At 34.5% G+C, this 69,996-nt stretch overlaps 2 protein-coding genes across 2 annotated transcripts; one reads left to right on the top strand and one right to left on the bottom strand.

Annotated features, from left to right (window-relative positions):
• Positions 1-14,495: 14,495 nt before the first annotated feature.
• On the top strand, positions 14,496-30,325 carry LOC128986050 (tryptophan 2,3-dioxygenase). The gene is made up of 9 exons (XM_054406144.1): positions 14,496-14,601; positions 20,292-20,434; positions 21,463-21,533; positions 22,009-22,074; positions 22,621-22,758; positions 24,523-24,744; positions 25,763-26,012; positions 26,432-26,525; positions 27,752-30,325. Exons 1-9 carry the CDS (start codon positions 14,567-14,569, stop codon positions 27,909-27,911), a joined length of 1,179 nt encoding a protein of 392 aa, XP_054262119.1. The 5' UTR covers positions 14,496-14,566; the 3' UTR covers positions 27,912-30,325.
• Positions 30,326-30,638: 313 nt separating this feature from the next.
• LOC128986052 (peptidyl-prolyl cis-trans isomerase D) lies at positions 30,639-45,796 on the bottom strand. Its single transcript, XM_054406145.1, has 8 exons — positions 45,375-45,796; positions 40,752-40,889; positions 39,747-39,853; positions 39,121-39,315; positions 38,222-38,347; positions 37,919-38,037; positions 36,233-36,377; positions 30,639-34,396 (listed from the first exon to the last, which is right to left on the bottom strand). The coding sequence occupies exons 1-8, from the start codon at positions 45,448-45,450 to the stop codon at positions 34,178-34,180; spliced, it is 1,125 nt and encodes a 374-aa protein (XP_054262120.1). The 5' UTR covers positions 45,451-45,796; the 3' UTR covers positions 30,639-34,177.
• Between the last annotated feature and the right edge of the window lie 24,200 nt (positions 45,797-69,996).

Genomic DNA, 69,996 nt, shown 5'->3' with positions numbered 1-69,996 from the left:
GAGTGAAATTATACATATTTTGAGCATTTAGCATTGTTTAAAGAGTAATAATTGTAAAAACAATATATTAATTGCGTTAGTTACCAAAAAGGGTTGATCATTCAACGAATATAATATTTCCCATACCGTACGTCATCGGAGTTGTTAGTATGCTATCTGGTATCTCTTCCTTTGGAAGAACCTTTAAATAGTATTAAAATCGTATTGTTGGATCTTTTGTAGCTAAACACTTCCGTGATTTTATCAGTGTAATGCAGATTAACCTATGATTTTATTTGAACAAAATCTGTTTGTTGGAAAGCCACGTTCTAACTTCAAGGGGAGGTATATCCATTACAGTGTAAGTTTGATTTTTCCTTCGTCACGTCACGTCAGTTCATATCGTACTTATGTGCCAATGAATAACCCTCTAGCACAGTTTTGATAAATTGGTTGTGGGGTTACTGTTAAGGCTGGAATTCATTGACATGGGGGATGTTAGTTAGTTGTTTCATCCTTATCAGTTGCATAAAGTTGGCAATATAATCTCTCTACGGAATGTTAGGTGTAGTGGAATATACTTGAAGTGAAGTTGGCTTTTATTCTTGAACTGTTAGGGGCCTCCTCATATATATGGTCGTGCAGCTTCATTGGCAACAAATAATGCGAATGACATAGTACTGTAATGTGGCATTTCCAAAAAGCAAAAAAATAATGTAAATTGGTTGTTACGTAAGTATTGAAGTTTACATGCATTGTTAATCAACGTATCTTATAAAGGATGATGTGATCTAGTTTAAAAGGAATATGACCTTTCTGTCATGACAGTAGCTGCTTAAATAGTATTTACTCATTGGGCCATTTTTACAGCCAAAATATTGTGTTATTTTCAATAATGTTACCAACCCAGTGGGCCACGGTCGGTAATATAGGCCACTGCAAATAATTTGTCAATATAGGTATTATTTTAGGCAAGGTTTCTGTGTTTGGATGTTATTATAAACGGTAAGAGTACAATCAAATTCTGCAGATGAACTTTCTGTTGGAGAAATATAAGCCGAATTATTATAAATGTCACAATGCGAGTTTGAGCATTTTGTAACTATATTATATGGGTAAGTTACATAGATTTTTTAGACTGCTGCTCAGTGCACTTTAAGAATATATATTTTAGAGATAAATTAAATGGTTTTTGTTGAATAGTAACGCTAGTAAACATGCACAATCATTTTCGTTAGTCTAATGACATTCAAAGGCTCTCTAAGAGTTTAGGTTCTTATTTGTTTACATATCTATATTATGTTATCACTAAGCTGAATGAATACATGGAAGTAACCTCTCTTAAAAGTCTGCAGTATATTGCAGTTTTCCAGCTTAATAAATTTCTAAATCATGCACATATTTTTACATAAATATTGTAAAACGTTTTGTCCAGTTGCTGTAAACCACTATTAATTTAACAAAATATGGACACGGCTCAAATGGGCACCGTGCCCTTCTGCACTTGTATTATTTTGTATTGTATTACACAATCGAAGATTTTTCCAATGATTGAAAGCATGTATGACAATAATCTCACGAACCTATGATCATCTGCCTTGAATGATATAGGCAAAAGTGGTAAAAAATGCAGACACAACCCGTTCAATAGAATACGATAATTCAATAAGAAATAATAACAAAAGTTACTGTTATAATAAGATTTTCCACCGATTTCGTAATGGTATTGTCATATTGCAAAACATGACATGATACAGAAGAAAATCAATTTTAAAATCAGAAAATAACATTGCAAATACTTCTTTTGGACTATTTAGTACTTTTTAGTAAATAGTACTACTATTTAGTAACTCCCAATAGATGTGTGTTGTTTAAAATACAACTTTAAAATTAACAGCTGTTTCATTAAAAAGTATTATCCACATGGCCAAAATGTAAACAAATCTGTGGAGGGCTCTTTAAAGGCTTCTGGGGCAGAGCCCTAAGGGAATTTACTTCGTTTTTCTTTTGATAACTCATCTACAGAACAAAACCTTTCTTTGGACACCTCTACCAAGTTTCTACGCCCAGCCGTTCTCTCAAATTAGTGGAGACAAAGTTTCCAATTAAATATTTAGATTCCCCCATGTTAATCTTATGGGAGAAAATCCAACTTTGATGGAAGATCCTGCCCAAACTAATAAAGATATCAAAAAACTAAAAACACTTTGCAAAACTACAGATCAGGGCAATTTTATTGACACTTGAATCATCAAACTCGGTCCAAAAATGAGGGAGGAGTTCTGTTCACAAAAATCGGCTTAGCGTATTATATATATAGATAGATTTAAAAGGAATATGACCTTTCTGTCATGACAGTAGCTACTTAAATAGTATTTACTCTTACAGCCAAAATATCGTGTTACTTTCAATAATGTTACCAACCCAGTGAGCCACGGTCCGTAATATAGACCAAACTGCAAATAATTTGTCAAAATAGGTACCATTTTAGGCAAGGTTTGTGTGTTTGGATGTTATTAGACACGTTAAGAGAACACTGAACTTCTTCTGCAGATGAATAACTGTTGGAGAAATATAAGCCGAATCATAAATGTCACAATGTGAGTTTGAGTTTTAGGCTGCTGCTCAGTGCACTTTAAGAATATATTTTTTAGAGATAAATTCAATTGTTTTTGTTGCTGAGTAGCGCCAGTAAACATGCACAACACTTTTTTCGTTAAGCTAGTAACATTCAAAGGACCTCGAAGAGTTCAAGAAAATAACATTGCAAAAAATACTTCCTTTGGACAATTCAGTAACTCTCAATAAGTGTTTGTTGTTTAAAATACAATTTAAAAATTAACAGTTGTTTCATAAAAAACAAAAATTATTATCCACATGGCCAAAATGTAAACAAATCTGTGGAGGGATCTTTAAAGGCTTCTGGGGCAGAGCCCTAAGGGAATTTACTTCGTTTTTCTTTTGATAACTCATCTACAGACCAAGACCGTTCTTTGGACACCTCTACCAAGTTTCTACGCCCAGTCGTTCTCTTAAATTAGCGGAGGAAAAGTTTCTAATTAAATATTTAGATTCCCCCATGTTAATATTATGGGAGAAAACCCAACTTTGATGGAAAATCCAGTCCAAACTAATAAAGATTTCAAACAAATAAAACCACTTTGCAAAACTACAGATCAGGGCCATTCTTTTGACACTTGAATCATCAAACTCGGTCCAAAAATGAGGGAGGAGTTCTGTTTACAAAAATCGGCTTAGCGTATTATATATATGGATGGATGGATTGTGTTGACCTGGTCCATCGAGCTTTATAATTATTCAACCTACCATTTTAAGTAAAGACTTAATTTTCGTAGAGATAAATATGTAGAGGCAGTTGTATGTAATAAGTGGGATTAAAAAGGTGTTGTAAATTAAGAAATATATTCAGGTAGACTTGGTCAGACTTAACCCGCTGTTGTCAAAACATAGGTATTGTTGTAAGACGAGAGGGACGAGAGGGTGCGCTACCCTTTCCCGGCGGTCATTGCCACTGTTTCTGAGAATTAAAGGGAGGCAGTAGCAATGACCGCTGAGACGCAACCCCTCGGCTTCCCAGAGAAGAACAAGAGCTACTGTATGTTTTGACAACAGCGGATTAGGCCTGTCCGGTATCTGCGCGATGATGGACGCAAACATTGTGTGACGTAGCTAGAATTGGAACACCCTGGAGAAAAAATAAAACATGATACACAATTTTTAAAGATGTTTTGTTAAGCACAAAAAAACTTCTCAAAATTGTTTTCAATTCACAAAACTTAAATGACATACCAGTAAAATCAGTTCAGATTATATTTTGGCACTTTATTTTGTAATTTTTCGATCTCTGAAGATATTGAGGACTTATATACTATTATGAAATTTATAATTTATTACGAAATAAAAGTTTAATTCATTGTTCAGGACTTAAAAGACTCCATTTAAAACAGATGATTTACACAATTGGCAGTACATGTGGGTGATTGCGCCAGTGAATAACCGTGTGTATGATATAAGAAAATCATATCAGGCTTCCGGTCTTCCTATTCTATGACAAACAATTTTAAAAGTAACTTTCGGTCCTTACATGGTATATACTTTGTGGCTGATTAAAATACCCCCTCCGCACATTTATTCCTTGGTTTTTTTTATATTTTTTTGTTAATAGTTTAATATGAATTAAAACCATATTCCAAATATATTATATGTACTTATTTTTTCTCCAACCTTCAATAATTATATAACCCTATGGATATATTTTGGTCTAAGACGAACCTTCAGTGCAATATCGGTTTTCATTTAAGCTATTAGTCATTCCAATCGGACGAGTTTCAAGCAAAGCAACCTACATAAAAATTATTTTCTATAAAGTTTGTCTATGATTTAAAATCAATTGCTCCAGTATTGTTTAGGTTTTTGACTCAAAATAACCGTTGAATTACAGTTTTTAATTTGATTGTTGAACTATTGATTGTTAGAATCAGCTAAGTTCAAAACTCTACTATATCAAGAAACAATATTAATAAATCAAAAATCATAAATATGATCATTTCTAGGATATGATAATTATTTCGACACTGCCGAGCAGAATGGGTCTTTTAGTAAATTCATATTTTATTTCCCGTGCATCGCAGAGAAAATCTACACAAACCTTTTAGAAATATATTTGTACATATATAACCTGTATATGTGCGGAATCCCTATATAAATAAAGCAGGCTCAAAAATAAGTACAAAAATCTGTAAAAAAAATAATACCTCCGCTGCAGCAAGCCTGCAGTCTATTAATAAGCGAATTCCCATTTACTTGAACTGATTTTCAATTAGGCCTAAAAATGCATTTTTTGCATTCAGTTTAGCGAGTAGCCTAACTAAGTTTGCTGCTACAGGGAAACTAATAAAGTGTGTATTTTTAGAAAAATAATAATATCTCAGTATATAATAAATAAATTTGCCAAGTTTGATCAAAATATTTCCATAAACAAGCAATCTACAACATTTTACAATATTCTTCATAAGAATAACATAGGAAATTTCAGATCATATTTTTATAAATTTTCTCTGTACAATAACTAATAATTGTACACAAATACTTAGATATACTGAATTTTTTGTGTTTTAAGCTCTCTAAAGAGGTCTATAGGCAATTTGGAAAATTTTGTGTCTTGAGGGACAAAAATGAGAAAACCCAGATTTTTAGCGGAGCGGAGCTCTTATACGTCGACTCTTATCTCTTATATTAATACGTGAGGGCTGTTTTTTGTGAACAAAACTCCTCAGTTATTTCTGGACCGATTTTAACGTTTGAGGTGTCAAATAATTCGTCTCAATTCGAAGTTTTGCATAAAGGTTTTAGAATTGAAAAACTCTAACCCTTAAGGACTCGAGACACACTCAAATGTCGTATTTTCCCCATAAGAATTACATTGAAAACAAATTTAAAAACAAAAACAGCTGTATATAAAAAGAAACTCACCAGCTTTTTGGGAGTAAATATTGATGTTTGAAATATTTAGGAGGTTATAGACAAATCTAAACAGTCAATCAGTTTTGTTGGAAGAACAGAAAATTTCTTGAGTTTAAGGGAGAAATATTGAAAACAGGAGGAGGAAAAATCTTATACGTATGAGAAGGAAGGGTAGAGGAGAGGCCTGGTCTCACAGTAAGGAATCCAGGTACAGGCTTGGGGAGATGAATCATTTTTGCCAATTATGCTAAGCAACTTATTTTGGAAGTAAAAAAAAAACAATGAAGAATATACACATCATGTTGTCACAGTGGTAAAATAAACCTACCTAACGTCAGATAAAAAAAATACATGCAAGAAATGTTTACTGGTAAAAGCTTTAAGTCGGCAAACATTTGTAGAAAACACTAAAAATTAAGGTCGGGTCCAAAAAATGCTAAAATATTTTTACAAGAAGCGTTTATTATTTCAAAGTGCTATTAAATAGCGTGAGTATTTCAATTAGTTACATAAGCATTTAGTCGGGGGTTTTCAAACTCGAAAAAATCTAAAATTATGCCTGTTATTACTGAAGTTTTAAAATAACTTCTGTATAATATCGGTACTTGACAATTGCTCGATTTCGAGGAACAAGTACACTAGTAACAGTTAATAGTAAACAGTGATTAACAGTTAAATAACAGTCAAACAGTTAACAGTTATATATATTTTTTAAGTAACCCATTTTATTAGCAATATGGATTGGTTTGTTAGTTCGGGGTTTAAAAGAACAGAACGACGTGTTTTATGCGAACAAATTTGAAGTGTTTACATGGTAAGACATACAGCTTTTTAAATAATAGTATCTTAGTAGGTATTGTGTTTTTTATGCGATAGGCTTACTTGAGAAATATTGAATTTATAATATTAGCATTCATAAAATAATTAAGTACTATGTACCTGTTGCTCCAAATCTATCAATTGTCAAGTACCGTTGTTATAAAGGCGTTATTTAAAACTGCAGTAACTACAGTCAAAATTTTCGATTTTGATAAGTTAAAAAAACTCAAAGTTTGTATATTTGTATTAACAAGAATACCTTTTACTTAAGGGGGGAGTCTGCGAAAAAAATTATTTTTTTTATTTATTTGAATATTTTATCCCAACCTTAATAGCATGTTTGGGTATGCTTCAGAATAAAAAATTGAGGTTTGATTTTTTTTTATACCCACCCCCCCCCCCCCTTGGGGGGGGACTATTTGAAAAAATTGCGGTGACTTACAGGAAACGGTCTTGAGCCTACAGTTGTTTCCCTACATTAATAATTTAAATTGTTTTTGTTTCCTAGCAACATTATCTATGACATGGAGTATGGGTTTGTTTGATATCCAGAAAATAGTGTGGTAAAAACATTTTTGAAGTTCTGATTTTAAAAAAACTAAAATTTTGTTGTTTCTTTATTTATTTTTTAATATTTAGTCACAACCAAATCTAAAACCCATACTCCATTTCATAGACAATTTAATGTTGATTAAAACAAAACCAAAATCATGGTGATATCTCTTCAAATACTTGAACTAAAACATTTCTCGTCATAAAATAACACACTTTCGGAAAACGCCAAAAAACTTGACACAAGAAGGTTTAACATAAGATTTATTGCTTGTAACTTACTGTTTTCAGTTAGAAATCCCCAGCTCCATACATTGGACCTTCCTCCTCTATTTTCTTGTCTTCTTCTGCAATATTCTTCATTCTTAAATAGTTTCTTCGCCTCTTCAACCTCTCTGATTTACCTTGATTGATTTTCAGCTTTCTGCGACGATCACGAACTTTTGCTAAAACGACACTTTTCCTCCCTGGAGATAAATTGGATTTCTGAAGGGCATGAATGACAGCAGTGTTTCCAAAGTTATACTCACTCACACCTTCTGCTACTGCTAACTCAACTAGTTTTTTTGAAACGCTCCTGGTTTTTTCACATCTGCGCCAAATGAAACTATGCAAACTTTCATTCGCATTTTGAGTTTGCCCCCTAAGACATCTTTGTAACAGAGAGGTCTCAGTTAGCCTCTTGTAAATTGGTGCTATGTTACTTAGCACTACCTCATTTAGTGGTGTTTTTATATTGTCAACATGACTTCCAGGAACTTCACCATTGGCAATGGCACGATTATAAAAACACCAGGACTGTTCATCCGATGGGCATTTTGTGTGTCTGGGCTTCTCATCTGTTGATGAGCAGTGGTGAAGTGTGGCTAGTATTGAGTTTCTCACTGAAGGTACATCTTTATTTATGTTACTAAAAATGGCATTGTGATAGTATCTGGTCAATTTCTGTATTGTGGTGTTCTTCAAGCTTCCATGAGTTTTTCCACCGAGAGTTATTTTCCGGGCCTTACTTATTTTCAGTTGGTTTCGAAGAGCTGTACCAAGCCTTTTAGACACATGGTTGATGCATTCTTCCTTTTTCAGTTCAAACTCACTGCCATACACATTTAAACTCTGTAAGTGTGAAAAAACTTTTGAGTCGCCATCACTAATTATGGTCGAGTACCTGAATTTGTAGTCCACTGAGCGGTTCCACAAAATTTCCGCAGCAGCAACCTCCATGCCTGGTGATGAACCTTCATAGTTCTTGTCACAATCTAATTTATGACCCTGGAACCACACTTCAAATTCAGCGGAGTCTTCACCTAGGTCATGTTTAGCCATTGCACAGTTGCGACAAAACTTTGACAACACACAGTAGTCGATGACAAGACCTGTGTCAATGTGAATAACTGATCCCACGCCGTAATTTGAGGTAAAGCCTCGCTTATGCCATGACCCATCAAAACTTACAGCTAAATCAAATACACTATCATCCTTCAAGCAACTATTCTCAGCTAGGCAGGCTGTCGGACGCGCGTCCTTGCTACGGACAGACATTCGACTCCCGACATTTTTCCTTTCTTTATAACTTGTTGCGAACATTTATGGTACAGATGCTTGCTCATACAGTCCATGTTCATAATCATTGAAAACTGTTCAAGAGCAGCATGACCTTTACTAATAGAAGTGAAAACTTTCGCAACCCGTATATTAACATCATACCCATCATCGTTGGGAATTTGAGTAGAAGTTGATACTGACACAACGCTATCGGAGCAGTTCTCACAATCTACGATCAGCTGTGAATTGAAACCACATTTCTTTGAGACCACTAGTTTGAGTCCAGATAAATTACAATTAGGACATACAAGTTTTTCAAACAACTGGCTCAAATGTTTTTTGTCTACAAATAAATACTCAGGCGCTGCTTCTAAATTTTCGCCCTCGTTTAGGCCTACCGGTAGTTCAATCTTATTATTCACAAAATCTTGTTTCCTTAGATTTGAATATAAATCACCATCAGTATTTTGATTAGAGATGTTTTGTTCAATCACATTACAATTAGTCTCACTTGTATGTGGCTCGGGTGATGGGCTAGGCCTATCTTCCAATTCAGGTACAGAAATGTTCGGATTGTCAGATTCACTTTCATTTTTTCCCCATCTTTTACTGATAGCTGCTTTTGCCCTAGCTTTTCTAGACTTGGGAGTAGTTTTACTGACCTTACATCTTGTCTTGGTTGGTGCCATTGTATTAGATAACAAAAATAAAACAAAAACCTACAACCAGGTTACCGGTACTGAGTTCAAGGCTATGGCCTAGGTTGGTTCTCACAAAACTTCACTCACAGAAAGTAGGATAAATGCAGCTTTCTATAATACAAAACTAATAAATACTTCTCTATAATATCACATCACTAAACAATAAAAGAACTGAAATAAAATAGAGTTATATTTTCAATACTGTGCAGATAAACAACAGAAGATAAACAACAACAGAAATCAGCTGCTGTATTATAAAAGCAGAAAGCTGATAAACAGAGACAAACAAAACAAAATATCACTGTTATGTAGTGGGCTGGGGGCAAAGGCATTCAAATTAGTTAAAGGTGATTTCTACATTCTGTATATATAATAATGCAGTAATCCTAACTTGAATATAAGAGTGAATGACGAGCAGCAGCGTTCATGCGAAGGTGGGAAGCTAAAATTATTCAGTGTAAGGTTAACTTTAAAAAATATTTACGGGGGTAAATAAAACTTTTTATTGCATGTTTTATATATTTTTTTAATCACAAATGTATACAGAAAAAGAAAAAAATATTTTCAAAAATTGGAAAAAAAATAATTTTTTGTCATTTTAAGTGCAGACTCCCCCCTTAAGTCAGGTAAATGCATCCTTTAACATTTAAAAGTCTATTCTTGAACTTCCCAAGAGTTATGTGTTCAATATGTAAGATACGTTTTTTTCAGTGCTGTTTGAAAGCTTATAGGTATTTTGGAATATCAGGTTTAATTTTTAATTGAATAATAGTTTTAATCTGTTGAATTACATGGATTATAAAAATTAAATATATATTTGAATTTAATGATTGTAGTAAGCTAAAGTAAAGGAACTTAATTTTAATTTAGCATGAAACGTATTTTTTTTCTGACATATCTTGTAGTTTTTTTTTTATATTTAACTAGTTCATTTTTGTGTTTGAATGCAAGAAACAAATTTCTCTCGTGGCCATAGAAGGCCTAGTGGATAATAATTATTAATCTATCCAAATACACTATGAGCTATTTCAATGTATGTTCAATTAATTGGTCAAATGTCTAACGGCGTCTTAAAAATTTAGTCTCAAATGTAACATCTGTTATGATTTGGAACTAAGTTTATATTTGGCACTAACATGAAAAATGTTAATCGCAAAAGGTCGTTTTTATTTCCTCAGGCACAATGACTGACTTCTATTTAAGCTGAGAGCATGCAATGTTGGAGTTAAACTAAAATTTATGTAACAGTGTCACTGAACTTTTTATAAAATCTCCTACATTGGAAAATGTCCTAACTGCATTTAGATTGCAAATATTTTTTTTCTTCTACTTGTTGCAGTATACAGAACCAACCTAATGTCATTTGGTTCTAACTACCTATATTTTAGTATTATTTTATTAATTTGTTAGATTTTTTAGTTTTATTACCCGGGTGGAGCCTGCGTGTATCATCTAGTTAGTGAAGATTAAACATGCATAATTTATAATGTATTTTATTATTTGCTTATTATTTATTGTAACATATACAATTATTTGTTTTCAAGCATGGTAGCGCCGATAAACCAAGTGGAGAAATCCTATTATGCGTTATAAGAAAACGTAAACAGATGGAGCGGGGTGGCAGGTAGTCGGGGTGACACGTTGTCGCGAGTGTACGAGGTGACTGTTTGTCGTAAACGGCAACGACAGATCGTCACCTGGGCCTAGAGTAGGTGACGGGTAGTCGGGGTGACACGTTGACGCAAGCGTGCGAGGTGACAGGCAGTCGTCTCTACACACGACAAACAATCACCTCCAGAGAAGAGGTGACAACTAGACGAGGTGACACCTAGACGGCATCGTTATATTTTTACGAGGTGACACGTTGTCGTCTGTGCCCAAAATACCGAGGTGATGGGTTGTCGGGGTGACACATAGACGGCGACCCCTTTTACTTGTAGACACTCTCCCCAGTTTTTTAATAGGGGGCAAAAAGGCCTTAAGGGAACTACTATTTTAATTACTCACTCCTACCCATTCGGTTATTACATTTACTGGAATACGCTATGACAGAGATAAAACATATGTTTTATCTGTGGTTATGCCCATTATCGAGCTTACTTTTTACGGGAAGCGCTTTCCATTTTTGTTGTTACTTTTTTAGACTACCTCCCCAAGTCCCTATTTTGGTTGTATATTTTATCGGACACCCTCCCTATTGGTCCCTAAGCTATTTTCGCCGTAACTTTTAACAGACAGCTTCAGCTAGCCCTGAGACAGCTTCCCATATGGCTGTTATTTCTACGGGCAACCCTCTCCATTGCTGCTGTTACTTTACCATCACGTTTCATCCTTCACATTTTGCTTTTTCTTTTACCGGACATCCTCCCCATTATGGAAGTAACCTTTTCCGGAAATCCTTCCAGTTTTTACCGTTACTTTTACAAGACACTCTCGCTATTATTGAGGTTGCTTTGAGCGGAAACCGTTCCCATAAACAGCCACTATGGGAACGGTTTCCGGACAAAGTAATTTTTTACACGGTAATCTTTCAATTGCAGAGCCTAATTTTATCGGACACACATCATTGCGGCTGTTACTTTATCGGACACCCCTCTTTTATGGCTGTTGTGTTACTTTTTCCTAACACCCTCCACTTTTCGGTTTGTAACCTTTACTAGATTATAACATTCCCATGTTGTCCGATATTTTCGTATGACGCTCTATAGCTTACCAGAGACCCTCTCAATGGATGTTGCTTTTACTGAAAATAAGCTTTTCGCCGTTTGACCTATTTCTCAAGATATTTCTTATTTTTAAAGACTTTCCCTCTCGATTCGTTAACGAGACGCCCTCTCCTCTTATTATGTAATATTACAATGATATTACTGAAAAGCCCTTACTATTGTTACTGATACTTTTACTAGATATTCTTCTCACCTGGATGTTACTGATTATATATGCTACTGTAAACCCTGCCTATCATGGAACTCTTTTACTGGACAACTTCTTTTCTGCTGATGCCTTAACTTGAAACTCTGCCTATATCGTATTTAATTCACCTACTATGTCTTTTTTCTTACACAGATTATTCTCATTTTGACTGTCACTCGGAATAGACATAATTTTTTGCTGTTTACCCTAGGTACCCATAAAATGTTACTGTTACCGGATATCATACCTTTTTAGCTGTTTCTGAGCATCCCCATGATTTGACTGTGCGTGTTTTTAGTTTTTATGTACTATACACTTTTTTAATATGGTTGTTTCTTCAAATTGACGTTATCTCTATTTTAGACTGTGAAAAATTACTACCGGTAATATGTAATTTTTAGACAAGTTATATAAAAGTATTAAAGGCGTAACGTAGGCCTATCTCTTTTTCGGGCGTCCTTTTATTCCTCCCCGTTTTAAAACTAAGACTTTTAAAATGAGCTCACGCACTACAAGCTGGTTTATGTGAATATATGATGGTTTAAATTAAAAAGCCATTAACCGTTAGCTAACTGTGTCACATTTTCCTGTTAGCCAACTGGATAATGTAACTGTCAATGCGGCAAATTAAATCATCAGAGAGGATCACTTTACTCCTTTACCGCAAAAAACCCAACCTCTTGTAGCGTATCGTCTTACCGGCCAAATGAATGAGGAAACCATCGTAGGCGAGGTCCTAGCCTGCAGAGGGCGATTGTACGGGTAAATGATCAGATTTCACAGATCCTCCACAAGGAAGAGCGTATGCTTGAATTTTAACTTTTACTATGGCTGTATCTAAATTAAGTTTTCTCAATAAATTGTTACACATTCAAATAATAATTGTGATAGATATCCCCTCCGCAGCAAACCTGCAGAATAAGTAAATTTCCATTTGTATGGTTGGCTTTTTACTAATTTTTGCCTAGAAATTGTCAGATTTATTCCCTGTTTCAATAACATTGAGTTTAATGAGCATTAAGGTTTACTACAGGGAAGGCAACAAAGTGTATATTTTTATTGACATTTTAATAGTATCTATAACTTCATAAAGAGACGATGAGATTGATATTGAATATAGAAGTGTCTTTGAAAAAAAGGAGGAGTCGTCCGACATATTTAAGAAGGTCCAGACGTATCAACCTTCTGAAAATTATTCTTCCTAAGATCAATAGGAAAATATATTTATGTTGCTTATTGGAACTGCTAACTTCAACGGACCCTTTAAAGAACATCCAGAATAGCAACGAGTAGGCATTATTGAACTATTTATACAAATTGTACTCAAATGAGTAGTTCCTTCTGGTTCAAACCGAACCGAGTAACTCATGCGGTTATTGTTCCAACACATTTTCAATCAATAATGATCAATTCTTTAATACAGTGACGCACACTTATGGTTGCAAAAATGAGCTGAGAATGAATTAAATGTAAGTAAAATAAATAGAGTAAATTGAACTGTGTGTAGCTTTTGTTATTAACATAAGCTGTTTCAGTTAGCATTATTCATTATAATCCAAACGATCGATGATCACACCTAGAAGGGTGTCGCATAGAAGTCTAATAGGACTTAAGCCCCCCATACACTATCGAACATGCCACCCGACCTGACAACCTGACCTGACGACGGACCCATCATGCAACCTGACTTATGTCGGGTGTTTCCCACACACTGTCGAGCATGTCACCCAACAAGTCAGGTGAAATATTAGTTCTGAGATGGATTTTGAGATGACTGTTAGCTGTTTGAGGGGGATTTTTAGCGATGATTTTAGGGATTTATAGAGCATATTTTTTAACGAACTTTAAATCACACTCTGGATACAGTTCCTTGCACTTTACCATCAGGATATCGTGCCCCTACGCGCATGTTTGTTGCAATAGAGTTTACTTTTGACATCCCACAACGCCTTCTGGTCTCTGTAGAGTTAAATAAATTCTGACCAGACCTGTTTATTATTATTAAATGACATTATGGAAAAATGGGACGGTTATCACGCACAACTCGCTAAATACGGAAACTGTGGCTAGTAGACTACGGTTTCCCACACAGGGTCCACCATGTCAGGCGGACGGCTCGAGTCGGGTCGTGCTATCGGACCGAGCATCCGACCTGACATATCCGTCGAGCATGTCGGGTTGGAACCCATACACTGTCCAATATGTTCGACAAGACGTTGGATCCCGACATGTCCGACCAACATGTTGGATAGTGTATGGGGGGCTTTAGTTATAATCTTAAACGGGATTCTAATTGCGAATTTTAAAGCCTAAACATGATCTAGTGACCATGACAAGTTTTGTTTCTAGGATCGAAGACGATTTTGTTACGTAAACCACGTGTTATTTGCTCAATCGTGTGGTAAAACACGAAATGCTGTGGTCAATCGGGGCAATATGATCCGCCATGTTGGCCGGTAGCGGCTCGCGGCACGTGACAACGCCAGTATTGAGTGTAACCTAACCTGGACGGCGTCGCGGTGTTGCGTAATCGCAGGGAGAACCCATTTGACTCTCGCCCGTTTCAGTGCTTCGTCATGAATCCGCCCTCCGGCTGCCCCGGCAAAACAGGGTACGTTCTGCATGTTGTCACAGTTTTACCCGCCAAAATCGTGTAGCCTAGGGGCGTAAAACGGGGTGTAGTAGCTTTTAAAAATATTTTAGTCGATTTGTGTCTTAGTGGAAATTAGATTTCCGAATTCAACAAACAGGAAATTTATAAATCTAGGGGCACACAACATAAACTAAAGTTTACAAAATTTAATTTTACTGTTTACTGTTTAACTGTTTACTTATGCAGCATTTCGTTTAATTTGCTTTTGCCACATATTCAATTTGTAAGAAATAGATCTCGGTAAAATACTGTACTAAAATGGTTCATTATATTTGCAAAAATCTCCATTTTACGGTTACCGTTCCATATTTTTTATATTTACCTGTTTTCGCCTGTTATGTAAAACTGCATATAGTAAAATTTGTCTTGCAATTTAGAATAGAATTGCAATCTATTCTATATATATAATACGCTAAGCCGATTTTTGTGAACAGAACTCCTCCCTCATTTTTGGACCGATTTTGATGATTAAAATGTCAAAAGAATTGCCCTGATCTGTAGTTTTGCAAAGTGTTTTTCGTTTTTTGATATCTTTATTAGTTTAGGCAGGATCTTCCATCAAAGTTGGATTTTCTCCCATAAGATTAACATGGGGGAATCTAAAAATTGTATTGGAAACTTTGTCTCCACTAATTTGAGAGAACGGCTGGGCGTAGAAACTTGGTAGGGGTGTCAAAAGAAAGGTCTTGGTCTGTAGATGGGTTATCAAAAGAAAAACGAAGTAAATTCCCTTAGGGCTCTGCCCCAGAAGCCTTTAAAGATCCCTCTACAGATTTGTTTACATTTTGGCCATGTGGATAATACTTTTTAATGAAACAGCTGTTAATTTGTAAATTGTATTTTAAACAAGACACGGAAGTTACTGAATTGTCCAAAAGAAGCATTTGCAAAGTTATTTTCTGATTTTAAAATTATTTTTTTCTGTATCATGTTATGTTTTGCAATATATACCATGACGAAATCAGTAGAAAATCCTTTTATCACAGTAACTCTTAAAATTATTTCCTATTGACCTTATATCTATTTTACGGGTTGGTGACTGCCCTTTTCACCATTTTTGTCTTTATTTTTATCATATTGTTCTAGACAGATCATCATAGGTTCATGAGATTATTTTCATACATGTTTTCAATAATTGGAAAAAATATTAAATTGTGTAATACAATACAAAATAATAGCCTACAAGTGCAGAAGGGCACGGTGCCTGTTTGATCCGTGTCCATACTTTGTTAAATAGTAGTTTACAGCAACTGGATAAAACATTTTACAATATTTATGTAGAAATATTTGCATGATAAATAAGGTCATTAAGCTGGCAAACTGCAATATACTGCAGACTTTTCAGAGAGGTTACTTCGATGTATTCATTCAGCTTAGTGAAAACATAATATAGATATGTACCTATACAAATAAGAACTTGAATTCTTAGAGAGCCTTTGAATGTTATTAGACTAACGAAAAGGGTTGTGCATGTTTACTAGCGCTACTCTGCAACAAAAACCATTTAATTTATCTCAAAATATATATTCTTAAAGTGCACTGATCAGCAGCAAAAAAATCTATGTAACTTACCCATATGTTATTGAAAATAACACAGCATTTTGGCTGTAAATATGGCCCAATGAGTAAATAATATTTAAGCAGCTACTGTCATGACAGAAAGGTCATATTCCTTTTAAACTAGATCACATCATCCTTTATAAGATACGTTGATTAACAATGCATGTAAACGTCAATATTTACGTAACAGCAAATTTACAGTATTTTTGCTTTTTGGAAATGTCCCATTGCTATGTCATTTGCATTATTTGTTGTCAATGAAGCCGCATATAAATGAGGAGGCTCCTAACAGTTTAAGAATAAAAGCCAACTTCACTTCAAGTATATTCCACTACACCTCACATTCCGTAGAGAGATTATATTGACAACTTTATGTAATTGATATGGCTGAGACAACTAACTGACATCCCCCATGTCAAGGAATTCCAGCTTTAACAGTAACCCCACAACAAATTTCTCAAAACTGTGATAGATGGTTATTCATTAGCACAGAAGTACGATATGAACTGACGCGACGTGGCGAAGGAAAAATCAAACTTACACTGTAATGGATATCTTCCTTTGAAGTTAGAACGTGTCTTCCCAACAAACAGATATGTTTTTCAAATAAAATCATAGATTAATCTGCATTACACTGATGAAATCACGGAAGTGTTTAACTACAAAAGATCCACCAATACGATTTTAATGCTATTTAAAGTTTAATCCAAACGATGAGATACCAGATAATATACTAATAACTCCGATGACGTACAGTATGGGAGATATTTTATTCATTGAATGATCAACCATATTTGGTAACTATCATTATTGTTTTTACACTTATTAATCTTTAAACAATGCTAAATGCTCAAAATATGTACAATTTCACTCAATTTATCGCAGTTAGATGAATTAGCGTAATCCTTGAAAATAACCGTCGATTTCGACGGGTTTCACCTAGTACTGTATATTGAACTTGTATAACATTTGAACTTTTGCAATAGCTCATTCTAAAAAAATGCACGTTATTGGATATGTCAAGTATTTTAAAATTGCAGTTAACTTTATCAAATAATATTTCCCCAATGGTAAAAAATATAAAAAAACAAATAAAAAATATACCTGTCCTATTAATTCTGTATTTTCTGCCATTTCAAAATCATTCAGTGCCAGTGCTGCGGTTTACTTCAAAAGTGTTTGTTCGTTTACATATTTTCTTCAAGGAGATTGAGATTCTATATTGAGTCAACGAAATTGAACGACAAAATGTATTATTACAAACCAATGATTATATTCGCATTTATGTAAATAGTAATATACAAATAAATATCGAATCTTCACACCATTTTAAATCTAGGATTGCGTTTTTTTTTTTTTTTTTAGCACAGAAGGTAATATTGAGTTTAGGGGTCTCAATCCCGGGATCCTGAATCCCGGATGGTTTTTGATACCTAGAAATCCCGAGGTTGGTGGTTTTTAATTTGGAGACAAACGGGATTAAAAACCTATATTATATTTACCATTCTGTGAATTTGAAGAGTTTTACTTTCGGAAAGTGAATAAAAATACCTCCAATATCACTAGAAATGCTTATACTGTTTACTTATAGGACGATGAATACGATGGTAAAGTATGATATATTTTAATTGAACACTTCACTAATCACTAAACTCAATAAGTGAATGCATGCGTCTCAACTGTGAGACGTATTTTTTTTATTGCTTTCCTTAAATTTAATAAAACGCACTATGCTAATTAAGTAGTAATTTTGAGTTTAAATTTTGGCACGAACATTTTTTTACTTAGAAATACCAGTATTGCGCAGTGTAACACTAGTAAGGCAAGTTTAAAACATTAGAGGAGTCAACAAGAGCACTTCATTTTCATTTAAATGGCTAAAAAGTTGAATCCATAAAATGATATCGGCTTAAACAAACCCCGAAATCCCAGGATTGGATTGAAGCCCCGGTGTTGAGACCCCTAGTACGCAACTATTCTAGCTCAAAGAAGTCTTTACCATCGCCTTTTTGAATAAACTAAATTATTTGAAAAAAAATTGTTTTTTTTTAACTATTACCTACAATAACAAATAAACTTTAAATCTACAAAACTGCTTTAATATACCTTCACTTCAAATAAAACGATATTCATAAAGCAATTTAACTTATAATAGTTTTGTGAAAATTTCATACTCATCATGCTATACTCCTATATTCTATGTTATGTAGGTTATATGAAACATATTATAAGCCTGCCGTTAAAGCTTGTAGTTTTAAGCAGTGCTGTTTCGTGTTTTCTTGTTATCTTGTTGCATTGACTTCCGGGGGTTCCGTATTCCGTCGTCTGTTCTGCTTAAGTTGCTCAAACAATGCAATTTTACTTTCTCAAAGTTAAATAAAATCCAAGTTAGAATAGAAAATGTGCATATATTATTATTTTAAATTAGTTACCGTACCATCAAGATGTAGAAGATTATCTAACGTTTCACATTTTGGTGTGTACTGCGTTAATATTTTTTTAACCTTAAACTATAAACGATATGCAAGATAACCTCTCTTTCGAAATGTCAACCAACAGTGACAGGTGACAGGATCACTTCTTCAAAAACAATTTCCGAGTCCTATTTTTGGACTTTGTGGAGATTTTCTCATCAATCGGGGTACCAAATAACCAACGTAGGTAAATATAAAATCTATAGGTACTTAGGGAAATTTGTCATCAATAAAATAGCTTATGTGATAGATTTTGAATATTTTAAAATAAAGCTAAAAATAATTTTGTTCAACCCCAAAGCCTCTCCCCATCATTGGTAGCAGGTTTGAGCTTAAATCGCTTCGTCAATCAATAGTGAGAGGGAGTAAAGTATGTCAAAGTCTCAAATGTCAGCTCCGACATGAAGCCTTTGAACTATCTGTCTTGGCTATCATTGATTCACTTGGCTAATACTGTTCTTTACACTCAACATTCAACAAAACGTCAACAACTGTAAATAAAAATATCCTCTCATAAGTAAAAACTTATTGTGTCTTCCAAAGGCTGTTTAGTGTTTAGTACTGAGCTAAGGGAGTTTGTCTGGTTTTATGTTGGGCAGTTCTTCAGTTTTAGCAGACAACAAATTTTGAAGAGGAAGAAAATAGTAAAATGAGTTCAATTCTACATACTCAAGAGGGAAATAAAACCATCAACAGACAATTTTTGATTTTTTGGGGATGTTTGGTTTATTCAAGAAAAGGCTCTTAGCCAGAATTTTGAACTATTGTAGCATTGAGGCAATAACAGCTAGCCTACCTAATATGTACATTGGTAGGATAGCACACAGCAGACAAATCAAACTAAGCTAGCTGCTATCCCCTTATTATACGATTCAGAATGGGGACATTCATCTTGACCCTAGAGAGAAGGAAAATTTAAAAAAAATTTGGAATGTTTCAGTCACTGATAGTAGGACATATTTTCCCATCTCAAACCTTCTTATGTAACGCTCTAGGTCAGAGTTTCTCAATGTGTGGTCCACGGACCCCTAGGGGTCTGCAAGTAATTTTTGAGGGTGTGTGTAAAACATTTTAATCAAAGTTATTTTTTAATCACTGACAACAAAAGTGTGAAAATAACAGTTTTGGTTTGTTGGTTTGGTTGTTTGTTTGCTGGTTATTTATTTGTTTAGCCTATTCCTTAGCCTAATATAAATAAGTAATCTTTTGAAATGATCAATTTAAAATAAAAATTAAGGGGTCATTGGGGGGGGGTGGTTAATAGGGGGTGGGGGTAAGTTAATTGTAGGGGGTCCGCATTGCATACGTAATTAACTATGGGGGTCCTTGAGTAGATGAAGTTTGAGAACCCCCGTTCTAGGTTACAGTGACATTATTTTGACTGTTAGCCAATAAAGCTTTTTGAGATTTTTATGTCAGAGCCATTTTCAAATTCAGGAAAATCCTAGAAAAAACCTTTTTCACGGTAGTCTGTATGACGCCTCCTGCCCATCCGTCTACCTGGGGACCGGCCAATGGTTTAAGGCCTGGGCCAGTCCCAGGTAAACTAAGGAACAGGAGACAGGTTCCATCATACAGACTATAAGATATTCTGAAACCTCGGTTGTGTTTCAGTGTTAGAGCACCACTGGGGGAGAACGATGGCATGTTATACGCGGAGTACCTACAGCTGGACAAGATGTTGGGTGCTCAGAGAATGCTCAGCTCGCAACATTCCACCGTTCACGATGAGCATCTTTTTATCATCACACATCAAGGTAGCCTACATCTTTTTCTTCTTTACACTTTTGACATTTTTTTAGAAGATGAAAGAGAGGAGTGTTATCCAAACGCTTTGTGGGCAAAGCTGAGAATCAAACCCCCCTCACCGAGGGGCCAAGAATTATATAACTTTACAGAATCTTCCCACAGCCCTAAGGGACGTTTGTTTTATTTATAGTCAAAAATTGTTCCTCACTTAGACAGTGGAAATTTATGTTTGAAAATTTGTAATATCATACAATAGGTAGAAGTGAAAACTAGAAAATAGAATTAGTATTTCTCGTTTGGTTTTTATTCTATCAGCGACATCATTCAGAAACCTTGAGTTTGGGTTTGAAAGAAGCCGTATGAATGCATCAGACGGACTATTAACAACAATGATTTGTATGTTGTAACGTAACATTGACCAAACAACAAAAATAAATAATATAAAACTGTTAAGGAATTTCCAAAAGATTGTCCTAGCAAAAATGTTACCTATAATAGAAATTTTTTAAGTATCTTTCAGGAACGGTTAATTCTCTTTTTCAAAAGTTATACAGAATAGTAATGTTTAACTTGTATCACATTCCACAAAATTGATAAACCAACAGAACAGTTTGATATATTTCTTTCAAACATTGTATCAAAAACCAGTTACAAAAACTGATTTCTAATAATTATTGGAGGACCAAGACCCTATGATAGACCTTTCCCCTCTAAATAAATCATAAAAAAAATAGAAAAAATAGAAAAATACAAGATAAAATCACAAATTGTACATTAATTATTCATTAGATTAAAAATACTTAAAATACAATACATATCACTTTCGTTACAATTTTGATGAAGTTAAGCTGGGTTTCCTAGGCGTGGAAGCTTTGCGGAGTGCGAGAAGCAATTTCTGCTCGTCCTTAGCGGCGGTCCGATTCGCTTCTAAGAAAAAATTACGATTAAATTACCAAAGAAGAGCAGAGTGGACTCCGCAGACTAGAAAAACCCAGCTTAGAGCAGATATTTACAATAAAACTTTTAATTGTTTCAGCTTACGAGTTGTGGTTTAAACAGATAATATTTGAGTTGGATTCTGTCCGGACGTTGTTCAGTAACAATCAGGTAAATAAAACAATCATTTGCTGAAATTACTTTAATTAATTAAATGTTTGGTTTTATCGTAGTGTTTAATGTGTGTGTAAAAAAAAATTGATTTATGTTAAGTTGTGTATTTTCGTTTCTCCTATTTATTTTATATAACTATTTAAAATACATCAAATTTTGTGTATTATTTTTGATATTAAATTACCAAAAACCCTGAAAGATCCCTGATCCACTTTGGTCGGTGTTGACAAAGGCACAATTTTTACAGACAAAGATTTTACCCAAAGTTAGTTTTATTTCTAATGACATAACTATACAATTTTTGTTGTACTAAGAAATCAGGCATTAAACAATCATATTAACAGCCTGAATTTAAACATTTTAATGCCTATTCTTTCAGACAACATATATGGATTCAGAACAAACTGTTTTTGTAAAATTAAGAGGTGACTATAATAATTTCCTGTTGGAAATAAATGAATAAATTTTTCAGGGACTAGACGAGTCACAAACGGTCGAGATCTTGAGAAGATTGAACAGGATCGTACTTATATTGAAGGTAAGTGAGTGTGAAAAGAGACAGATGAAGATAAGTACATTTGTCGCAAACTCTGACAACGTATGAAAGGCTTCTTTTGTAGTAACCTTATGTGGTACTGCTCTGATATAGCCTATGTTGGTTGATAAAACAACATGTATTATGAATGAGTAAGTAATGTTGGTTTAGAAATTACAAATTATTGTGACATTATTGAAATTGGTAAATCCAATAAAAATTGTACTTGTAGGAAATAAGTAGAAATTATTTGTTGCTTATATAATTGTTTTTTGGACTAAGCAATTGCTCTGTTCACTAGTTTTGTTCAGATCATTAAGTACTGTATCATAGATAAAAAATGTAAAGGAACAATTTTATTAATCTAAACACAAATTACACAGAGAGGTTAAACTAGACAGTTATATGTATCCTTATTTACCAGTCAAATTTTTAGATCTTCGGGAAATATATTTTTCACAACCAGTTTTAATGTGCTTTATTTGGGAGATTCTTTCAAAACGTTTGTTATAAAACTACGATATTGTTAATATTTTTTCCGACTTCCAGCTTCTTGTAGACCAGGTGATGATCTTAGAGACGATGACTCCGTTGGACTTCATGGAGTTCCGGAATTATCTCTCTCCTGCCTCGGGTTTCCAGAGCGTTCAGTTCCGACTCATCGAGAACAAACTGGGAATAAAGCAGGTACACATAGTTTATACTTGGTGGGAATAAAACAGATAAACACACTTTGTAAAAACTGGGAATGAACAGATAGACACATCGTTTATACAAACTGGGAATCAAACAGATTAGTTTATAACAACTGGGAATCAAACAGGTACACATAGTTTATACAAACTGGGAATCAAACAGATACACACATAGTTTATACAAAATGGGAATCAAACAGATACGCACATAGTCTATACAAACTGAGAATGAAACAGATACACACATAGTTTATACAAACTGGGAATCAAACAGATACACACATAGTTTATACAAACTGGGAATGAAACAGATACACACATAGTTTATACAAATTGGGAATGATTAGATACACACATTGTTTATACAAACTGGGAATGAAACAGATACACACATAGTTTATACAAAATTGGAATCAAACAGATACATACACAGTTTGTAAAAACTGGGAATGAACAGATAAACACACAGTGTACATACAAACTAGGAATCAAACCGATACACACATAGTTTTTACAAACTTGGAATAACAATAGGTAAAGCCATGGCTATAAAAAGATTTCACTTACATCACTTGTGTTCTCAGTGTTAGAAAATAGTATTTTTTTTTAAACTAGGTGCACTTTCATTTAGTTTAATTTCCCCTTCAAAGGCTATCTATAAACATCTGATCCTGATGCTTTAAATGGTCTGACACATTTGTTTTCCTGTTTAATTGTATATATCAGCTGATCAGTTGTCAGCTGTTGTTTCAAAGTCAGAGTGAGATGTAGAGGATGGAATCGCTTCCCCTCAAAACGCCTAAATTTTGTGAACGAAATATTGGTAAGGTAAATTAACTATCTTCACATCTGTTTCCACAATATGCTATTTCACATTTCTAGCACAATTATACATATTTTTAAGTGACTTAACTACCACATTTTTAAACAATATATTATTTCAGTGACTTAATTTACCATGGAAAATTTTCAGAAACAAATTAATACAAATTTGACTAACATAGCGTAGGGTTGACTGTACAGAGAGCGGCTAGCGTTCCGTTATGATTATGAAATATGCTAGAACAATGTGGAGGTTAACCACAAAGGTGTCGATTAGCAAGGTTAAGAATCCTTACATCATCGGAGTCACATCTCACATGTCAGATAATTGTAGTGTGGTCTCGGTAAACTTACTCGGTAAAGTGAGGAATTGTAGGATTGAAATCGGAAAAATTATTAGAACAAAAAAAAACCAATAAACTAGATATGATTACATGTATCACAGAAAAATATTTGAAGCATTGGTTTCCCAGTGGTCATTGCTGATTGCCCATGTATAAGTATTAGAGTAAATATATTGTATTAACCTACTATTATTAATATTAATTTTGTTGAATAGTTTGCCCCAAAGAGGGATAGAAATAATGCATCCTAAATGTCGGCCTCTAGTCTTACTTATTGAAATAACTGGAATAATAGGATCTGAATTTTAACAAAACTAATATGTTTTTGGTTTTGTATGAGGTTGAAAGTAGCTTTACAAAGTCATGAAATATACCTAAGCTACTTATAATTTCTAGAAATAATTTAAAAAATTTATTGACACTGAAGGATATACTTTTGTAAATGGCATTTTGTAGATAACATTTTGAAGATTTCGGTTTGAAATAACAACATGGATAATATTAAATATGTACTAAGAAACAGCTAGGTGTGCTTGAATCTGAAACTCCCATAAATACGAGTTTAAATAAAATAAAAATTCTTTCTACAGGAGAACCGTGTGAGATTCAACCAGAACTACGCTAGAGTGTTTGGCCGGGACGCAGAAGCGATGAAGGCAATCGAGCGCTCAGAGAAGGAGCCATCTCTGGAACAGCTGATTCAGATGTGGTTGGAGCGAACACCAGGTCTGGAGGTCAACGGTTTTGACTTCTGGTCCAAGTATAAGCGAGCTGTGGAAGAATGGCTGGAGGGTCAGAAGTTTGCGGCAATGGTTAGTAAACAAACGAGATGAAATGCTTTAGGTAACAGTAGAGCATACAATTTATCTAAATGTAGTGTGTAGCTGCTTCTCAATTTTCATTCAGTCCCTGAAAGGCTTTTGTTACTGTAATGGTCACTCGGTCTCCAGTTAGTACTTCGGCTCATCAACATCCATTCCACCTGACTTCCACCTCATTTTGCCCCAACATCTTCATATCCCTTCGGACCTAGTTCATCACTGTCTCTTTTCTTTGGCCCTACAGCTGGTCAGACCTTACAGCCTTCAGGAACATATTTCTGCCACATGTTTTTACTATTGAGTCATCTTCTTTCTTCTGATAAAAATTGCATTATGTTTTTTACCATAAAACTCTCTTCTTTCGTAAAAACAAGCCCAAACCAATGTGTCCTCCAACTTTTTTCTTCCTCCCACATCTGAATATTTTTAGGTGGCTGATTTTGTAATTCTGTTATATCTTCCAGACTAAATTTGCAAGAATAGCCAAATATATTTCTAAGAACCTAGTTTTAACAAAGTCTTCTACCTTTTTTCTTGTTCATTGCCCAGGTATCTAAACCGTAAACCACAATGATCTAGTAATTCTTCTGTAGAGTCTTATTTCCAAAGAATTTGAGAGGAGTCTTGAGCTAAGTAGCTTATTGCTAGCAAAAATACTTTCATCTTCTGCTCTTTTTCTGTTGGCAACTTTTAGTTCTTTTATTTATCTATTTTATTTTATTTATTTTTTAAGTGTTACCTTTGACTATTGATAGAACACTTAAGACGTTCCATCGCCATGTTAAAGTTGTCGCCAGTATTAAAATCAAAATGGACGTAGTTGAAGTGAACCTTACTAATTGCACTGATTGGTGATTTTAATTAGCGATTTCTTGTGAATATGCAGTATTTTTAACCAAGTAAAACTGATAGTATGAATTATTGTTACTTAAATTTGCTACCAAGTAGCTTCGAAATTCTGAAACTGTACACTTATACAACATAGGTTATAACCGTGTTGTCTTGACAGGAGAGCAAGTGCGAGTCAGAGCAGGTGTTCCTATTGGCCGACATACAGAAGCGAGCGGAGATGTTCCACTCAGTGCTGGATGCGTCGGCGCACGCAGCATTGGTCGCACGAGGAGAGCGTCGGTTCTCACACCGTGCACTGCAAGGCGCGATCATGATTATGTTCTACAGAGAAGAGGCTCGGTTTAGTCAGCCGCATCAATTACTGAGTCTGCTCATGGATATCGACTCACTCATCACTAAGTGGAGATGTAAGCTATGTTCCCCTTCATTAACACGTAAAATAGACCCAAGGGATTAGACGATTTACATGTTCTACTGTTAAAAGTGTATTATTTTGTTCAAGTAAATGTCAGTTTATACCACATTTAAGAGCACAGGCAATTTTTGCGCTAGTTGTCTGGCTTACACAGATATATGAATTAGAAGGTGATAATAATAGCAAACTAGGAACCTAAATATTTAATATTTCTGTACCATTTTACGATTACAACTACTATAGTTTACTTACCTATGGGAAAAAAAAGATTAAAAAAAAAAGATTTTTGGGCTTGAAAAGATTTTATATTTCGCTGCGAATCCAATGAAAACCATTATACCTATATTATCTACATTAGGATATGCTGACTATTGAGAACCACGGACATTCAGAGAATTGTTTAATTTACAGATAACCACGTTCTAATGGTCCAGCGAATGATCGGTTCTCAACATTTAGGCACCGGAGGATCTTCCGGTTATCATTATCTACGATCTACTCTCAGGTAATCAGTAAATATGTAGACAGTAGAGAACCTATGCATCCTAAACCAGCTCTGATTGGAACCTTACTTTCTAAAACTTACTTAACCTTACCTATCACCTTACTTTCTTAAATATTTTCTTAAACGTCAGAATTTTTGACAGATTTAAAAGTACATAGATTCGTGGCTACAGGAAGGAAAAGGTGGTTATTTTTTCATATGGTACTTTAGTATTATCCTGAGGCCACCCTTATACAGCGCGCTGCGGCGGTTATGTTAGGTTGGGTTATCATAAACATGTTTGTAGGACTTTCCTCGTTTTGTTATGAATAAAACGATACCAGATGAGTCAATCTTTCGCACGCCAAATCACCTCCAGGTAGGCTAAGGTAGACCGGAGCCCGCGCATTACCTGTCTCCGCCTGTATCTGGGATATTTGGCGGGCTCATCTGGTATTTTTCGATTCATAAGGAAACGAGCAAAGTCCTACAAACATATTTATGATAATCCAACCTAACATAACCTCTGCAGCGTGCTGTATACCTACTTGGCGGAGTATAGCGGCGGCAATGCATTCAACTCAATCCTTACCAACTTCGCTGCCTTCTGGGAGGCAGAACTCAAAGGCCGCTAATCGTAATCATGTTAAATTTGGACAGTAAGTCAATTAAAGTATGTTCTTTCCAATAATGTAGTTATTTTTGGTCTACGGTAAAAAAATCTCTCTAAAATAAGTGGTCTCTGGATAATACCAAAGTACCTTTAATATTTTTCCCATCCCAGTTTCAAGAACTTGAATATTAGATTTATTGTTGTTGCCTGGGTTCTAGTAGGTAAGATATTTGTGTATGGCAATTCATTATCTCCGCTTTTGTTAAATGGGAAGTGAATGAATACCTATCTTTGTCTAAAACCACAAAGAAGTTAGGTACAGAGGAAACTTGTTTACGGGGCCGACCGTGCACTCTCATCTATGGTATGTTGTGCCGGATAAATACTTGTGATGAGCAAGTAAGAGTCCGAATGGCGAGCACTGTGCGGAAATTTCTATCGCACAGGACACATGGTCTTCCTCCACTGTGAGCGTTGTTCATGAGGGCAAGGGGGCCATGTTGGACTTTGCCCTGGACACCACTTAAGTAAACCATTGCACGTTTCCTATGCCTTACTTCTCCATGGTTATATTTAGAATAACCTAAAAATACACAAAATATTTCTTGAGTAACTTTATCATCCACTTTTTCAGTGACCGCTACAAAGTATTCCTCGATTTATTCAACCTATCGGCATTTCTACTCCCTCGCAGCCACATTCCTCCGTTGAACAGCGTCATCAAATGTCAGCTGTCCGCCAACTGGGGACAGTTGGACTCGGAGAAGCCCGTGGACGACGACGATGACGATTGAACGTCACAACAATCACCCACCTGGTGCTGACCAATGTGTAGTGCAGACGACAAAAACTAACCTAATTGTGTCACAGCAAAACAACCTGTGTCAAGCCAGCAAAATATAACCTAAAAAAAGATGAAAAAAGCTTGTGTTCAAGGTTTGACCCTAAATTAAGGTTTCTAATGAGCTACAGTCGCAAAAAGGTGTTCATTAGTTTTGTTTAAGTGACGACAAAACAACCTGTATGGTTGGGGACCTTAATTTACATACAACCTTTGTATTTAGGCTCAAAAGTCGAGTTGAAAAAATCATACATAGTATCCAGTAAATTATGTGATATTCCCCTGAATTAGTTCCTCCCAATTAGGCTGTAGATTAACAAATAGCTTTAGTTCTTATGTTAGTAGGAAACAATCTGAGTTTTGTTACGTTGAAACAAAAGTAGGTTGATATAATATTTATTTAGAAAGAAAAAGTCAACTCAAAACAAAGGGGCATTGTAAGAGTGTTGTAAACAGCTAGGTATTTGTTTCAAAGCTTCGAAAACTTTCTTTTATCTTGTTACTTACATTCTGTGTTCTAGGTTAAAAGTGTTCACCTATCAATAATCTCTTAAAAGAACTGTAAAAGAGACGGTTGAATATTTAAGTATAAATTTTCATCTTAAGATTAAATTCATAGTTTCTAATCAATGAAAGTTGCTTGGTTTTAAGAGCTAATTTTGTACAGAGTACGGAAAAAAAACAATCTATTTTCTGCAGCCCACTATTCAGCAACAGGTCGTCCGAGGGTGGTGGGGGTAGGCTAGTAGGAAAGCCTACCATTATCTTTAGTTACAGAGTGGTCGTCTGAGCCACCTGCGTTTGTTCTCGAGTTGTTTTTCAAAATAATGATTCAGTCATTGCAGCTCAGCAGCAGATCCATGAATTCTTTCAATTAGATCGACAAAATTAAACAGATTAATTCAAATTCATCTGTAGGGATGAAAATTAAGATTGAACCTCAAAATTTGTGTGATCGAGTGGTCAGACATGTTCAAAGCAGTCGTTGTTTTTAGAGTTTGATTTCTCCTTTAAGGACTGTTTTCCACAGCAGCACACACTCTATCGAGTGTTAGTTGCCTGGCGTTCGATCTGACTTTGGATGGCATGTCAGCTTCATTTTGAATGCAGATGCCATTGTTCTAAAGTTAGTAACCCATGATTGTGCTACACATCGGAACTTCTCCATGTCGCCCTAATTGAAAGAATGCACGGAACTCCCGCTGAGTTCCAATGACTGAATCATTACTTTTTTTAAACGGCTCGATAACAAACACCGCTCAGGCGACCACTGTTCTATGAATACAGATAATGGCAGTGTGTAGGCTTTCCAGCGAGCCTACCCCCACCAATCCAGACAACCTGTCACTGAACAGTGCTTTGCGAAAATAGATCAATTTTCATTATGTAACACACCCTGTATGTAGTATATTCAATAAGAAATATTTTACTTCTAGTCACGTGTATGAAAATTATTTTCTATATATGACCATCATATATATACCAAAAATATACTCACCAACAATATTCAAGATAGTTAGTTAAAGTATTTCTCTAAGAATCAATTTTTCAATAATAAGTTTATAAATTCTTTTTGATTTTTATTAAGTTATGGTATGTGATTACAGTTAGGAGATTGATATTGATCATTTGATATTTCTTGGAAGCTGTTGATTGTAGAAACTTAAACATCCAATTATGAAGATTTTTGAACACTTTCCTAAAGAGCAATAATTTAAGATAATGAATGATGAGTTAGATCTTTATTTCACAGTTAATCAAAATAGTCGCTTTAAATTTACTTCAAATGGAGAAATAATCTATTTATCTTTTTCAAACATATAAGCAATTTTTTAGAATTTAGCTGACCAAAGAGCACTGCCTTATCCATCAGTGATTTATGTACAAATTAACAAAAATGTTAACATTCATTTGGTTTATAAGTGTACAATAAAAACGAGTTTTAGTTTTGAAAAAGTTATTTACAAAAGCATTAACATTAGAATTTTACCAGTTCTTGGATCCTAACCTAACCATGTTTTGTGACGGTTGCATTATCTTGACTGTGATTCAGTTTCATTTTAATCAACTTAAACAATTTTTTTACTCTTCACTATGTACAATGCTTGCTCAACTGATCATTAAAGCACACGTTTTGGTTTTGTATTTAATGTCACAGTGCCGCATATTTCTTTCAATAGGAGTAAAGTTAAGTAAACATATGATAAGATATTTAGGGTGTTTACGTTCTAGCTTGAATATTTTTTGTAACCAAACCCGAGCAATGTACTGCCATAGTTTTTAATACTAATGTGTTCTTAATCATGTGTTTCATTATTGTACCGCTTAAGATTTACTTTTGTTAATAGTGAAATAAATTGTGTAATACTCGAGAATGGTTGTAATTTGCCAAAAAAACACTCCAGGGAAAACGGTAGTGGAAAGTAATTTTCAGTTTTGGTGAAATATAAAAACGGATAGTGTTTTTGGTGTCTGGCGACGTAAAAACGAGAAACTAAATCTGCGCCAGGCCTAGGTCTTACCATGAGACCTAGGGTCATAGCTTATTCCCTATATGGGAAATTCGCTAAAAATACATTTTACAGAGGTCTTATACAAAGTTGATGAGTCAAATAACTAATTCAATACAATTTTTTAGTCTCGTATTTGTCATAAATTTGTTTATAAATCATCGACAAGATTGTAAAAGCGAAACAGATTTATTCAAACCAATTGTCAAATATATACATAACAATCACAAAACATATCTTATACTAAACACTAATACATGAGAGTTACAATGTTTTTTGAGCATCAACACGAACAAACATAAACATAAACTCTACCACCGATAACAGATATATTTCTCATAAATAACAACACCGTCAATTAGTAACATATCGGATACAAATATTACACATTATAGAGCAGTTAGTAACAGTTAAATTACTAAATAAAAACTATACCTATACACTTAGTAAAAAAGATAAATTAATTTGGTTAAATTTTTTAGTTATGAGAAATGAAATTTTTTAAATCTTAAATGGAGTACGTATCTACCTATGGTTTAAGGACATACTAATGTTTTATACAAGGTGTTTTATGTTTAGACATAACGGACCGATTCTTAGGGAAATATGGATAGACCATGCTTTTGTATTTAATTCAACTTAACAAAAACCATGCACTATTATAAAACCTGGACCCATCTACTTGTAACCGAACAATTTGCTAGTTAACAGAACATGGCTCTAATTCATTCAATCTTCTTAATATTTCATATTTCACTAATCACTTATTTTTAAAAGTATATTTTTCCTACATAACTCGATATTAAACTAATTCACAGTCTTTTTTACCTCTATTACAAATTATCTTTGTTGTAAAGATGTTTATATACATTTTTCTTAAAACACGTCTATTTGTATTGTGTTTACAGTAGACTCAAAAAATCCGTACTAATTTGTAATGGTTCACAATAAGCGTTGGTCATTAGAAAACGTCAATGTGCGCAATATGTTCAGGGTTTGAAATGTTCCCTTGAAAAAATGTGAAGTATATAGCTTTCAACAACGTGGCTGTGGCACATGACTGTTTCTGCCGTGCTGTGCCGATCCTAGGACGCTAGTCTCAACAGTTTTCACATTACTTCAGGCTAAATCTAGAGGGTCACAGTATTATAACTTGATTAAATCTATTAGCGATCAAACCCGAAACCTCGGAGACCGAAGTCCTGCACTCTACCACTAAAGCTCACACCCCAACAACATGGGTTAGATCACTAAGAAGTAATGTAATGCAAATTGTACAGTGACAAAACTTCATCATATTCATCCACGCGTAAATTCTCACTGCCTTCGTTTTCCGCCAACCATACTGTATATGATTTTCAATCAAAAAATTGTTTGTGTTCGTGTTTATGTCTTACATGTTTTTAAGACTAATGACATACTCTGAGTGATAAATTTTACGTCCAGCTTAATAATGACGCCTCGGAAGTCGACACCGGTCGCCAGACAGAGAACTTTAGAATTTCTTAGACAGAAAAAAAGGTAACTTAACCTCTTGTACGGTATAATGAGTCTACTGTATTCACAATGTAACAAATTAGCTAGAATAAACTTTAACTAGTTCTAAATTAATTTACTAGTATTATCTCCACCCAATAATCTTATTTCAGTAATTGTTTAGCATATTAAAGTACAAAAATATAATCAAAGCTATTTCTAAATTTTTATCACACAGTGGTCTTACACTTAATTAGCTTTAATTAGCTTACATTAGCCTAATTAGCTTACAAATTAGCTTTAATTCTACACATAATTTGATCAGATCATTGATAAAATAGGTTCTTACAATCGCCTATTCTCTACAGGAAAAAAGGGGTTGAGAATAAAAAATTAAATAAGGGATTTTTTTTTTTGTGGTAGGCCTATACCTAATTCAGTCAATATAAAGTTTATTATATATTTCCCTTATCTGAGAGTGAACAGCTACATATTATATTCCTTCCTGCCTTTCCTAAACAATGATTTAACACCATTCTAAGTTAAGGGAACTTACCATACAAATACTAATTCTCAAGAATTGTAGCATTTGAATATTTTTCTGAAAATAGAGCAGTAATTGATCTACTTATTTTTTATTAAGGTTAAATCATTATAAAATATTAATTGTTTGTTAACTTATACTGTAGAATATATTTTGAATAACATTCAGATATTTTGCTGCAAATCTTTGCTTAAAAAGGTTTAAGTGTTTAGGGGAAATAACTAGTAAAAAATATACAGAATAAATAATAAAAAATTACGAAAACTCCATAAATTATTTGTATATACAAATTCAATACACTGTACATTGTACTTTAAATAGGTAATAAATGTATAGTCAACTGCCTAAACTTTCAATTAAATTATGAAACAAAAAACAAAGTAACAAATTCAATTTGCATGAAGATTAAAATAAATTAATGGAATGTCAAAACAGAATACACATTTAGGCCACAGTTTCAAGTAGTTGAACATTTATTTAAGGGTTATCTAGTATTTCACTTAATCATTATTTTAATCTCAACAATTTTACTCCTTAAGAAAAATGTAATATTATATGAAACAGACTGTTTGAAAAACTTCCTGGCCTTTCTTGCTTAGTCGAAAATGCTGTCAGTGACAGTGAAATATTCTAATGTTTTGTGTAGCCCTATAGTGTAAATTTTTAGGTTTCTTGTGCCAGTTTGGACTCTTTCCAATTCGTTAACCTGCTGTCCCCACTAAACATTTTATCAGAAACAAATTTGTAGCTACTTGTTTACTGTACAGAGTCAATAAAAGCTTTTACATAAATCTATAAAACATACAACACGCATAATACTTACACCTAGCTTATCTTTAGGTGAACATTTTTGTGTTAATAATGCTAATTACGTATAACATTAGTGAGCATTTACATATGGATTGGCCGAGGGCACACGCAGGTTGAAACACGTTATAAAAACCTTGGAATCAAGTCAACAATCTTCACTTCTAAGAATGCTTTCGTCAATTTAAGCTATCTCACAGCAATTTTCATTGTACAATTGGTTAAAACAATTTTAGTGTTGACAATAGTAAGCTTAATAAAAAGCTGCTAGCTTTTTTCATGAGGGCAATATAACTGAAAGTAATTTCTCGCACAGAAATTCACTCAAAGGATAAAATTTCAACTCAGGACTCCAACCAGTGGAAATATCAAAATTTATCTCATGGTACAAATAGTTGTTATATTTTTATGCACATTTGTAGGGTCACCAATAAACGGATTCAATGTCCCTTGTCAAATAATTTGGAAAAAAATATATTGTAATATATTTGAAACAAATTTTCATCTAAAAAAAATTTCACGACAACTGAGCTTTTAAAAATTAAAGTGAAAACATGGAACATTTTCCGTTTATTCAACAATAAGTTTTTTCAGGTTATAATTATGAACAAATCTTGTTTTAAATTATGGTTATTTTAGGTTATGCTAGTGAATTTCAGAATAAAGGGGGATAGCAGCTACCTGAGGTAGCGGTCAGGTTAGGTTGGATGTAGTAGCAGTGAATTAACGGAAAAGGTCCAAAACAAGTGAATCCTGTCTTCATTTCTAATGAAATGGAAAATACCCTCAACAATAAACTCGGCTTTTCCCAAGATACTTAATGTGCTCCAACCTTACATCTACCGTATATCACAGACAGCGCCTCGTGGCAGCGGAAGGCATTCACGTTCTGAACATACGAGCACACCTGAGTCGCTCTGACTGCTCGTAGTCACTGAGGAAGCGTTGTATTCGGCTGATTTCCGCAAGGATCGCTCCGTCATTAGGAGTTAGTCCAAGGGCCATATGAAGGTCTGCTAGTGCGTCCTGATGGTCGTTCAGACCCTCCTTGGCGACGGCGCGGCGAAACAACGCCTTCACGTTAGTCTCAATGTCTGGAATCTAACAAGCAAACGTAAAACACAAGGACAAGGTTGGGTTAATTAAATTAACCTTTGCTGAAGGACTGGTTTTTATTTATTTTTAAAAGACTGTTTTGCCTTGGTATTTAAATATATAGCCATATGTTGAATTGTTTGGAATGTAAATAAAGTTTAGTTTGTTGTTTTGTTTTGCATTGAACACAAGCTCATTTTTCTTCTGTTAAAATTTATCTAGCATTTTGTCATTTCTGAATTTAATTCACCACCGGAATCGTCCGTGATATCACTATTAATCGTGAATCGCGGATCAGTGACGACTATAATCAACAGCTGAAATGGCCACCCAGAGAAAACATACAAAATACTCAGACATTAAGTCAAAAGGATATAAGTTAATCGTCCTGGGTGTGGAAACTGCTGGGCCATGGTGCAAAGAAGGCAAGAACTGGGTAAATGAAATAGGCTGAAAAAGCTCATTGAAAAAACAGGTGACTCTAACTAAAGCGAGGAGCTACCTAGTTCAACGAATTGCCATGGCCATACAAAAAGGAAATGTCGCCAGCATCATTGGATCCTCACCTGCAGACGACGACCTTTTGTCAATATTTTATTTATAAAATTATTGTACAGATTTGTAAACTAGAAGCACGGTATTTGTTTTCAAATATAAATATACATAAATAGGACAAGGTTGGGTTAAAATATTGTTAATGTTGTCTAATACAGCAGAGTCTTACCATAGCAACACAAGTAGACTCCTCATCCCATTGTAAATTTTGAGGCTTGTTTTTCGTGTCTAGTTCATGTATGTCCACACTGATCACTGGGGTGGACGAAATTATGTTTCTATTATTTTAGGGTTATTTTTATGATTTGTGCTTTATTATTTGGCTATATAACTAGGAGAACAGTTTTTGTTTATGATTATATAGTTTTATTTGGTTTAATGAGGTTTTAAATTACTGAAATAAACAGAAACAAATTGTAAACAAAACACAACCTCTACAGTTGGACGCACAGAACTAACAATAAAATTGGCTTCAACTGTTCCATAATGATGACAAATCTACTAAGGGAGTATGTTTTATCTATGGTTTTACCATACGAAACCCCACTATTTTAAAATGCCTTTTTCAAACTTGCGTTAGGAAATTATTACTAGCATTAGTATGAAGCTAATGTCAAGGAAAAAACTTTAAGCTCTTGAGTTAATGAGATTTAGTAATATCTCTAATCATGTTTCCAACAGTCTGAGTTTAATATTTATTATTGTTTATTAACAGATGATTTGTTAGTGTTAAAGTTGAATTTGATTAAACAACATACATTCAGGTTTTTGTTAAAAATAACTTTTTTTTAGTTTTCTGGTTAGTGATTATTTGTAGATTCTCGTAATATTCAACATATAAAAAATAAATTGAAGTTAGTTTCAATACTTTTTACATGTTAGCAATCATTTTTTTTTCTGTTAAGAAGAGAAATTAATATAAGCGAAAGACCTTAACAAGTACAGGTTTTTAAGTACCTCACTAACACTGCTTTCCAAATTAATTGTAAAAACACTACTTGACTAATCGTTCTAAATTCATGGCTTACTCATAGGATTATTTTGAAAGCAATTCTCTAATTTCAAAATTTTATTTGTTATAATTTTTATGCAGTTGTTAATACTAAAATCGTCACTGCTGCAAACTTTGTTTATATCAACGTGTTTGTTGATTGTTGTTGGCGCTGGCTGCCTGGTCTTTAACCGATTTTGTACGATATTTCCCTGCCAGGAGGGAGCGCTAGCGACACTGCCACGTTGCCAACATCTACCTCGCTACCTCTAGCACAGAGTGAGTTGTGAGCCTACCATGTTGCAGTGATAGACAGCTTCCTTGTAGAGAGTGAGCTTATTGCAAGCCAACGCGGCGTTGAGACGACACTGAACCATCGCTTCCCACACGGCCTCCGCCTGGTCCTCTGGCAAGTTCTTGTTGTGGTCCATCGATTCAAACCTAAGGAGGCAGTGGCATTAATTAAAATATTTAACACTGGTAAATCTAGGTATAGACTATTGACAGCACTAGACATCCACATGTTAAATTCGTCACCAGTTTAATCAAAATGGACGTAGTTAATTGAGCTACTGAAGAATTATGCTGAAATCAATGATTGATATCCAACGCCAGCGTTTTAAACAAGTCAAACTGACGACAACTTATTGGAAGCTATAGCACTTTTCATAGTTAAACTATATCGGTAACAAGAACCTAGGCAGAAAATATAATTTAGACTGTAGCACATTCTGTAACTCTTTTTTAGTAAAAAACTGATGACAGCTGGTCGATTTAGATGATCTCCTGAAGTATCCTTAAGTCAATAGTACACACCAGTTTTATCAGCAAATTTAGATTAATAGGCCTTTTGTATTTTCCGTGTTAGTTGAGCAGTCCTTAAAGGTAATAAATATTTGGTATAACTTTCCTAGATTTTTTTAAACAACCTCAAAAGGGCGGCTTTTTAGCGAATTTCCCTATAGGGAAGTAGCTATTACCGTAGGTGGCATGGTAAAACCTAGGCCCGGGACCGATTTACTTTTTCATTTTGATGTCCCCAGAGGCCAAAAACACCATTAGTTCAAATTTTTATATATGTATATATATATAGATTTATATATATATATGTCCGTGAACGCAATAACTTGAGTAATTTTTGTCCGATTTTGATGAAATTTGGTTTAAAGGTATAAGGCGACATAAACTTGAATGAGTTCGCGAATCAGCATGATCGGACCATGGGAACGGGGTTTCCCGGTGGGTTTTATGGGGTAAAAATTGGTTTTTCTCATTTTTGACCCCCAAAACACAAAATTTCCCAATTTATCTCTAGACCATATTAAAGAGCTTAAAAAAACAAATAATTTAGTATATCAAAGTGTTTTTGTATGGTTATTGGTAACGGAGAAAATTCAAAAAATTGTAAATTAAAAATTCCCATGTTATTCTTATGGAGAATATTGAAAATGTTGTAGTTTGTTTGTTTATGGATATATTTTGATAAAACTGGGAAAATTTATTTATTTTATACTAAGCTATTAATATTTTACTAAAACACACTTCATTAGTTTTAGTTTCCTTGTGGCAGCAAACCTAGGTAGCCTACTCGTTAAACCTAAATAGATTCAATTGAAAATCATTCAGAGAAATGGAAATTCGCTTATTCGGCAGGTTTGCTGCGGCGGGGGTATTTAACTTTGCATTTGCTTATGTCTACGTCCACATAGTCCTCGGGCTTGTCCATGGAAAGTATCCGACAAAGCAAGGGGTGAGCAGGTACAGTACAAGGGTGAAGTGTACAAACAAAAAATAGTGGCAGGTGCCAAATCCAAACCCAAAACTTTGCTGCTTTGAAAAAGACCGTGGCACTACCGACCGAGCCATCACTTCACATAATGAAGGCAACGAAATAGAGCCATCCCAGTCATTATGTAACTATTATAAATCAATAAGACTTTACGTTTGTAAAAAATCTCCTGCTTATAAATTAGCTAACTTACCACTGCAGATATTTCAGAGCCTTTTTGTACTTTTGATGAGCGTAAGTGTAGTCTCCAATCTTGAAGAACTGGTTACCCGCGTCTTTAATGTTTTTCATCACTAGCAGTATGTCTTGGACCTATGAAAAAAATGGTAAGATAAAAATACTTGAAAAGACAATAAAAAAAAAAAAACACAGGGTAAGTGGATGTTCTTCGTACATTTAAAAGGGTTTTCAGAACTCATCTAGTATATAACTGTGAGAACAATTTTCACCTGTCAGATATAAATACGCAATCTTAGTTTGACCTGGTGCAACTTACCTGAAGTGCAGAATGGTCAACTTCCCAATCTGACGGGATCGGAGGGTAAACATCTGTAAAGTCACTGGCGCAATAACACCAGTCCTCGCCTGGCGCGAGCTCTCCGCAGTCCCATATCTTGCATGTCTACATAGACAATAAATGTGCTGATATGTAAATTCAGAATTCAAGAATCGATTATTGTATTAAAAGTTGTCAGGAATTGAGAATCAGTTTAGATCATAAAATGTGTTAAAGGTTTAACTGTAAAATTTACAGTTTATTAATGGTTAGGCCTATAAGGTTTTTATAATTGAATGGGTGCCGTGAATAGACTTTTGGAAAGTAAATATCTGTAAAAAACAAAGCAATGAAAATTTTGCTTGTTTGATTGTGAGAAAAGTCAGAAGCGTTTTGATGGTTCCAAACTGTACCAGCTGTTCTTGCAGACTTAGCTGCTTTCTGCTTAGTCAATAAGAAACCTAAACAGATCGTCACACTCCATTCTACACTCACCCTTCATTCATAGCCTATTCAACTTAAAATACAGTAGGCTATGTACCAAAGTATGTGTCACTGGATTGGTGATTAAGGAATAGCTCCTCAATTAATATTAACTTATGATTGCCACAAACAAAGACTTGTGAATATATTTTTTCTTTAAAATAAAACGATAATACAAGGATTGGTTTTACTGAATCTATGTGGTTTTTTTGTAATTTTCCAACTTTGGCTAAGTTTGTCTATAGCCTACTAATCTCCTTCTGTGTTAAGTACGACGGACGACAGAATCAAATTTTAAATCCTGAAACATCATTGAACAATTATTTTCAATTGTGTAGAAAAATATCTGCGATAATCCCTCAAATTGTTAGGCTCTACTTAACACGTACAACGTACAACGGAAGAGTTTCACTCACGGGAACAGGTCTGTCGTCAGCACCGAGTTGTTGGTACGAGATATCATTGATGATGCCGAACCCCTTGACGATTCGGCCGAACACGACGTAGTTACTATCCAGGTACGGCAACTCTCCCAGCGTCACACAAAACTGAGAGTTGTTAGTGTTTGGCATTCCGCAGTTGGCCATACTGAGTAGACCGGCTTCCGAGTGCTGCGAAAACACACAAAAACTGCATTAGAGGAATAAAAATTATCTTACAAGTAAGACCTCTTGTAAAAAATGGAGGGTATTTGGTTGCAATCCGAAACATCCTTATCTCCACAGGACCAATGTCAAACATACAGTTTTTTATCTGATTGTGATTTAATTGTCGCTCAATATGCCAAATGAACTTTGGTGAATAAGGTTGTTCTTGGCCTAAATGAAACATAGCTGTACAATGAACTGAAAGATAAGGAAAATATAACAAAGTAGTATCAGACTGATTAGGAGAATAGACATTTATTTAAGAAAATGGAAGACTACTGTAGACCAGCTTGCTCCCTAATAATAAAATAATAAGGATTATCAGATTAACTGTTATGCCTAAATACTTGTAAGCTGGAGGTTAAAATGTAGAGAAGAAAAAGATGAAAGCTTACCAACAGTTCCAAGCTTTCGTCTTCAAAATATGGACCGTAGATACTCTCGCCTCCGGTTCCATCAAAGTTTGTGATGTCTCCGCCTTGAACGATGCACTCAGGAACAGCTGTTAATGGAAATTGACTTACCAGTTGCTTCTAGTTTTTTTTTTTGTACAGATACAGGTATAATAATATATTTCTACCATCACTACTTTATCCATTTAGGGCCTACACTCACACTAAAATGTTTATAAGAGAGTAGGCCTAAGTATAGAAGAAGTTGGTAAAAATACTCTTCTATTGGGACTGATGATGACTGCTCGAAATCTATATTATTGTAAAATATTGTATAAGTACAGTATAAAATATATTTTGGAAAATACATTAATTCAATGTATTAGGCTTATGTTCGTAATATAGTGCGGATATTATAATATGGTACTTTGGTATTATACAGAGGCCACTTAATTTACAGCGCGCTGCGGCAGTTATGTTAGTTTGGGTTATCAAATATGTTTGTAGGACTTTCCTCGTTTCGTTAAGAATCGAACAATACCATATGAGTCATACTTTCTATTTATGATGACCCAACATAACATAACCACCACAGCGTGCTTTATAACAGTGGCCTCCGTATAATACCAAAGTACCTAAGTATTTTTTTTGTCCTAAGATGTTAGACACGAGCCTGGAATTGTTTTTCACATTACTTCAGGCTAGACCTAGGGGTTGCAGCATTATCACTTAGATATAATCCATTGGTGATTTGGTGGGATTGATTTGAATCTGGAACCTCACACTCTAACCACTAAACCAGCTCGCTACCCCAATACATACATATATATATTAAATACTATAATATTTAAATTTATACAGGTACTCACCAAACGTGCCAATTCAGTCAGGAAGTTTTGGTTGTAGGAAGAGAAAAATACTAATACTAATAAATACTAAAAGTTATGATGAAAACAAAAATTCTACATTGAGGATACAAACTAAGAAGTTTAAAGAAATTTAACTTACCTTTGTGAAATATAGAATTTTTATAATGGAGTGGAAGTTTCAATCCCCCAACGCCTCTCTCTCCGGTGCAAAGAGCTCGGAAATTCTCAGCCGTTTTTGGAACATGGTCTTTAAACAGCTCTATCACAACCCTCCCACCTGCAAAACGTAATGCATGTTTATAAATTTAAGATGTAAACGTACTTTGTTATCAAAGTAGTTAACCATAACCAAAACAGTACAGCTTAAAATTAGGCAACTGTGATATTAACCCACACAGTAGAAACCAATGGTTTTGGCCACCTAGTCAGACCACATTCTTCTTGACGATGGCAATAGCATCTAACGCTTAAGAAGATAAAGTTCTAATCCTTTCATTATTACATTCTTAACAAAACTTTAGAATCAATTGTACATACAATAGTAAGTTAATTAGCCATCCTGTCAGGAAAATACAATTTGCTGCTACCAGTATGTTTAAAAATTGCAATCAACCTGAATGCTGCAAACGTTCTGGCAATACAATGTAGCAATATTAGTTGCATAAAGTTAAATGTAAAAACTAAACGACTTTGAATCTATAGCAGCAAAGCTTTTTTTAAATTTCATGCTGAAGTTTAAGTTATACACAATACTTGATGTAGCTACCTTTTAAACGTTTTGAATATAAACTTTTAACCTTTTATACGTTGAATTAAAACTCCACATCACATGCAAAATATAAATCTACTTTCAGCACAAAACCTACTCCAATTCCTATTACCCACAAAAGAAAACCTTTCACCCGTACCATACATAACAGTCATTTTTTAGGGGAAGCACAGAAGCCAACGGGTGTTCCTTGGAGGCAGTTCCTCAAAGGTATACTGTAGGCCAGGGTGCACCGTCCCTTAAAGCCATTCATCAGAACATAAGGGGTTTGTTATGTAAAAAAGATGAGCTGGAAATATTTCTAAATGAAGAAAACCCTGATGTATTATGTCTAACTGAACACAACTTAAAAACTATGCAAATAGAAAACCTAAAAATTGATGGTTATGAATATAAATCATCTTTCTGTCGTATGCATATGAAGCATGGAGGAGTTGGTATATGGAGCAAAACATTATTGAAGTGCAAACCTCTAGACTGTACGAAATACTGCATAGAGGGAGTTTGTGAGTTAGCAGCCATATCGCTTTCAATCAGCCCTACAGTTAAAAACTTAATAGTAGCAGTCTACCGTCCTCCATGTAACCAAGTTGATATATTTATTGATAAAGTGTCTGAATTATTGGATGATTTAAAAGGAAAGCATTTAAATATTATACTCATGGGGGACTTTAACATTGACTTATCAGACAACACTCTTCAAACAACTAAGTATTTGGCTTTATTATCATCTTATGGCCTCAAAAACATAGTTAAAAATTTTACTAGAGAAGTTTTAGGCTCCAAAACTTTAATAGATCATATAATTACAGATTGTTCATCATTCGAGAGCTCTGTTATTGTTTCGGCTTTGTCTGATCACCACGCTCAGGCTGTTATTATGCCATCACATATCTCATCTGACCGCCCCCCAAAAATAACACGATTCGCCAGAGTATTTAACGACTCTAACAAAGGGGTTTTCAAATGCCTTCTAAGCCGAGAAACTTGGACGGACATGATGGAGACTGATGATGTCGACAAAAAATTTGAAGCGTTCTATGATCAGTTTAAGTATTTGTTTGACATTGCTTTTCCCAAAAAAATCATCCGTGCAAAGCAAAGAAACGTTTTTAAATTCCATGCAAGTAAGGATCTACTTGCAATGAAGGACGAGCTGCTATTCTGGTACAAAGAAACAAAGGACCTTGATTCTTCTCATACTTTGAGACGCCATTTTCTCCATCTTAAATCAAAATATCGCACAATGATAAGAAGCGCCAAATCCATTGTTATATCTAAAAGAATTGACAGTGCAGATAACAGATCAAAGGCGATTTGGAGTTTGATTAATCATAATAAGGCCCCAAAGAATAGAAAGATGGATAAGGTTTGTCTTGAAGTTGAGGGAGGAAAAACTATTTACGACCCTTCCTTAGTATCCGAAGTATTTAATACGTTCTTTTCAGATGTAACAAAACATTACGATTACAGAGCTACATGCAACACCACTTCTAGACAAAACATTAAACATAACTCATTTTTCCTATTCCCAACAATAGAACCAGAAATAAAACAAATAATTAATCAATTAAAGAATAAGATAAGCTCAGGAGCTGATGAAATACCCCCAATGATACTAAGAGAATTTTCAGATTTCATTGTGAGTCCACTAACAAATCTTGTAAATCACTCATTTCTTCATGGACGATTCCCCAACGCGCTAAAACTTGCTGTTATAAGGCCAATCCACAAAAGGGGAGAGCACACGAAATGTGACAATTATAGGCCCATATCTATGCTCTCAAGTTTATCTAAGATATATGAAAAGGCTGTTTTGGAGAGGCTTTGGGCTTTTGCCAAAAAGAACAATATAATTTTTAAAGATCAGCATGGATTTGTCAAAAGTAAAAGTACCACGAGTGCAATATTTTCTTTACTGAACCAAGTAGTGCAGGGCCTAGACACAAAGAAACACGCAATGGGTATTTTCTTCGATTTGAGTAAGGCTTTCGACATGGTCGACCATGACCTCTTACTAGCCAAATTGAATGATATGGGAGTCCGAGGAATTGCTTCTGAGTGGTTTTCGTCATTTTTAAAAGGCAGGAAACAATGTGTTGAAATACAATCCATAGATCACACCGGTTATCAAAGCAGATTTAAGTCTTCAGAAACCCCTGTAACGAGAGGTGTGCCCCAGGGATCCGTTCTTGGCCCTGTGCTATTCCTGCTCTTCATAAATGACCTCCCCTCATGTGTAGCTCAAGGTAAACTGTGCCTTTTTGCAGATGATACCTCCCTGACACTATCCAGTCCTTCCCTAGAGTCACTCGAGCAAATGGCATTCCTCGAGGCGAATACCTTGCTTCAGTGGTTTGATGATAACCTTCTAAAAACTAACACTGCGAAGACCCAGCTAATCAACTTTCGAATCTCAAACAGGTCCAACAAAGATCCGAATCTGTCTCTTCTTCTCGATGAAACCATTATACATCCCGTACAGTCTGTAAAATTCTTAGGCATTCATTTAGATGAATGTTTAAATTTCAAAACTCATGTTGATTACGTAATAAAACGTGCAAGCACAGGCATCTTTGTACTTCGAACATTGGCCACAACAGACTCGACGGAAGTTCTTCTTTCTGTGTACTATGGCTTAATATTCCCTTATCTAGTTTATGCTCTACCTGTTTGGGGATCTGAAAATAAACGAACCTCCTTCCTTTTTAAAATGCAAAAAAAAGCCATTCGTGTCATATTTTCACTTTTCAAAAGACGATCTTGTAAGGAATCATTTAGGTCAGCTGCTATTTTGACTCTTCCCTCACTATACATCCTTGAAACCCTTTCCTTTGTAAAAAAACACCAGTCAATATTTAACACCAGCACTAACTGCAGTACATACTCCTTACGCACATCTCACAACCTGAAAATCCCTGTCCATTCAACCTCATTTTTTAAAAAAACATCTTATGTATAATGGCATTTAACTGTTTAACCAACTTCCCCAACAGCTGAAGCTAGAGACTGATTTACTTAAATTCAGAAAACAACTGAAAAGCATATTAGTTGAAAAGGCTTGCTACAGCGTCCGCGATTTCTCAGCTGACATGTAGTCAGTCATTCCTGTTAGACTAAAGATTAAACAAGAATCAAATGTTAGTCTTTGTACATTATTTAGCCTACCTTGATAAGAATTTTTTTCAGTTTTTACTATTGTTTATTTTTATGACTTTTCCAATACAATGTGTTTTTTGTTATTTTGGAATAAAGAACTTATGACTTATGAATAAGATAACTTAATGTTTTAGAATGTTTGTGAAGTTGAACAATAATATCTATCTCCTATAGGCCTAAGTTATAAAACACTTTTGGGGTTTAACCTTTATGCTGCACAACAATATCACTGAGCAGACCTAATAACCTGGTTAAAAAGTGAGTTAACATCTAGGTATAAATTCATCATTTTACTACGCCAGTCACGTTTTTAATTGAAGTTCAAGCCAGAAGAGACACTTTTAAGGGAAATCAGTCAAAACCCAATAAAGTTTTGTGTGTAGTAGTATTTCTTTTGCTAACTTCCTACTATGTACAATTTTATAAAATAATTTATATCGGCACCACACAAACTGTTCTGTATAAACTAGCATTTGCTTTTAACTATGGTCCACAAATAGGCCTAAGGATTTTCCTGAGGGTACAGTTTCTTAACTGGGCTATGCTAATATCGATTGAAACTATCGAATTGGAAATATTGATTAATAATCGATATTTTTAAATATATCTATTATAAAATTAAACTATCATAACCTAACCTAACCAACCAAACTTGCTGATGGTGAAAAAATCGCATGAAGGTTTACTAATCGAATCGATAGTTTCAATCGATATTAGCGTAGCCCAGTTAAGAGACTGTACCCTTTCCTGATGCTATTAAGATACACAAAATACCCATAACTTACAAACTAATTCATTGCATGCATTTATTATTAGTAATAGGTTATCACTTACATTTTATGTCATCAATTGAAATGTCCAGAAATACATAATTATTTCCTGTCATATGTAAATCTTGATATTTCATCATTGCTACGGATGTTTATGTTAGGAAACAAGTTTAAATGATAAAGCTTATCGCTATCAAAGTAAATATAAATAAACAACACTGTTTGTTTACTCAGAGTATGTTTCTCACAACTTTCGTGACCCGAGCAGTTGCAGTTCCTGATGTTGATTACATTCTCCTTTTGGTATAACCTCAATTTTCAGATAAACTGAAGAAATCACATGAGAGGAGAGAGTTGCAGAGTGAGTAGAGCAAACCAAACCACTTTGCAACCTGAAAAGATTGCACCGAAATAAAAAAGCAAAAGCAAAGCAGGGCAACTAGGGACAGAAAGAAATTAAACCGATTGACAATTTAAGTGGAAATCTGACAGAATGACACCGTCTTGGTCTTACGGGAGAGATAGCAGAATAGCAGAAAATGTCAGGTCACGACCTTCTAGTCGAAGGGGGAGGTGCAGATGTCGCGCATGCGCACAAGCACTGCTATGCTGTCACTGTTATTTGCACAGTTTAGCAGTAGTAAACTTTTGGTTCCGTTCCACGGCCACCGTGTAACCGTTATAGCTGTTTGCACTTTGCAGGGTTAGGGGTTAAAAGTAAAGTTCCCCAAACCACTACTGGCACTGTGTGACTAAAGCCGTGAAGCATAGGTCTCTTTCTAGGGCTAGGCTAGAATTATATTGCAAACCATTTAGTGGTGGATTTTATTATTATTTTCGTTTATGCCTATATTACTATAGGATATGTTGGTATACACTTTTACACCCTTTTTAGCTTAGTATACATATTTATTTTTAGTATCGAGATTTTACTCCGATATTGCTACTATCAATATTTCACTCCAATATTTTTTTTAGTAGCCCATAAATTAGTATATTAACTCAGATATTTTTTTTTTACCATCATTTTATTGTTTTACTAAATCTCGATGTTTTTCTCCAATATCTATCGATATTTTGACTTTGATATTCTTTTGACATCGATGTTTAAAGGGCGATCGATACTAATATCGACGTTACTGATGTTTCGATGTCCCAACACTGTGCTAAGTCCTGGAAATACAAGTTAATCTAGGCTTAGAAGTACCGGTAGGCCTATAAGAGATACATCTACATACCTTCGTCAGTTTGAAAAACAAACTCTTCAGCTTCAAGTGAGATGTTGATATTGTGAGTTTGTAGAATATGATTTCTAAGGTTTTTGTACCACCAGAGAAATTGTTGATTGCATTCTTTCTCGGGGCATAACAACTTGGACGAGGTAAGTCTTTTGTTAGTACCACTGTGCACATTTCTTTGGTGTCTTTTATTGAATACGCCGAAGAAAATAGTTCATTACAGGTTTTACATTCCATATTTAAAAATTAATCAAAGTTAACATAACTCATCCTTGGTCTAAGTTAGTGCAAACTTTAAATCGAAGTTCGAGGTTGTGAAAGGAAACAAAACAAACAAACCAAAATATCTCTTAAACTGAGTGAGTATGCGTGGCAACTCCGTTAACGGTTACAACGTTACAAGGTGTAGTGACCGGGAACGGGAAGTAACGCAATAGGTTCTCAAAACTGCTACTGCTACTTTGAAAATAACAACAGTGACAGCTTTTGCGCATGCGCGACATCTGCACCTCCCCCTTCGACTAGAAGGTCGTGTCAGGTCAGCTGATTACTGCATTTTTTTCTAAAGGATTCAGCCTGTTCTGTTCCATGAAGCCTCAAGACATAGTTTTCTTGTCTCTATCTGCCCATCATCATAGATTAAATATACTCTCTTTTGTCACGGCCACCTTTAACTACAGGCCGCGGCTATCGAACTGGCAACGTCGCAAGTGGTGTTGTAACAGCTGTTTAATTTGGCAGCAGCTAACGGTATTTGTGTATTTAAGATAGCTTGGTTACTGGACTATGACAATATTGCCTCCTCTTTAAAAGTACATAAATAGATTTTCTATTTAAATATTTTTTTTTTCAATTCTATATGTTTTATTTTTAATCTTTCAATAAATTTATGTTCATAAATTTTAATTTTAATGAATAATACGCGAAATAATGAGCTGGTGTCACCTGTCTGCCATGTTATCTTATGGGACGTCTGGCGCTAGACAACACCACTTGCGACGTTGCCAATTCTACCAGACCGCGGCCTGTAGTTAAAGGTGGCCGTGCTTTTGTTGGCTGGTGTATGACTGTCATCAACTTATTAGACCATAAGGCCTACCAAAATAGATCAATTCATTATTCAAGAGATTGTTTCTTGGGAAATAATTAAACTATGTTTAAATGTAATGATAGGTAATGTAATGGTGCCCTGTTGCTGATGTCTGAGCAATATTATTGCGGTAAAAGAGAAAGCATTCTTTAGGCTCTCAAGAAAAATACTTTTCTTCTAGATTTGTAAGACTTCGAGTTAAGTCCTAATACAAAATGGATTACCTAGACCAAGTAATTTATAATTTAATTTTGCAATTTGCGTCATAATTTTTTTTTTTTTTTTTAATTTAACACTTTCGTAAGTTAAAGATTTTGCTGTGTAAGAGGAAGTGGTTGGTTGACATGTTTTTAAAAGCAGTTTTCTAACGAAATATTGCTATCAACGAATCAATTCTTAGTATTGTAGATCGTAAATATGCGATATAGTGTACCATAGCACCGCCAAATTAATGATCTCATAAGAATAACATCCCGTATTGACAGTTTTCAGATTTTGCCTCATACCCACGACCGGGGCCCTAATAACGTGATTTCGATTTAGCGGGACTATATGTTATGGAATTAGGAGTTGTGGAACCTCCCACGTCGATATGACAGTACCGTTGACAAAAGAGCGGGAGATTTATATTTTAATTTAAGTGAACCGATCTTTTTGAATAAATTGGTGAAAATCTTCACCAAATTAATGTATATTAAAATAAATAAACCAGTATTTAAGAAGTACAATGTCTACTCTCAAAAAGCTTGATTTTAAATTTCTCTTCATTGCAAATCTAGTATCCTAAACATAATCTCACCCTGATATTTATTAAATTAAAGCGGAAGACCATAAACAATCAACTGCCGAAACTTGTATAATTCTTCTTTCATATAAAACCAGCATTTAAAAGGCAATTAATAAAAACAGCAACCAAATATAACTAGTAAATAATATACGGCTAGAATTCTTTTCAAGAAATAGCTAGCACCTAATTATTTCTATTGGATTGTTGTTTGACCTTTACCATAGTTTAGATAGAGATGAAAATATACGTAACGAGAATTTTGTAAAAATTTGTATATTGTAAGTTACTATCTAGGCCCTACTCTAAAATTTAGAGCTTGAATTCAATTATTGGACTCACAATAATTTTCAAAACTAAATCACTTTCAAATTAATTTACTTGAATATAATAAATATTTAAGATCAACATTTGGCACCGTAAGAGATTTTCTTTTTTCATCCAGAGGAATGAAATACTATTTTACTATTAATTCAATCAAACAGAAAATTGTATTTTAATATTCATCCAAGTAACTTTTAACTTCATGTGTTGTTATTCATATATCAAACTCGCAAATAGGTCTACTTCACGTTCCCAGAATACCAGGAATTTCCTCTAGCTACACAGGCATTGCAATAATTTACAAGAACATTACTACTTCCAGACGTTTTAAATAATAAACTGAAACTGTCGTTGGTATAATTAAAAATCTGTTAGTAGGTGTATTCAATTTCAAAATTTCTATCCCTTTAAAATAAATTGAAAGTTGGTCACCTACTATGAAGTTAACTGTCCACAGGCAACGTTTAATGTTTTTATAAATCACAGATTAAAGAGAGAGGTTCCTCTGTCACAAATAAAAGAGGTTAAAAGATAAAGAATCTTTTTATCGAACGGCTGGAGGTGCTCTTTTATCCTACACTGATAACACCTGGTTTCAATTTATCGCTAAACATTTTATCGCATTTATTCAGTTTTAATATAGTGGTGAAAGTGTTAACACCGTCTGCTCGATGCAAATAACTTTGTCAACTATGTTAATTTTAATGTCTGTGATAATTTCCCTCTGTTTCGCGCACTTTTCAGGGGTTCTTTACGTAATGCGTAGCAAAGATTAGACTGTTGGCAGCTAGAAGTTATCGGGTTTTATAAGATGTTTTATGACTTTGTGTTTAATTAATCTGTTGTATATTGAGAGAGGAATGTCTTGTGACAATTTTATTACAGTAATTTGAAGTGACAAGTGTTTGTTTTCTGTTTATAACGTTGTTAGAACGTTGGTGTAAACTGAACTTACACACTGCTGTTTGTTGCGTGTAAAAAGTGATAAATATTTGGTTTTTAACGTGTGTCAAGGCTTAATTTTGATTAATATCATAGGCTAACCTACACATGAGTCAAGGTACGTCGTCATTCTACTTTATTTGTTTGGTTTCAGCTGTAAAACTGTTGTATGACTGTGAAAATAATAATAGATCGAAGGCTAATGCAGTGGTTTAGCAACTGGTTTCATGTGAGGGACGAGTTTGAGTTTTAATTCAGAAATATAGAAAGATCATTTGTTGGGAATTTTCTATAAAGAATGACCGCCATTTTCACGTTTTCAGCATCCTTACCAAAGTATGACGCCGTCTCCTGATTGGTTGGTTTACGCCAATCAGGAATTTTGTTATAAGAAATAGGCGCCAAATAAAATAGATTGCGCCAAAAGGAACATTATTTTCACACCATTTCCGGTCTAATTGGAGCGACACAAAAGGTGGTATTTTCCGATCAGACTGGAGCCAACAAAAGCAATGTATTCTACTACAATATTTTGATATTCAACTCGATTAGTGATATAAAAACTATTGTAGTGGCATTTTTATTGATAATTACAGCTGAAAATAATGTGATGTAGTAGGCCTACTTTACTGTTTTAATATTGTAATTTTAGGTTAATGATCAGGTTATGTGTGACTGACATGGTAGCCTAAATACATTTTTGGAGAGAGGGAAAATAAAGTAATTTAGCAACAAAATGATTTTTAAACATAACCTGATCAAAATTAGGTTAACTATTGCACTTTTATAACACACAACATTTAGTCAATTACATTTTGTGTCCAACTTCAGTTGTAAAATGTCGGTAATTCTCAATTTATAAATAATGAAGGATGGATCTAAAATGTAATTAATTGAGGCTTGAATGCTCTTAAAACAACGGATTATCATAAAGTTAGGAGAGTGGTCTTATCTTTCCTAATTGTAACGTAACTTAAAAGATTTTTTTATTAGTAAAAGAACTTGTTTATTGTTTTATACATATTGCAGCCTATTCCATGTTAAATATTGAGGTGTTTAAAAAGTATTATGATAATTTTTTAAGTTTTTATCTTGTCCCTTTGGAAGTAGTGCTAAAATTATTTAACTTAGATCGTATGGCCATTGACAAAAATTATATAGTCTACTAGTTTTAGTTTAAGTTTATAGTAGCTGAATAAAACTATAAACATTTAAACTATAAATATAAACTAGCTAATAATATTATATTAAACCAGCTTTATTAAACGATAAATATTTTTCTAAATATTTCACACAGTTGATTTGTTATAGGTTTGATGAACAAACTAGCTTAATCTCTAAATAAAGCAAATTTTGCTCAACAAATGTTTCAAATATATTTTACTAGGCCTTGAAAGTAGTTAAATTAAAACTACGGGGGATGGAGATACCGATGTCGAAATGCCAATTCGTGGACATTTTTGGGCTCCTTCAAAGCTTGATAGGCAAATTTGTTTACACATATGCTCCACTCACAATCTACAATGCATTGAAGGCGGCCCAGTTCAATTGAATTAAAACACTGTGATCTATCAGCTGAGATTAGGCCTACAGCTGAACGAAATACCAACAAAATACCATTGACTACTGGATATAATAGTGGAATTTCAAAATTGAATTTTTTTTATTTTTTCTGAACCGTACAAAAACACTTTGATATACTAAATTATTTGTTCTTTCAGCTCTTTAGAATTGTCTGGAGAGAAATTGGAAGGTTTTGTGATTTAAAGGTCAAAAATGAGAAAACCCATATTTTATCCCCCATTCCCATGGTCCGATCATGCCTGTTCACAAAGTCATAATTTTTTTTTTTAAGAGGTTGGCAGCCTCTTTTTTAAACCTTAAGCTTATTGCCTGTCCACATAGACTAACCACCCGTGCCTGGAACGTTTACAGCAAAGCAAGGAGTGAGCCAGTACAGTACAAAGGTGAACTGTACTGATAGATTTTAGTGGCAGTAACCAGGATCCGAACCTACGATATCGCTGCTTTGGGCCCGAAGTCCGCGACGCTACCTACTGAGCCACCGACTCACTAAATGTATCCCGCATTACACCTTCAAACCAAATTTAATCAGAATCGGACAAAAGTTACTCAAGTTTGCGTTCACGGACACTCATACATAACATATATAACAAATTTGAACAAAAAGTGTTTTTAGCCTCTAGGGACATCATGAAAAAGTAAATCGGTATCCTGTATCAGGGCTAGGTCATACCATACCATGCCACATAATGTTATAGCTGCTTCCCTATCGGGAAATTCGCTAAAGTGTTGATACAGTTTTTGGAGGTCGCATTGAGCGTTGCTAGAAAACCATGGTTCCTAATAAATTATGAAAATAGTTTTTATTACAACTCCAAAATTTTTTCTTGTGATTTTACGAAGGTATGGACGCACGGATTTGCCATAAGCATCGACATAAATGTATCTATAATCCCCCTCGGCATGTACGTAAATTAAATTTGCTCTCCATGTATTTCTTATGGGAGATAAATTTGTTTTCTCTTTACCGAGTTTGTTTAGCTCTTCTACCCGACCGATTTTCATGATTGAGGTCTCAAATTGAAGGTATGCACGCACAGATTTGCCATCAAGCATTGGCATATATTTATATATAATCCTATTCGGCTTATACGTAAACAAAATTTGCTCTCCATGTATTTCTTAAGGGAGTTAAATTTAGTTTCTTTTTTCCGAGTTCGTTTGGCTCTTCTACCTGACCGATTTTCATGATTGAGGTCTCAAATTGAGGTCATACACACAAAGATTTCACATCAAGCATCGTCATATATATATATATCTACAATCCCACTTGACTTATACATTAACAAAATTCGCTCCCCATGTATTTCTTATGGGAGTTAAATTTAGTTTCTCTTTTCCGAGTTTGTTTGGCTCTTCTACCCGACCGATTTCCATGATTGAGGTCTCAAATTGAAGGTATGCACCCACAGATTTGTCATCATGCATCAGTATATGTTTACCTATTGTATTTCTCGACCAAAAAACATAATTTCTTGCATGTATTTCTTATGGGAGTTTAATTTGGTTTTTCTTTTCCGATTTCGTTTGGCTCTTCTACCCAACCAATATTCATGGTTGAGGTCTCAAATTAAAGGCATGAATGCAAAGATTTCACATCAAGCATCGGCATATATTTACCTACTGTATCAGCCTACTCAACCGAAAAACACAATTTGATTCATTTTTTAATTTAAGATTATTTTAATTTAAGATGTATTTCACCGGTTATAATTATATAATCCTATATATTTTTGTCTAAGAACCTTCAGTGAAATACCGGCTATGTTATTCAAATCTGACGAGTTTCAAGCAAACATAAGGCGAACAACCAACATAAAAATTATTTTTCATAAGGTTTTCTATGATTGAAAATCAATAGCTCCAGTATTGTTCATGTTTTAGACTAAAAATAATCAGTAAATTATAGGCTTTAATTTGAGCTATTAGTCAATTAAATCAACTAAATCAAAAAATCTAAATCAAATCAATTAAGCTCAAGATACTGTATTACTCAATCAAAAATAATAAATTTGATTATTTCTCGGATATTACATTTACTGTATTTTAACGCTGCGGAGCAGCATGGGTCCTCTAGTAATTCTTTTATTGCGCTTGACAAAAATATAGATTGCACTACAAACGTCAATACATAATGTTAAAAAAAACATTCCATGAAATAGGTTACATTTTGTCACATTAAACATACCGTAGACAAAAAGAATTAAATATAGACTGAGACACAGAGCATAGAATAAATATTTATTCTATACTCTGTGGACTGAGAGCAGTGCTGCAGTTACCATAATGATCTGGCGTCCACCCCTAGAAGTGCTGTGTAGTTACAGCACACACCTCTGCAGCGTCAAGCGCTAGCAACCATCGCCATGACTACTTGGTAGTTGGGAGCAGTGTTAGTAACTTTGGAGGAATTTCCTGGAATCCGGGGATTGAATTTAACTGAGTTTAGTTGGTAAAATTTTGTTTGCAAGAATGCTGGCAATAACGGTGACAACGCTAGACTGCAGCGAATCGAACACCGAGCACGCTCCAGCTGCACATCGCAGAACCTTCCTTTGACAGTCTATATTTATTCTATTTGTATATGCATTAGAATATTCTGATAAAATTAAACAAAGTGGTTTTCTTCTAAACATCAGTGCCTGAATTTATTTTCATGATATTTCTTAGAATTTAGATATCCCAGTAGTTGTGACAGCAAACGTTTTTGCCTGAGTTTGAATTTGCTTTTTGTTTCAGCTTGTTAAATGCCAACTTGGAGTTTGTGTTGAAGATTCTGATGCCAATCTGCGAAGGCAAACACTCGAATGCCACACTTCTATGCTGCAGAGTCTGGTAAATGTCCCTGCCGCTAGTCCCGTAATCATGGACGTCTCAACCCACTGTAAGATGTGTACTCTGTAATTGTCTAATGATAATTAATATTTACAACGATGTTTAAGTGCTGTAGTATATTATATTTTCTTCCTATACTAGGGACCAAGAGAGTCTGCAGTTGGCGGCAGCCAATAGCAAGACTGGACTAGCGTGATGTTGCAACATCGCCTGCTCACTAATTTTCAACACTAATACTATAGATAAATCATACTCCCTTAGTGTTGCTTAGTCTATGCTAATACTATATACTAAACAATATTTTCAAATCAGCTGGTATTATTCGATTTGGCAACACCATGCTGTCCTCATTGGACAGTACTGCATATTTTAATTTTACAGGTATCAAACAATTTGAAGACTGTCATCAAGAGTTTGACATTAATGTGCTCTGAGTTCATTCAATGTTCATTCCTTGTGATAATTTTTCCACCGTAGGCTGATATTTTTACGGATATTAAGACATCGCAAGATTTTAACTGACTTTGGGAGTGAAGTGCTGTGAGATGCTACATTGATATTTTTTGATAATTATTTTTTACAATGATGTAAGCTGCTAAGTGTTAGCCAAGTGCTCTTAGAGATCACGTTTAGGCATCGTCCTGTAATTCAGCTACTAGGAGGTCATGAATTGTGGATATTTATAGGCATGCACTGTGGATGCGATACTCCCCAGTGAGGATTAACGTCCGCACGGGTGAGTACTACGACTATCCGCAGTACCGTACTATCCTAATAATTAGACCAATTCGTAATTACCAAGGCAAAAATGTGGTTCATCGGATTCCACTATATACTGTAGGTCCCTTAGTTGCCATTAGCTGTATGGGCTGTTAATTAACAGCTGTGTCTAAGGAATGTCAGCCTTAGTCACTAACAAGACTACAAGATCGTACCACTCATTCTACACTCATCTCCATTCATACTTGGCTAAAATATTTACTTTGTATGGTCACCATTTCATAGAACAGTATTAACAGTACCGGTATTTATATTTAAGTAAAGGAAGTGTATAAATTTTAACAGTAGCTTCAATTTAATGATTTTGTTATCCTACCAAACAATGACAGTGTTAAGTGATCCCAAGAATTATAATTGTGCCAGTTATTCGGTTTGTGATTATGAATTGAAGTGATGGATTGTAATACAGTTTTTTAGTGACAATACTGTTTCAATGTGAATAAAAAACATCAAGACTGTGATGAAGTGTGGTTTAGTGAAGTGAGCTATTATTACTAGAGAGGTAGCAGTCTGGCTTGGCTACCACCGTAAGTAGCGATGGATGGGGCTACTTACTTTGACTGTAAGCTCTAGAGCACAAGGTTGCTGGTGAACGACTTTGAAACAGTAAGTTAGCGTTGGTTCATTTTATGGAAAAAAGACAAAAGGACTTTATAATCATTTTTTTAACAACAGTGTTCTGATTCTATCGGAAGCAGTATAAACTTAAAAAAGTGTTTCTTTGTTTGTGATAAAGTTTTTAAGTGATTCACCAAAACATCAAGTGTTTTTTTTTCATTTATTACAGTGAAATATGTGTCTAAGTCGGGTATTATTGTGTTTGAACAGACTTGGTTTAGATTATTAGGTGGCGACTTATATATTTTCCTTTTTCAGTTCAGTATATTTCCAAATCAATTAATTGTTGTGCCGTTTTGGCGCAACACAAATTATTCAAGTTAATAAAATACTGAACCATAGTAATAACATTATTGAATGTATTTATTAGTAGGACTTTTTTACATAAAATACAATACTTGAGACCTTCAGCAGCATGATAATCCAATTTGCCATGCATTCAGCTGATAAGGATATGATGTATTTTTTTAACTTTTTTTCACTCAAATATTTAAAATCAAAATATAAAAAAACTTGGAGGAATCCTTTCATGTCCAAGAAATTTTATACTTATTCATATACAATGTGATTTTTAAATATTAAAGTAGAGTAGGATAAAAGGTAGAGTATGATATCGCCACAACAATATCTAACCAGTCCAATAAACACACGGTAAAGGTGTTACGTTGTTTGTGAAGTGAAGTGCTAGATGAATAGACTCTGAAGATGTGTCTACCCTGCAGTGAGAGATACGATCAAATCAAGAATCAAGAGAGTAGTGACAGTAAAGTGTTATGTTCTTTGTTTGTGAAGTGATAGAAGAATATACTATGAAGATGGGTCTACCCACAGTAAGAGCTACAGTCATATGAAGATTCAAGAGAGTGGTGACAGTAAAGTGTTACGTTGTTTGTGAAGTGAAGTGCTAGAAGAATAGACTATGAAGATGTGTCTACCCTGCAGTGAGAGATACGATCAAATCAAGAATCAAGAGAGTAGTGACAGTAAAGTGTTATGTTCTTTGTTTGTGAAGTGAAAGAAGAATATACTATAAAGATGGGTCTACCACACAGTAAGAGCTACAGTCATATGAAGAATCAAGAGAGTGTAGTATTAACAGTAAAGTGTTACGTTGTTTGTGAAGTGAAGTGATAGAAGAATAGACTATGAAGATGTGTCTACCACACAGTAAGAGCTACAGTCATATGAAGATTCAAGAGAGTAGTGACAGTAGAGTGTTACGTTGTTTGTGAAGTGAAGTGATAGAAGAATAAACTATGAAGATGTGTCTACCATGCAGTGAGAGATACGATCAAATAAAGAATCAAGAGAGTAGTGACAGTAAAGTGTTATGTTGTTTGTTTGTGAAGTGATGGAAGGATATACTATGAGGATGGGTCTACCACACAGTAAGAGCTACAGTCATATGAAGATTCGAGAGAGTGGTGACAGTAAAGTGTTACGTTGTTTGTGAAGTGAAGTGATAGAAGAATAGACTATGAAGATGGGTCTACCACACAGTAAGAGCTACAGTCATATGAAGATTCAAGAGAGTGGTGACAGTAAAGTGTTACAGTGTTTGTGAAGTGAGGTGATAGAAGAATAGACTATGAAGATTTGTCTACCATGCAGTGAGAGATACAGTCAAACCAAGAATCAAGAGAGTAGTGACAGTAAAGTGTTACGTTGTTTGTGAAGTGAAGTGATAGAAGAATAGACTATGAAGATTTATCTACCATGCAGTGAGAGATACAGTCAAGTAAAGTGATAGAAGAAGTGACTTTGAAGATTTATCTACCATGCAGTGAGAGATACATTCTTAACAAGAATCAAGAGACTGGAGACAGTTAAGTGTAACGTTGTTTGTGAAGTGAAGTGATTGAAGAATAGACTATAAAGATTTGTCCACCATGCAGTGATAGATACAGTCAAGTAAAGTGATAGAAGAAGTGACTATGAAGATTTATCTACCATGCAGTGAGAGATACATTCTTAACAAGAATCAAGAGAGTGGAGACAGTTAAGTGTAATGTTGTTTGTGAATTAAAGTGATATTATAGTTATTATATAATTAATTGTATATTTTTGATGAAACTTATTGCATTTTTTTCGCATTGTTTGGACAGAGCAAATAGGTATACAGTTCTTTCTTGTGTTTTTCTACAATAAGTTTAAAAATATTTACTTTCAATCGGTGTTCAAATATCATACAACATTGAAAACTGTAGGCCACTACATTATAATATAAACGAATAGAATAAGTATAGGACTGTCAAAAGAAGGTTCCACCATGGGCCGCTAGGAGTCCCGTGTAGTTATGGCGCACACCACTGCAGGCGAGGAACCACTACCAGCAGACGCTGCAATGTTGTGCGCCATAACTACACAGCACTCCTACCGTGGACGCCGGAACATAAGCTAACTGCAGTACTGCAGTCAGTCTATATTTATGCTATTTGTCTATGATTATAGTAAGGTGCTGTGATGTAACACATTATATTTTCTTTCAATAATTGTTTATTTACAGATATCAAAACATTTTCAGACTTTTATCAACTATTTAACCTTACAATAAAAGGTTAAATTACCTGTGTCCGCCAGTCGATCCTTGTGCTGTGTCCTATTACAGGAGATGCATTTCGGCAGAATAAACTGCCATCATCAGTCCTAATATAAGTCCTTGTTCTTCCCCATTGGGTGCGTCTTGAAGTTTTGAAACACGTACACGAACGATATTACACTTAGATACATTACGAATAAAACATAAAACACGGTAGGCCTACTTTTATTTGAGCTATTACGGACATGTAGACGAGTCTCGACTCTAGACCGACGCTCGTCTACATGTCCGTAATAGCTCAAATAAAAGTAGGCCTACCGTGTTTTATGTTTTATTCGTAATGTATCTAAGTGTAATATCGTTCGTGTACGTGTTTCAAAACTTCAAGACACACCCAATTGGGAAGAACAAGGACTTATATTAGGACTGATGATGGCAGTTTATTCTGCCGAAATGCATCTCCTGTAATAGGACACAGCACAAGGATCGACTGGCGGACACAGGTAATTTAACCTTTTATTGTATGTCTTACCGATCCGGAACAACAACAACATAAAATGAATATTTAACGTTAATACGCTATGAGATAATTCGTTGTTCATTTTTCGTGATATTTTTAAAACAATTTTAGGCTGATTTGGTATGTTCTGTAAAATGTCCCATTATATATTCATGCGATTTATTTTCAGGTATAAAAACATCTCATGACTTAAGCAAGTTTTTTACAGTGAAGTGCTGTGAGAAGTTACATGGTTTGTTTCTTATGATCATTCTTTTGGACGTGGTACGCTGCTCCTTGATGGTAAAGTACTATAAAATTTAAAATCATTTATTCTTGGGACCATTATGTGTTTTGCAGAAGACATCGCAGGATTTTGATTAAGTTTTTTATAGTAATGTGCTCTGAGTAGTTCACCTCTAATGATAATTATTTATAACGATGATTTACGCTGCTAAGTTTTGGTAATGCATATTGTGGGATCAAATTTTTTTTAAAGGATAATATAAATTTTAGTAGTGGCTTCTGTTTTATGATTTTTATACCATATCAAGCTGTGACAGTGTTTAGTGGTATGGTTTGTGAATATAAAGTGAAGTGATAGTTTACAATATGATTTCTTGTGAAACCAGTGTTTCAATGAGAATGATAAACAGCAAGACAGTGATGAAGTGTGTTACTAGTGTGTATTACTAGGGAGGTAGCGATAACAGAATGGTCTGGCTACCACCGTAAGTAGCGATGGATGTAGTGTGTTACTAGTGTGTATTACTAGGGAGGTAGCGATAACAGAATGGTCTGGCTACCACCGTAAGTAGCGATGGATGGGGCTACTTACTTTGACTGTAAGCTCTAGAGCACAGGGTTGCTGGTGAACTACTTTGAAGCAGTAAGTTAGTGTTGGTTCATTTAATTGAAAAAAGACAAAAGGACTTTATGATCATTTTTGTAACAACAGTGTTCTGATTCTATCGGAAGCAGTGTAAACTTTAAAAAGTGTTTGTTTGTGATAAAGTTTTTAAGTTATTCACCAAAACATCAAGTGTTTTTTTTTTTCATTTATTACAGTGAAATATGTGTCTAAGTCGGGTATTATTGTGTTGAACAGACTTGGTTTAGATTATTAGGTGGCGACTTATATCTTTTCCTTTTTCAGTTCAGTATATTTCCTAATCAATTAATTGTGCCATTTTGGAGCAACAATAATTATTCAAGTTAATAAAATACTGAACCATAGTAATAACATTATTGAATGTAATTATTAGTAGAACTTTTTTACGTAAAATACAATACTTGAGACCTTCAGCAGCATGATAATCCAATTTGCCATGCATTCAGCTGATAAGGATATGATGTATTTTTTTAACTTTGTTTTCGTTCAAATACCTACTTAAAATAAAACAAAAAAACTTGGAGGAATCCTTTCATGTCCAAGAAATTTTATACTTATTCATACAATGTGATTTTTAAATATTTAAGTGTAGTAGGATAAAAGGGAGAGTATGATATCGCCACAACAATATCTAACCAGTCCAATAAAAACACAGTAAAGGTGTTACGTTGTTTGTGAAGTGAAGTGCTAGAAGAATAGACTATGAAGATGTGTCTACCCTGCAGTAAGAGAAACGATCAAATCAAGAATCAAGAGAGTAGTGACAGTAAAGTGGTACGTTATTTGTGAAGTGAAGTGCTAGAAGAATAGACTATGAAAATGTATCTACCACGCAGTAAGATCTACAGTCATATGAAAAATCAAGAGAGTGGTGACAGTAAAGTGTTACGTTGTTTGTGAAGTGAAGTGATAGAAAAATAGACTATTAAGATTTGTCTACTATTCAGTGAGAGATACAGTCAAAACAAGAATATGAGAGAGGTGACAGTAAAGTGTTATGGTGTTTGTGAAATGAAGTGATAGAAGAATATACTATGAAGATGTCTAATATTCAGTGACAGACACAGTCAAACCAAGAATAAGAGAATGGTTACAGTAAAGAGTTACGTTGTTTGTGAAGTGAAGTGCTAGAAGAATAGACTATGAAAATGTGTCTACCACGCAGTAAGAGCTACAGTCATATGAAGAATCAAGAGAGTGGTAACAGTAAAGTGTTATGGTGTTTGTGAAGTGAAGTGACAGAAGAATAAACTATAAAGATTTGTCTACCCTGCAGTGAGAGATACGATCAAATCAAGAATCAAGAGAGTAGTGACAGTAAAGTGTTATGTTGTTTGTTTGTGAAGTGATAGAACAATATACTATAAAGATGGGTCTACCTCACAGTAGGAGCTACAGTCATATGAAGAATCAAGAGAGTGGTGACAGTAAAGGTTTACGCTGTTTGTGAAGTGAAGTGATGGAAGAATAGACTATGAAGATGTGTCTACCACGCAGTAAGAGCTACAGTCATATGAAGATTCAAGAGAGTAGTGACAGTTAAGTGTTACATTGTTTGTGAAGTGAAGTGATTGATGAATAGACTATGAAGATGTGTCTACCACATAGTAAGAGCTACAGTCATATGAAGAATCAAGATAGTATTGACAGTAAAGGTTTACATTGTTTGTGAAGTGAAGTGATGGAAGAATAGACTATGAAGATGTGTTCACCACGCAGTAAGAGCTACAGTCATATGAAGAATCAAAAGAGTAGTGACAGTAAAGTGTTACGTTGTTTGTGAAGTGAAGTGATAGAAGAATAGACTATGAAGATGTGTCTACCACGCAGTAAGAGCTACAGTCATATGAAGATTCAAGAGAGTGGTTACAGTAAAGTGTTATAGTGTTTGTGAAGTGAAGTGATAGCAGAATAGACTATGAAGGTTTGTCTACCATGCAGTGAGAGATACAGTCAAACCAAGAATCAAGAGAGTGGTGCCAGTAAAGTGTAAAGTTGTTTGTGAATTAAAGTGATATTTTAATGATTACCTATATAATGTATTGTGTATCTTTGATGATTATTGTAATTGTTACGCATTGTTTGGACAGAGCAAATAGTGATACATTTCTTTCTTGTGTTCTTCTACAATAAGTTTAAAAATATTTACTTTCAATCTGTGTTCATATATATTACAACATTGAATACTGTAGGCCACTACATTATAATATAGACGAATAGAATAAGTATTGGACTGTCAAAAGAAGGTTCCACGATGGGCCGCTAGGAGTCCCCTGTAGTTATGGGTCACACTACTGCAGGCAAGGAGCCGCAAACAGCAGACGCTACAATGTTGTGCGCCATAACTACACAGCACTCCTAGTGGTGGACGCCGGAACATAAGCTAACTGCAGTACTGCGGGCAGTCTATATTAATTCTATTTGTCTATGATTATAGTAAGGTGTTGAGATGTAACACATTATATTTTTTTCAAGAATTGTTTATTTACAGATATCAAAACATTTTCAGACTTTGATCAACTATTTGACGTTAATACACTGTGAGATTATTTGTTCTTCATTTTTCGTGATATTTTTCAAACAATTTTAGGCTGATTAGGTATGTTCTATAAAATGTCCCATTATATATTCATGCGATTTATTTTCAGGTATAAAAACATGAAGTGCTGTGAGAAGTTACATGGTTTGTTTCTTATGATCATTCTTTTGGACGTGGTACGCTGCTCCATGATGGTAAAGTACTATAAAATTTAAAATCATTTATTCTTGGGACCATTATGTGTTTTGCAGAAGACATCGCAGGATTTTGATTAAGTTTTTTATAGTAATGTGCTCTGAGTAGTTCACCTCTAATGATAATTATTTATAACAATGATTTACGCTGCTAAGTTTTGGTAATGCATATTGTGGGATCAAATTTTTTTAAAAGGATAATATAAATTTTAGTAGTGGCTTCTGTTTTATGATTTTTATACCATATCAAGCTGTGACAGTGTTTAGTGGTATGGTTTGTGAATATAAAGTGAAGTGATAGTTTACAATATGATTTCTTGTGAAACCAGTGTTTCAATGAGAATGATAAACATCAAGACAGTGATGTAGTGTGTTACTAGTGTGTATTACTAGGGAGGTAGCGATAACAGAATGGTCTGGCTACCACCGTAAGTAGCGATGGATGGGGCTACTTACTTTGACTGTAAGCTCTAGAGCACACGGTTGCTGTTGAACTACTTTGAACAGTAAGTTAGTGTTGATTCATTTGATGGAAAAAAGACAAAAGGACTTCATGATCATTTTTGTAACAACAGTGTTCTGATTCTAAGCAGTGATTGGAAGCAGTGTAAACTTTAAAAAGTGTTTGTTTGTGATAAAGTTTTTAAGTTATTCACCAAAACATCAAGTGTTTTTTTTTCATTTATTACAGTGAAATATGTGTCTAAGTCGGGTATTATTGTGTTGAACAGACTTGGTTTAGATTATTAGGTGGTGACTTATATCTTTTCCTTTTTCAGCGCAGTATATTACCAAATCAATTAGGTAATTGTTGTGCCGTTTTGGCGCAACACAAATTATTCAAGTTAGTAAAATACTGAACCATAGTAATAACATTATTAAATGTATTTATTAGTAGAAGTTTTTTTTACATAAAATACAATACTTGAGACCTTCAGCAGCATGATAATCAAATTTGACATGCATTCAGCTGATAAGGATATGATGTATTTTTAACTTTGTTTTCACTTAAATATTTAAAATTAAAATAAAAAAAAAACTTGGAGGAATCCTTTCATGTCCAAGAAATTTTAAACTTGTTCATAAAATGTGATTTTTAAATATTAAAATAGAGTAGAATAAAAGCGAGAGTATGATATCGCCACAATAATATCTAACCAGTCCAATAAACACACAGTAAAGGTGTTACGTTGTTTGTGAAGTGAAGTGCTAGAAGAATAGACTATGAACATTTGTCTACCCTGCAGTGAGAGATACGATCAAATCAAGAATCAAGAGAGTGGTGAAAGTAAAGTTTTACATTTTTTGTGAAGTGAGTGTCATAGAAGAATCAAGAGAGTAGTGGCAGTAATGTGTTACGTTGTTTGTGAAGTGAAGTGATAAAAGAATAGACTAAGAAGATGTGTCTACCATGCAGTAATAGCTAGAATCATATGAAGAATCAAGAGAGTGGGGACAGTAAAGTGTTACAGTGTTTGTGAAGTGATAGAAGAATAGACTATGAAGATGTGTCTACCACGCAGTAAGAGCTACAGTCATAAGAAGAATCAAGAGGGTGGTGACAGTAAAGTGTTACGTTGTTTGTGAAGTGAAGTTATAGAAGAATAGACTATGAACATTTGTCTACCATGCAGTGAGAGATACGATCAAATCAAGAATCAAGAGAGTGGTGAAAGTAAAGTTTTCCATTTTTTGTGAAGTGAGTGTCGTAGAAGAATCAAGTGAGTAGTGGCAGTAAAGTTACGTTGTTTGTGAAGTAAAGTGATAGAAGAATAGACTAAGAAGATGTGTCTACCACGCAGTTAGAGCTACAGTCTTATGAAGAATCAAGATAGTGGTGACAGTAAAGTGTTACATTGTTTGTGAAGTGAAGTGATAGAAGAATACTCTATGAAGATGTGTCTACCACGCAGGAAGAGCTACAGTCATATGAAGAATCAAGAGAGTGGTGACAGTAAAGTCTTACATTGTTTGTGAAGTGAAGTGTTAGAAGAATAGACTATGAAGATGTGTTTACCACGCAGTAAGAGCTACAGTCATATGAAGAATCAAGAGAGTGGTGACAATAAAGTTACGTTGTTTGTGAAGTGAAGTGATAGAAGAATACTCTATGAAGATGTGTTTACCACGCAGTAAGAGCTACAGTCATATGAATAATCAAGAGAGTGGTGACAGTAAAGTGTTACGTTGTTTGTGAAGTGAAGTGATAGAAAAATAGACTATGAAGATGTGTCTACCATGCAGTAAGAGCTACATTCATATGAAGAATGAAGAGAGTGGTGACAGTAAATTGTTACGTTGTTTGTGAAGTGAAGTGATAGAAGAATAGACTATGAAGATGTGTCTACCACGCAGTAAGAGCTACAGTCGTATGAAGATTCAAGAGAGTGGTGACAGTAAAGTGTTACGTTGTTTTTGAAGTGAAGTGATAGAAGAATAGACCATGAATATTTGTCTACCATGCAGTGAAGGATACAAACAAGTGAAGTGATAGAAGAAGTGACTATGAAGATTTGTCTACCATGCAGTGAGAGATACAGTCAAACCAAGAATCATGAGAGTGTTGCCAGTAAAGTGTAAAGTTGTTTGTGAATTAATGTGATATTTTAGTGATTATATAATTTATTGCATATTTTTGATGATTATTGTATTTTTTTCGCATTGTTTGGACAGAGCAAATAGCGATACAGTTCTTTCTTGTGTTTTTCTTCGATAAGTTTAGTAATATTTACTTTCAATCTGTGTTCAAATATCTAACAACATTGAAAACTGTAGGCCACTACATTATAGCATAGACAAATAGAATAAGTATAGGACTGTCAAAAGAAGGTTCCACGATGGGCTGCTAGGAGTCCCGTGTAGTTATGGCGCACACCACTGCAGGCGAGGAACCGTTACCAGCAGACGCTGCAATATGTGCGCCATAACTACACAGCACTCCTACCGGTGGACGCCGGAATATAAGCTAACTGCAGTACTGCAGTCAGTCTATATTTATTCTATTTGACTATGATTATAGTTAAGGTAAATGCACCAGTAGCTGACAGTGCTCCAGATGCTGACAGTTTGAGTTTCTTAACATTATAATGTGGTCTCTTAAAAATATTTACACATGATTGCATTGTTAGAAGAACATATGTTTATTCTTGATTTGTTTACAAAAAAATCAGTTAAATTTAGCCCATACTTGCGGAATGGTGGTGGTTTGAAAGCGACCCTGTCCGTACACATCACATTTAGTCGATTCCCTTAATGAAATTGTTAAGAAAGTTAGTTTAGTTTTTTGTCATTTCGCTAAATTTCTTAAATAGTATTAATGATTAGGCTCATTATTTTTATCAATTATACCTTTGTTGACAATTTCATGAAAAAATTGGGGCGTTAGGGGTTTTGGATTTAAAATTATATCAATGTCAGGCTTTGGTACACAAAAGCCATACAAGTTCCACTAGCTGACAGGGGATATTTGCTACTTGCACAATATTAAATTGGTTTCACCCATCGAAATTTGCATGCTATTTATAATTTATGTGATCTCACATTTTTATAAAATGATTTTAATTTTTTAATTTATAAGCCAAATTATCTTAAAAAATGTATATTTTTTTAAAATATATATAAAATATATACAGGGTGACAAACAAGTCTGGAAACGGTTTAATATCTTTTTAACTAAATCCGTTAGAAAATTCAAACCTTTCACATCATCTTACATGTATGAAAACTACTTTTTCCAAGCATTATCATTTTTTTACCTCTACCAGGGGACGGCCCACGAGGAGTAGGTACATAATCTTTAATGTAAGCATATGTTGATATGCACATCATTTTAAAGGTCTGGTCAAGTGGAGTTCATTGCCAGAAACTGCGTCAAAAAAGGTTCATCCGTTACAAAATGGCGGCTGTCCAAAGTTCTTGTGGAATATACCCGCACAGGCCTTAGTATTGGTAAATACTCGTATTAAACATTAGCTTGAGAGCTGAAACTGTATTTTTAAGTCAACTAGCTCATAGATTAATATTATAAAATCTTCAAAACAAATTTTACCGAGTTTCAGATTTCCCGGCTAATGTTGAATATGAGTATTTACCAATACTAAGGCCTCTGTAGGTATATTCCGCAAGAACTTTGGACAGCCGCCATTTTGTAACGGATGAACCTTTTTTGACGCGGTTTCCGGCAATGAACTCCACTGGACCAGACCTTTAAAATGATGTGCATATCAACCTATGCTTACATCAAAGATTATGTACCTACTCCTCATGGGTCGTCCCCTGGTAGAGGTCAAAAAATGGTAATGCTTGCAAAAAGTAGTTATCATACATATAAGTTGATGTGAAAAGTTTGTATATATATTTTAATGTAAATATTATTTATTTTAAAATATGTAAAATAAATTTTCTTAATAACGTTTTATGTGATTTTATAATTTAATTATTAAGTTAGATTTTATTCGTCTTATAAATTATAAAACCTTTAGGTTTAGCAGCTAATACATTTAAGTTCCAGTGTCAGCTACTGGGACAACTGACTGTCAGCTACTGGTACAAGCACTTTTTTCACTGTCAGCCACTGGAACACGTACAAAGGTTGAATTAAGTTTAAAAATGTTATAAAATATATTTAAAAAACCCTTTTTGTATGACAAATTTGAAAACTACACTAAATTTAGAATCACATAAAATCCGTAATATCTCTTTAGTTCCTATTTATTCAAAACCACGGATTATTAAGTGCGTATAGTTTCTTATACTGTCAGCTAATGGTGCTTTTACCTTAGGTGCTGTGATGTAACACATTATATTTTCTATTGTTTATTTATAAATAATTGTTTATTTACAGATATCAAAACATTTTCAAACTTTGATGAACTATTTGACGTTAATATGCTGTAAGATTATTTGTTCTTCATTTTTCGTGATATTTTTCAAACAATTTTAGGCTGATTAGGTATGTTCTATAAAATGTCCCATTATATATTCATGCGATTTATTTTCAGGTATAAAAACATCTCATGACTTAAGCAAGTTTTTTACAGTGAAGTGCTGTGAGAAGTTACATGGTTTGTTTCTTATGATCATTCTTTTGGACGTGGTACGCTGCTCCTTGATGGTAAAGTACTATAAAATTTAAAATCATATATTTTTGGGACCATTATGTGTTTTGCAGAAGACATCGCAAGATTTTGATAATGTTTTTTATAATAATGTGCTCTGAGATGTTGTTCACCTCTAATGATAATTACTTATCACAATGATTTACGCTGCTAAGTTTTGGTGATGTACATTGTGAAATCAAATTTTTTTGAAGAATAATATAAATTTTAGCAGTGGCTTCTGTTTTATGATTTTGATACCATACCAAGCAGTGACAGCGTTTAGTGGTATGGTTTGTGAATATAAAGTGAAGTGATAGTTTACAATATGATTTCTTGTGAAACCAGTGTTTCAATGAGAATGATATACAGCAAGTGATGTAATGTGTTACTAGTGTGTATTACTAGGGAGGTAGCGATAACAAAATGGTCTGGCTACCACCGTAAGTAGCGATGGATGGGGCTACTTACTTTGACTGTAAGCTCCAGAGCACACGGTTGCTGGTGAACTACTTTCAAGCAGTAAGTTAGTTCATTTTATGAAAAAAACACAAAATGACTTTATGATCATTTTTGTAACAACAGTGTTCTGATTCTATCGGAAGCAGTGTAAACTTTAAAAAGTGTTTGTTTGTGATAAAGTTTTGAAGTGATTCACCAAAACATCAAGTGTGTTTTTTAAATTTATTACAGTGAAATATGTGTCTAAGTCGGGTATTATTGTGTTGAACAGACGTGGTTTAGATTATTAGGCCGGCCGCACACCTGATAAAGCACGGCACGGCAAGGCGAGGCGAGACGTCTTTGCCTCGCCTTGTCGTGCCCGATGGAGATTTGATATGCATACGGCACGGCACGGCGAGGCGACTTGAGCACCCACATGGTCGATCCCATGGTTTCAGTAAAGTGAGATACTGTGTGTTATGAGGTTGTTTGTACATTTTGTGACACTTTGTACTACACATTTTGTGAGAATGGATGCAGAAGGCGAAGAAGAGGCTGCTGCCATCGCTGCTATATGGTACCATTGACTGTTATGTTTATATAGTCAATGATTGTACCTAATGAATGTAATGGATGATCTCCCTAACAGAGAATCGTTGGTGCATCCCATCAACCAAAAAAGGACTTGAAACCATTCATTGCAGAACTAAGAGCAGATCCGGAAAAAATTCATAATTACTAATCGTTGGAAGTGCACACTGATTTTGACAGGGGCTATCACTGCGCTGAACGTGGTGTCGATCCTCGCACATGCGCACATCGTTTTGCCTCAAGTCTTTTGCCCGAAAGACGAAAATTGAAAAGGCAGAACAAAGCGCCGTACGGCGCTGTTTTGCCTTGCCTTGCCGTGCCCGATGATGTGTGCGGCACCCCCATTTGAAATAATAGAAATCTAGTCGCATAAGGCGCCTTAAGGCAAAACGTCGCGCCGTGCCGTGCCGTGCTGCATCAGGTGTGCGCCCGGCCTTAGGTGGCGACTTATATATTTTCCTCTTTCAGTTCAGTAAATTTCCAAATCAATTAATTGTTGTGCCGTTTTGGTGCAACACAAATTATTAAAGTTATTTAAATACTGAACCATAGTAATAACATTATTTGGATGTATTTATTAGTAGAACTTTTTTACGTAAAATACAATACCTGAGACCTTCAGCAGCATGATAATCCAATTTGCCATGCATTCAGCTGATAAGGATATGATGTATTTTTAAAAAATTTTTTCACTCAAATATTTAAAATAAAAATAAAAAAAACTTGGAGAAATTGTTTCATGTCCAAGGTATTTTATACTTATTCATAAAATGTGATTTTTAAATATTAAAGTAGAGTAGGATAAAAGGGAGAGTATGATATCGCCACAACAATATCTAACCTGTCCAAAAAACACACAGTAAAGGTGTTACGTTGTTTGTGAAGTGAAGTGCTAGAAGAATAGACTATGAAGTAAGAGCAGTAAGAGCTACAGTCATATGAAGATTCAAGAGAGTTGTTACAGTAAAGTGTTACGGTGTTTGTGAAGTGAAGTGATTGATGAATAGACTATGAAGATGTGTCTACCACATAGTAAGAGCTACAGTCATATGAAGAATCAAGATAGTATTGACAGTAAAGGTTTACATTGTTTGTGAAGTGAAGTGATGGAAGAATAGACTATGAAGATGTGTTCACCACGCAGTAAGAGCTACAGTCATATGAAGAATCAAAAGAGTAGTGACAGTAAAGTGTTACGTTGTTTGTGAAGTGAAGTGATAGAAGAATAGACTATGAAGATGTGTCTACCACGCAGTAAGAGCTACAGTCATATGAAGATTCAAGAGAGTGGTTACAGTAAAGTGTTATAGTGTTTGTGAAGTGAAGTGATAGCAGAATAGACTATGAAGGTTTGTCTACCATGCAGTGAGAGATACAGTCAAACCAAGAATCAAGAGAGTGGTGCCAGTAAAGTGTAAAGTTGTTTGTGAATTAAAGTGATATTTTAATGATTACCTATATAATGTATTGTGTATCTTTGATGATTATTGTAATTGTTACGCATTGTTTGGACAGAGCAAATAGTGATACATTTCTTTCTTGTGTTCTTCTACGATAAGTTTAAAAATATTTACTTTCAATCTGTGTTCATATATATTACAACATTGAATACTGTAGGCCACTACATTATAATATAGACGAATAGAATAAGTATTGGACTGTCAAAAGAAGGTTCCACGATGGGCCGCTAGGAGTCC

Source organism: Macrosteles quadrilineatus, unplaced genomic scaffold (genome assembly GCF_028750875.1).
Source record: "Macrosteles quadrilineatus isolate MER2022 unplaced genomic scaffold, UCM_ALF_1.0 Scaffold_2__2_contigs__length_208266976, whole genome shotgun sequence".
NCBI lineage: Eukaryota > Metazoa > Arthropoda > Insecta > Hemiptera > Cicadellidae > Macrosteles > Macrosteles quadrilineatus.
This window is presented reverse-complemented; position numbering and strand designations above follow the sequence as displayed.

What these genes read in the sequence shown, in the direction of transcription:
- LOC128986050 (XM_054406144.1), top strand. Translation starts at nt 14,567, where the DNA reads ATGAATCCGCCCTCCGGCTGCCCCGGCAAAACAGG. An exon ending in ACTCATCACTAAGTGGAGAT is followed by an intron (nt 26,013 to 26,431) that starts GTAAGCTATGTT and finishes TTTAATTTACAG; the next exon opens with ATAACCACGTTCTAATGGTC. An exon ending in TATCTACGATCTACTCTCAG is followed by an intron (nt 26,526 to 27,751) that starts GTAATCAGTAAA and finishes CCACTTTTTCAG; the next exon opens with TGACCGCTACAAAGTATTCC.
- LOC128986052 (XM_054406145.1), bottom strand. Translation starts at nt 45,450, where the DNA reads ATGATGAAATATCAAGATTTACATATGACAGGAAATAATTATGTATTT. An exon ending in ACGAAAGCTTGGAACTGTTG is followed by an intron (nt 39,316 to 39,746) that starts GTAAGCTTTCAT and finishes GTGTTTTCGCAG; the next exon opens with CACTCGGAAGCCGGTCTACT. An exon ending in CTGTCTATCACTGCAACATG is followed by an intron (nt 34,397 to 36,232) that starts GTAGGCTCACAA and finishes TTTGCTTGTTAG; the next exon opens with ATTCCAGACATTGAGACTAA.